General features: G+C 41.0%; 1 protein-coding gene and 1 long non-coding RNA gene across 5 annotated transcripts; one reads left to right on the top strand and one right to left on the bottom strand.

Moving 5' to 3' along the window:
- Window positions 1–27: 27 nt before the first annotated feature.
- Window positions 28–2,405, bottom strand: GAS1 (growth arrest specific 1). Its single transcript, XM_041746169.1, has one exon. The coding sequence runs from the start codon at window positions 2,403–2,405 to the stop codon at window positions 1,377–1,379; it is 1,029 nt and encodes a 342-aa protein (XP_041602103.1). The 3' UTR covers window positions 28–1,376.
- Window positions 2,406–16,195: 13,790 nt separating this feature from the next.
- LOC121485210 lies at window positions 16,196–47,508 on the top strand. 4 transcript variants are annotated; one of them, XR_005986235.1, is made up of 7 exons: window positions 16,196–16,277; window positions 21,188–21,277; window positions 33,687–33,820; window positions 33,958–34,032; window positions 34,140–34,235; window positions 34,346–34,641; window positions 38,309–38,507. It is a non-coding gene; the product is annotated as an uncharacterized LOC121485210 (long non-coding RNA). The 4 variants fall into 4 exon arrangements; XR_005986234.1 differs by lacking the exon at window positions 38,309–38,507 and having other exon boundaries at window positions 34,346–35,095; XR_005986237.1 differs by lacking the exons at window positions 34,140–34,235; window positions 34,346–34,641; window positions 38,309–38,507 and adding an exon at window positions 47,395–47,508.
- The last annotated feature ends 24,581 nt before the right edge of the window (window positions 47,509–72,089 follow it).

Genomic DNA, 72,089 nt, shown 5'->3' with positions numbered 1-72,089 from the left:
GTAAACCACAATGTAGCTCTGGAAAGTAACTACACCATTTTCATTATTTAAAAACTCTTTACTGATGTACACATTTTAATAAAACAAATAAAAAATACACAAAGCCATAGTTACTTAAAACATAGGACTTTTTTTTTTTAAAAGGATGTCTATAAAAATACAATGTTTAAGGCAGTTTGGAAATGCACTTATATATTTCTACAATGTCCATAAATTCTCTTGAAAATAACAATGTTAACTTCAAATCTATAAAATACACTGTACATTTAAGGACTGTTCTAGAGAGAGAACACTTCACAATGGATTGTGGGTTTGGATCCCTGGTGACAAACGGAATCTATACATTTCAGAGAGGAAAGGCAAAACGTGGTTGCAGATTTAAAATTTTAATTTCTTTTTAAAAATAAATTATTTCTGAAGCATACAATTTATAAAAATTCTATATACAAAGTACAGCAACTGGTAACAAATCCCAGTTTTAATACACTTTATATAGAAGTACCAGGGTTTAGCACCCTGATAAAAGCAGAGGCAATATATTTTCTCCGCATATTTGTACATACAATTTTCTTGATGTAAAGAACAAAAATGACAAGACAAACATCCCAAAGAGGCTTTCATAGATGGCAGTGCAGAGCTCTTTTACGTAAAAAGTTGCATTGTTCAACACCACCAGCAGCCCTTTAGATCAGCATCTTTTGACCTTTAATCCTAAGAAATGTGCTAAGAGATCAGAGTGGTGGCAATGAAATTAAGGTCAAGGGCGCAGTTATCCAAAACTAATGCATGCACATTGACCCCTTCCCAGTGCTCCTCCCCCGCCCAAACAGACCATTCCGAGCGCTGACCAAGAGTAAACAAGTGAATCGGTTAAGTTTACTCACGATTGCAAGGTCCTCACTGGCCACAATAAAAGTCGACACCGACAGTCCCCCCCCCCCCCTTGCGCAGCCAAAACGCTCACACACACACACACACACACACACACACACACACACACACACGGCCCCTTTTGCAAACGTAAATCCTCCTTCAAACCCCTGCCCACGCCCGCTCCCGTGACGCCGTCAGGGCCCCACAGGTCGGCTTCCTTTCTTCGGGGCCCGGGGCCGCGGTCGGCTACCGCCCCCGCCCCGCCGCACCCCCGCGCCCCGCGCCCCCGCCCCCGCCCGCCGCCTTCCGCAGGGCAGTCGCGCCGGGAGTTCCCGGGCCCGGAGTGGGGGCAGGGGAGGCGGTCCGAGGAGCCCCGAGCGCGGGAGGGCGCGGGCAGGCGCGGGGGCCCGAGGGGGCACCCGCCCGGCAGAGTCCACGCGGGGCGCCGGGGAGCGACCGCAGCCGCCCCCGGGTCCGCGCCCTCCCGCAGCCCGCCGCGGCCGCTAGAAGAGCAGCGGGAGCAGCAGCAGCAAGATGGAGGCGAGCGCGGTGCGGCCGCCGCCGCTGCTCCTGCGCCCCGGCCCGTAGGGCAGGTCCCCGCGGCCGCCCGCCGCTGCAGCGCCGCCGCCCGGGCGCGCCGGGTGCGGGGCGCCGTCGTCGTCGTCCAGCAGCTGCTCGCCGCCCGCGCCCCCCGCGCGCGGCTCGTCCTCGTAGTCCTCGTCGTAGTAGTCGTCCAGGCCGCCGTCCGAGCCGCTGCTGCCCGGGCCGTTGCCCAGCTCGGCGCCGAAGCACAGGCGGGCCATGTTCTCCTTGACCGACTCGCAGATGGGCCGCTCCAGCCCGTCGCACACGCAGTCGTTGAGCAGCGCCGCCTTGGGCACGGCCAGCATGTCCTCGATGACCGTGCGGCACTCGTCGGTGCAGCGCAGCCCGTTGAAGAGCTTGCCGCAGTAGGTCAGGTAGCGGCCCAGGGCCAGGTTGCAGCGGCTGTCGCGGTCGCAGCGCCGCCGGGCCTCGGTGCAGCCCATGACCCCGCCCGCGCCCGCGCCCGCGCCGCCGCCGCTCGTCCGCGGCAGGCACGGCTCAATGGCGCGCTTGGTGGACTTGCAGTTCTCGTCCTGCGCGCAGTCACAGTCCTCCAGGGCAGGCCCGCGGCGCGTGTGGTTGAGCTGAATGAGCGCCGAGATGCAGTGGCTCGGGCAGCGCCAGCGCGACGAGAACGAGGCGGCCGAAGCCGGGAAGGCGGCGGCGGCGGCGGCGGCGGCGGCGGCGGCCCCCGGCGCGTCGCCCCCGCCGCGCTGCGCCAGCACCGGCGCGCACGCCTCGGCGTACTGGTTGTAGGCGTAGCTGCACTCCGGCTCCCCCTGGCACTGCAGCAGCGCCTGCCAGCAGATGAGGCGGCGGCCGTGCGCCAGCCCCGAGCCCCGCGGCGCCGAGCCCAGCAGCTGCAGCAGCGCCATCAGGCACAGCCAGGCGCCCGGCACGGTCCCCGCGCGGGCCCCGCCGCCGCCGCCCAGCAGCCCCGCCACCATCGCGGGCCGCGGCGGCCGCCGGGCGAGGAGGGGAAAGGAGACGAGGCGCGGGCAGCGGCGGACGCGGAGCCGGCGGAAAAGTTTGCCCCGGTCCTGCCAACTTCTTGCATGAGTGTTTTCATAAATCCATGCGCGCCGCTCGCTGGTGCCGCGCCGCTCGCAGAAGGTCTGGGCGCCCGCCCGTTCGCTCGGGCTGCGGTGGCCCCCCCAGAAACGCACGGCCGCGTTGAGCCCCTCCGGTCGTCCCCCGGCGGTGGCGCGAGGCGCTCAGTGCCGCGCCGGCGGGCTGCGGGCCGCGGGGCCGCGGCGGGGCTGCGGGACCGCGCGGCGCCGCGGGTGCATTTTGCTCCGCGCCTGCAGATCCGTTGTGCGGCCGCGGCGGCTCCTTCCTCCCGGGCTCAGCGCTGCGCCGCCGCCGCCGCCGCCGCCACCGCCGCCGCCGCCGCCGCCGCCGCCGCCGCGGGCTCTAGCATCGCGCCGCTTCCTGGCTCGCGTCCGGGCGCTGCCCGCCTTCCCGCGGCCCGGACGCCCGCGTCCCCTCCCCCTCCGCCCGCGGCGACCCCGGCCTCGCCGAGCTCCCGGGAGCCCTTTCCGGGCGGCGCTGGGAGAACAAGAAACTCGGCGCGGCCGGGGAGCGGCTCCCGGGCTTCGCTCGGCGGCGGCTTCTCGGGTGACACGGGGCCCGGGGAGCGGATCCGCTGAGCCCGGCGGCGGACTCTCTGGCTGCGAGGCTTTAAATACAAAAGTGGGCCGGGAGCCCCCGCGTGGTGCCGCGGTGCCCCCTCATTATGCATGCATGGAAAAGCAAACAAACAAAAACATTAGCAACGCTCCTCCAGCTCGCCGGCCCCGGCCCCGCGCGCTCCGAGCCTGCCCGCTTTCTCCTTTCTCCACTCTCTTTCGCCCTTTGCTCGGCCCCCTTTCCCGGCTTTTCGAGATGCTATTGGTCCTGGCTGTTGTTGTTGAAACTTTTTTTTTTTTTTTTTTTTTTTACGAGCCGCTGGAGTGGAGTGGGGTTGCGGAGTGGGGGAGGGCGGGGAGGGTGGTGGGCAGCTCACATTCAGGCATTCAGAGCTTGAAAGGAGAGGCTTAGGGAGCCTGACAGAGGCCTGGGAGCTCCTCCTACTCTTAAGGAGGCTCGGATCTGGAGCCCCGGCTCGCGCTCGGAATCAGCGGGCAGGGCTCAGGGGCAGCTGTTTGCATCCGGCTCGGCCACAGGCCTTTTTGTTGGGGTCTTTTTTCCCCTTTTCCTTTTTTTTTTTTTTTTTTTTGGATAGTTTTATTAATTCTCCCTGGCTCCCGTCTGTGCCTTCGACTGCGTTCAGAATCCAGTTTGTTTTTCTAGTTCCCTATCTTTGGGACCAGCTGGGGCGGGGGGGGGGGGCGGCTAGGGAGTTTGGGGGGGAATGGACTTTGAAACTTGAGAAACATAAAAAACAAAACCCAAACGCACACAAGAAATAGGCACACGCTTCCGTTAGGGGGATGCCGATGAAATCTTTCCAACGCCCCCCCCCCCCCCCCAGCACACGGTCCCACTGCGCCGCTCCGGCAGGTACGGCCCCTGAGCCAGGCATCATTGTCAATTGCAAGCCATAAACCCAAATCGACCAGATTAATTTTTTAGGAATATAAGTTTCTAACTCGGACGGCGATGAAAAAATAATTACAGCATTAAAAATCATGAGGAATGTTGAGCAGCACCATATGGCCGCAGTCAGAACATAAAGGAAGGGGGTAAATTGGCACGCACCGAGGTTTTTATGAAAGTGTGTGTTTCAGGCCCTCCCTCGGTTTAGGGAAGCCGCCCGGTGGAGCAGCCCGGGCCATCCCGGCGCGGGAGTTTGCAAACTACCTTAATTGTGGCGCAAGGCAGCCTTCGACCGCCAGAGGCACCGGGCTTCTGCGGCCTGTCAAAAACTGGCGCTTTTTTCCTCCCCTTTCCGTGGAGAGACTATCAACTCCATCTGTCACAAAAATCAAGGCTAACTCTCCTCTCCAGAAGCAGAGGCGGCCGGGGCTCCAGTGAGCGCAGCGTTCAGCTGTCCATCTCCCCCCGGAGGCCCAGCGAATTCGAAATGGCAAAAGTCAGAGCAGAGCCTCAGCGTAGGAAGATTTATCAGGATGGGAAAAAAGAAAAAAAAAAAAAAAAGGCCTCCCTTTCCTGGGGAGATTGCTGCATTGCTCGGGGGCTGTCTGCCTTAGGAGGCTGCACCTCTGCAAGCCCCCAAAATAAAAAATAAATACGACTTTAAGAGAAACAGGTTGAGGTAAGATAGACCACATTGCCTTGACTTGAGTTGAAAGCACAAGATCGAGCCCAAGAGCTATCTGTCTCTGTGGGGTTTTTTGTTTTTGTTTTTGTTTTTTTTTTTGCTTTTCTTTTTGCTTGCTTGTTTTGTTTTGTGTGTGCATGTCTGTTTGTTTCGTTTTGTCTTTTTAAATAGAAAAGCTGCAACTGTGTGGCCCATGGCAACAAGTTATTTCCCAGGCTCTGGGTGTGTTATTATTTGGAGTTTTCTCAGTCCTGCCAGGAGGGCTTGGACCAGTCACACTCTTCCTCCAAGACTCGGATCTTTCACATGTAGGGTGCAAAGCCAGATTAGACTCTTGAAATCAAGCCTTTTCATCTTTAGTGCTCTGTGATTTTAGGCTTCTAAGGACAAACTCAACATTCAGCTGCATTTTTAAACTAATGTGTGTTGAGTTCCTTTAGAAGGGTGAGTCCCAAATCTTAGTGAGCCATGAGACTTGCGGGTTGGCCTTGTTAAAACCCAGACAACTGAGCCTGCTTCTGGAATTCCTGTTTCATTCAGTAGGGCTCCTGGGGCCTGAGAATCTGCATTGCTAACAAGTTCTTAGGGGCTGTTGCTGCTGCTGCTGCCACTTGTCTGGGGACCAAACTCTGAGAACCACTACTCTAGAGGGCCATATGAACTTGCCCAACCTGATCTTAATTCAGCTCTCAGTGAGATTTAAGGGAGTCCCAAGAATTTTGCATGCTCTGGAGACACCTCCACCCCAGTCTCATGGCACTCCAGAGCGGTGGAGCAACCAGCTGCTTCATAGACCAAGCCTGAGAAGGAGGTTCGGATGAGCTAGGAGAACGAACCTCCTCTTCCAGAAGTTCCTTGCCCCCACCCCACGAATACCACTGTGTCTCACATCCGGGTTTCATTAGTAACCACCAGACTTCCAAGGCATCCCTCATCACCCAGCCACTAATCCCCATATTACTCTGCACATCTCTTAAACTGGCTTAATTGTCATCATGAGCAACCCTTCACCTGAAAATATACCAGTTCCACTGGAGCTCTCAATCTTTTCTCACCAAATCTCTCATATCCTCAACCTGCTTTCTGGGCTGGATTTTTTGTTGTTGTTGTTGTTGGGGGGGGTGGGCTGGATCTTCACCTTCTTGCTCTAAGACCTGGCTGAAGGCTATGGAATAGGAGAAAATATTTGCAAACTACATGTATATGCAAAAATATACATATAAATGACAGATGATGAGAATAGACATTTTCCAAAGAAGACACACAAATGGTCAACAAATATGTGAAAAGGTGCTCAACATCACTGATCAGGGAAAGGTATATTAAAACCAAAATGAACTCACGCCTCACACCTGTTAGGATGGCTATCATAAAAAAAAAAAAAAAAGTAACAAATGCTGGTGAGGGTGTGGACAAAAGGGAACCATCATGCACAGATGGTGGAAATATAAATTGACTTAGCCACTGTGGAAAACAGAAAGGAGGTTCCTCAAAAAATTAAAAGTAGAACTACCTTATGATGCAGCAATCTTATTTCTGGGCATATAACCAAAATAAATAAAATCAGTATCTCAAAGAGAGACCTGCACCCCATGTTCATTGCAGGATTATTTACAATGGCCAAGGTATGGAAAGAGCCTAAGTATCCATCGATGGACAAAGAATGGATAAAGAGAATAAATATAAATATATATGAATATTACTAAGCCGCAAAAAAGGAAGGAAATCTTGCTGTTTGCATCAACATGAATGCAAATAATGCCTTGCAGGGATTATGCCAAGTGAAGTAAATCAGACAGAGAAAGACAAATCCTGTATGTCACTTATATGTGGAGTCTTAAAAAAACAGATTCATAGCAACAGTATGGATGGTGGTTTCCAGGACCTGAGGGTGGGTAAAGGGGAGTTGTTGGTCAGAGGCGGCAAACTTTCAGTTACAGGATGAGTAAGTTTTGGGGATCTAAGGGGCAGCATGGTGACTGTAGTTAATAATACTGTGTTAAATACTTGAAAGTTGCTATAAAAGTAAAGCTTTTATCTTCTAGCCCTAGTAATAGCAACCAAATGGTAATTATATGAGGTGAGGGTTGTGTTAACTACCCTTATTGTACACATTGCACAATAGATATTTATCAAATTGGTCACTTTGTACACTTTAAATGTATACAACGTTATATGCCAATAACATGTCATAAAGCTGGGGTGTGTATGGCAGGGGAAGGGGGAGCTGGGTGGCTTACTCTCCTGGCACCGATTCCACTCTACAGATTCAAGGCCTGAATGAGTTTTCTTCCAGAGCCCACGGCCCACCAGACGCTGAAGTGAAGTACATAGACCTATGGCTCTTCCCTTGTTCCCACCTCCAAACATCTCTTCCCTCCTCCCTGGGAACGTCTCTAACTTCCTTGACTAGCAGCATTCTGTTAGCTCTTCCAAGAGCCACCTACTGACTCTTTATCACCCTTCTCAACCAAGATTGCTCACGGGAACCAGAGAAGACAGAAAATGAGTTGAGAGGCAGTTTTCTCAATCCTCTCAAGGATGGTAAACAACCACAACCCCTCCAAGGTGCAGAGGAGAGAAGTACGTCTGTCGCTTACAGTGGATGCTGTCTTGGCCAAAGCTTGACCACAGGGGTCTCTGAGTGAGACACATGAAAGATTTCTTATGGAGCGGTAGCCAACCACAATTGCAGGAGCTGGGAGGGCAAGGTGGTGCAGTCTGTTCCTTTTCCATCTGCTGTCGAGCTGAGAAGGAACGCTGAGGCAAACTGGAGCTCATGAGGAAAACTGGAGCCCGTGGGGATGAACTGGAACTGGTGTCTCCCTCATCACTTCCAACCTTGATGCCACATGGGGTGACCCACAGTGGAAGTGGTGCCCTTCACTGTGGAGCTGACATGCACTTTGTCTGGGGTGTGGAGGAGCGAAGCAGGAGGGTTGGAGAGACATGAGGAAGTTCAAATCAAGGTGAGGGCAAACGCCCACCAAAGGGAGCTTCAAATCAGCAATGACTGTGAAAGCTGCCACAGTGCTTGGTGCACAAGATAAAAATAACGTGGCTGTTGCTTCACTTCCTCCTTCCAAATCTGGTGCAAAATTTGCCTTGTGACCAACACTAACATGGAACTATGTTTTGGGGGAATTCTGGGAAATGTAGGTCTACCTCAGCAATGTCGATGTAGTCCGGGCCACCACACATGCCTTTGGGCATTCAGGCTTACTCCTCTTAGATGGCTCCTTCCTCACAGTTTCAGTGTCTGGCTCACATGCTTCTCTCTAGACTACTCTATCATTCATGGCAGTCTTGGCCTCCTATTTAGTTCCTTGGCTTCCTCATCTCCAGCTACCTACTCGTCATCTTACCCTAGACCTAGGCGTTAACACAACCGTGTCACCCGAAAAATCTCTAACTGAGAATTTCTAATTCCACCATTATTTCACTGACCAATACCTCCTGTCTTCCCTATTGACTTGTTTCAGTCCCATCACCTCTCACCTACTCAAGATTTTGCTTTGCAATTGCTTCTCCCTCTGCAGCCTCAGCTCCCTTCCTACCAGAAAGTTCATTCCCAGCCACCTACAATTGGCTATACTTTCTCTGATCTTAAAACAGCAAAACAAAACAAAACTCTTCCTAGAATGCAAGTGCCCACTCACTCATGATCCTATTTCTATGAAAATTCCTTGAAAAACTTACTTTCACTTGGCTTTTCCACTCTTTCTTCAATTCACTATCAAGTTTTATCCCACCATTTTTCTCATCAAGGTCACTAGTAACCGAAATCTTGCTCTACCCAACGGTAACGTCTCCTGTTCTCATCTTAGCTGACCTCATAGCCTCATGTGGCACTGCTGATCACCTCTTCTTTACAGAAGTAAAGCCATTTGGCTTCATACTCCTGTTTTTCCCATTGTAACTCCTTGATGGCTTCTTCTCTCTCTAAACTCAGTCCTTAGGTGATCTCATTCAGTGCCTAGATTCTAAACTGTATCTCCTGATTTGAAATATTCAATCCCACTCTTTTTCTGATTTCTGGACCTATAATTCATTTGGTTGTTCAATGAGCATTGTAAAGTTAACTTGCTTGATCTCCATATCAATTTTCTTTCTCCCTTTATATCCATGTTCCTCAGATCAAGAGGCAATCTCATGTCCTTCCCTGTAAATCTTGGGTAGACCTTAGTGACTTTGACCAACAGAATACAATGAATACAAGGATAGTGACTCACATTCTGGGGATTGCAGGTTAGGTCACAAGAAGCACTGCAACTTCCACCTGAGCCTCTTGGAATGTTCACTTTGGAGAAGCAAAACACCATTTAAGAAATCTGAACTACGTTATAAGAAATCTGAGACTGCCAGGGTGTGTGGAAAGCCAAGCTGGCCATGTGAAGAGGATATGTGAGGAGAGAAAGAGATGCTGGTCAGCTTCCAGCTTTTTCAGCCATGTAAATAAAGAAGGCACCAGAAACACGAATGGAGAAGCCATCTTGGATGTCTATCCAGCCCAGTGGAACCTTGATGACTCCATCTGACAAAAGCACATGAAGAAAACCCCAACCTAAGATCAGGGTCACATGGGGTGAAGTGAATGAGGCATCGAGGCATAACATTTAAGGAACACTCTCTCTGGATGTTGTGGGGCTGCAGGGGCCTCAAGAATGAGTACCTTCTAAATTCCATATCCTAGACACTTTCCTCACCTGACCGGTGCTGCTCTTGCTCCATATGATAATAGTACAGCTAAGCCCAGTCAGCTCAAAGAATCATGAGAAATAACCAGGAAAGTTGTTTTAGGCCACTAAGTTTTGAGATGATTTATTATGTTACAATAGATAATCACACCATTTCCATCATACCCAACTGTTTGGGCTGGAGTTCCACCTGGACTCTTCCTTTCTCTTTATATCCCCACCCAAGTGACACATATCTCCTATCACAGTCCATAAAATATCTGATGGGTTGAATGAATGAAAAATCAGAACTTTTTGTTTTCTAAATTGGTTATGTCAGAACTAGTCCACATCAGTTATACTGTAGAAAAGGGAGTGGGGAAAATAAAGAAAAAGAAAAAAAAAAAAAAAAGAAAAAGAAAAGGGAACAGAGGCCCTGAAAGGGTAAAGAATATGATATAGTTCTGAATTTTTTAAGTGTAAAATGATATTCCCACATTGATTGAATTATTAAGGCTAATTAATCATCACCTTTGTCATATATTAACCTCACAAAGGTTATGGCTTGATCACTGGGAAAGGTAAAGTCTCTTCAATAAATGATACTGGCAAATCTGGTCACCTGTTTAGAAAGAAATGTAAAAATAAATTACAGATAAAAAGTTACCTATAAAGCAAATAAATAAGAAAAGTATAGCTATGGCATATATACTATGGAATTTAGGAAGACTTTTATAATCAAGAAGATGTGGAAGAAAGACATACATATTAGACTACATAAAAAAGTAAGACCAAAGGAGAAGATACTAGAGACACAGTTAAGAGACACACAGATAGGGCAAGAATATCTCTATGGTAAATGACAAAAGACTAATTTTGTAATAAGCAAAGAGCTCTTACAAACTATGAAAAAGATCATCTAAGGGAATATGAGGGAAGATGTAAATAGATAATTCACAGGGCTGTAAATCCAAATGGCAACAGGCAAGTGAAAAGATGTTTAAATTAACTAGCAGTCAGATGGAGGAAAATGAGAAAACAATGAGATACCACTTGAGCACCCACTAGTGTAGCTAAAAATGTGAATGTTATGTATTTTCTAGTGGTTGCAGTAGAAATAATTACTTTTTTTTCCCCAAGAAGGTCTAGGCAAAGCCCTGGAACCCCACTGAGTCTGGGTCGGGAGCAGGGGGAAAGAGGTAGGGAGGGAAGGGAGACCTAGACTGTCACGCATCCTATGTACCAGGGCTCCACCAGCCTGTTCTGCAGGTGAGTGCTGGTCCTAGGACTGTTCCTCAGTACCCCCTGGGAAAGTAGAGTGAGCATTCGGATACTTTTATAGCATCTTAGAAGGTCCATTTGATGTCTGTTGAATCTAATAAAAATTTGGGGCTTCTGTTTTGCAGGTATCCTTTCTTTTTTCTAGTAACTTACTTTTATTCTGCTTTGCAAAAATATCTATCTGCAAGGCAAACAATAAGCTGGTCTTTCACCACAGATAATTGATAAAGTTCTGCACCATACATCCATACTTTTCTGGCTTTAAAGTTAAATAAGTTGTTAGGTCAGTAATTTAAGGGTTCACCACTGTCGGAAAAGGAATATAAATGCACCATTCTTCCAAGAACGTGGTTAGTGATCCAGGATAGAAACTGAGAGCACAGCCCAGCCCCTCCTGACAAGCTCAGAGGAGACAGAGCAGCTGTTCTCCAAGGGGCCAAACAACGTGCACCGCACCATGGCTTTGGGACTCCAGAGATCAAGCTCCTGGCTGCATTTCAACATCTAATAACAAGAGGAAATCCCACAAAATCAGTGGGAGCTCCGATTCTCAGGAAACTTGACTTTCACACTCTCTGAAAAAGAGATATTAATGAAACAGAGATCAAAAGCTCAAATAGCAAGTTCTATACAGACCACTTGAGGCACACTCTCCACCTCCATGGCTTGTAGCTGGAAGTACAGCTTTCTACAAAAAAAGCTGCATTTTTGCAGATAGCATTTTGTATGCATTTGCACATTACACCTTAAGTTCAAAAATAATTGGGGCCAGTTCTACAAGGGGTGTTACAAAATGTTTCAAAGCCAGGCCTTGTTTCAAAATCTGTTTTTTTCATTATTGAAATCAGGAAGAAGCTTTTTTCATAATTATTTTATAAATCTAGATATGAACTGTTCTCTAAAAAAATTAATAAATTGTAAGAGAATTTATAAGTTATCTTAATCAGCTTTTTAAAAACCTTGTAAGGATCTATATAAAGATCATAGGCTTCAGAAAAAAAAAACCTGTCACAATGAGAAAAATATCTCTATCAATGAACTAGTATGATTTGTGAGTCTGTGGTTAATGTTTCTCAAGCAATTTGGGGGGACATGCATTAGAATTGTTTACATCTTTTTTGTTGAAAATATATAATTTGTCATAAAGTGTCTTGAAATCTATGATCAAGCTTACAGCCACCTAATTCTTTTTAATGAAACAAGTATCCCAGGACTTTACCAAACACATCACTAATGAGTTCACACTCTTCCTGCATTTTAAATCTGCTTTCACATTCACCTGCTCATTTCTCACTGAATTTCATTCAGTTGAAGCCAATAGATATTTACTAGTGCCTGCTGTATGTGCCAGAAAGCTGAAGCCTTTTAAAAAGTCTTCCAACTTTGTTCTTTTCTTCCTTCCTTCTTTCCTTTTCTTCCTTTCTCTCTTGCTTTATTTTTCATTATTTTATTTATTTTTCTCTGGCTTGCTTGCTTTCTTTTCTGTTACTAATAAGGTTTATTTTTAAGAAAACTTTTAGATTTACAGAAAAATTGATTGGAAAGTACAGAATTTCCCCATATCCCTTCTCCCCTTCCTTAGGCTCAGTTTGAGGTGTTATTTACATCTTTTATTACTGTAGTACATTTGTTATGATCGATGAACCAATGTTACTATATATACTACTAACTAAAGCCCTTAGTTTACTTTGGGATTCCCTCTTTGTGTTGTACATTCTGGAGGATTGATAAATGCATGCATGTATTTATTATTTATTTATTATTTATTTATTTATTTATTTATTTATTTATTTATTTATTTATTTATTTATGTACTTATTTATTTTTGCCAGATAATTTATTTACCATGTATTTACCATGGTGGTGTCACACAGATAGTTTCACTGCCCTGAAACCCTCCTGGAAGCACTCTGTTTTAACCTAGGAGGCATCTCAAGGCAAATCCTTTCATGTATAGTTTCATCACTTAAAGTTTCCACATTTAGTATTTCTTTTCTATCCATGAAAAAAATAAAGTGAGGCCATCCGTGTGATTTGAATCCAAAAGTTGTAAACATATCCCCAAATGATTAATGATTTAGACTGACATAAACATTCATTTAGTCCAGTTATCCATCCCAGAAATGTTATTGAGTTCTTGTCTGGATCAGCACTTTGTGCCAATGTTCTTCTGATTAGGGATCTTTGTGATAGGCATTATACTCCATAACTTTGCTTCATGCATGGGCATGCATTTAATTACCAATGCCCCTTTCACTTTTTTGTTTGTTTGTTTGTTTGCTTTCTAATTAATTTTACTTAAAATAATTTTTAAAAAAGATTTTATTTATTTATTTGACAGAGAGAGCAAGAGAGCACAAGCAGGAGGAACAGCAGAAGGAGAGGGAGAAGCAGACTCTCTGCTGAGCAGGGAGTCTGAGGTGAGGCTCGATCCGAGGGCCCTGAGATCATGACCTGAGCTGAAGGCAGATGCTTAACTGACTGAGCCACCCAGGTGCCCCTATTAAAATTTTTTAAATGTATTTTTCTGTGTAGACAATATATGCATATAGTATAAAACATACAAGGTTTTATTATGGTTTATTTTATTATTTTTTATTTTATTTTATTTTATTTTTTGAAAGAGAGAGAGTGAAAGCACAAGCAGGGGGAATGGCAAGCAGAAAGAGAGGGAGAGGGAGAAGGAGAAGGAGAAGCAGACTCCCCACTGGGCAGGAAGCCCGCTGCTGGCAAGATGTGGGGCTCAATCCTAGGGCCCCAGGATCACAGCTTGAACCAAAGGCAGACACTCAACTGACTGAGCCACCCAGGTACCTCCAAAACATACAAGGTTTTAAAAAGCACATGGCATATGGAAAGCCCTCACTCATCTTTGAATCTGCGCACCTGCTTCCCTCAACCACCCTGATCAATTTTGTGTATGCATTCTCAGAAATATTGCATATATGTGTAAATATATATTTTAAACAATGATTTTTTTGCCTTGTTTTTTCACTTAAAAGTATGTTTTAGACACTGTTCCATATCACTTCATAAAGTGCTGACATATTGCTTATCTTTTTGGTGAGTGTAGAGTATTCCATTTTGGGATGTTCCATACATTATTTAACCAGTTCCTTATTTAAGAACATTTAAATTCCAGTCTGTTATTTTAATGTGGCAGTGAATAACCTTATACATTTGTCATTTTATTAGTATTTTAATACAAGTAGAGGATACATTTTTAGAAGTGGAATTACTGAGTCCAAGAGGAGGTTCATTCTGAATTGTGATGGATCAATTATTCTTCCTCAACACTGTGCCGGCATACGAGAGTGTTTGTCTTCTCACATTTACACTGACACATGTTACTGAACTTCTGGATCTTTGCCAATCTGATAGATGAAAATTATATCTCATTGCAGCTTTCATTTTAATTTCTCTTATTGTGTGTAAGACGTACATTATTAAGTTTTCAGAAAATTAACAAGGTAAAGATTGAAGACATTTAAGTTCAAAAAGGCTAAGTGATCCAACATCACCTGCCTAATAAGTGAGAACACCCAGAAAGCCATCTGCCAAGGTGGTCACCCTTGGCTATCAGCTCATCTTGCTTCCATAACACCCAGCCCAGTACCAACATGATGGCTTAAAGGTTTGCCTTTTGTGAAAGCTTTCCTCCACTTGATCAATAGCTGTCAAAAAAAAAAAAGTTCTAAAGAGTATATTTTGTAAAGGGAAAGACTTCTTCCTAAAATGGCAAAAGCAACAAATTCTGAAGCATCCTCCCCAAATCCTTTTAAAATCTCTGGAACTTCTCTTTCCCTCCCCCCTCATCCCACCTCAAGACAGAGCAGGGAAAAAAAACAAAACTCAAAATTTTGTATCTGAGTGCCCACTGAGTAATTGATATAAGATGTATGTTTTGGACTTCTGTTAGAGATGAATTGTCATGATATTGCTAAGATATTTTTGAGAAAATCAACTTTGCTCTTACCTCACCACCTCCTCACTCCAAAACACCAGTTTCCTCTCTGTATCTGAGTTCAAACTGAAAGCATTGGGCTCCTCCTCGTACAGAGCCCTGAGAACCTTGTGGGTTTTTGAGGAGCTGTTAAAGGTTGCCTTTATCCATTATTTATATACATACATAATTGGTATTTGTTGGGCATGTCAGGTGGAGGCCTGTCCCTGGACTTGTGCTCTGACCCAGCTAGCTGTCTCAGTCAGTTTGTTGCTGAAAGAAGATTAATTGCCCTGATCATTGTTTGCCTGGAGTCGGAGGTAGGTTTGAAGACATGAGAAGAACAGAGCCATCTGGAGAAGAGAGGGTCTTCTGTGGTCCCAGGTCAGAGCAGTTTTTGGTAGTTGGACAATTATTAAATACACCAACAAAATGACTAATGAAGCAACCCTTTGGAATAGAAGTCATGCAATCCTAAATTATTAATATTCATTGTTACTATCGTGGAACAGATGGGGAGCACCTACTACGTGTCAAGAACCTTTCTAGATTTTAAAGGTCTACCAATGAACAGTATATGGGCAAATGCCTGGGCATAGGGTTGTTTTATCCAGTGCTCACCATAATGATCTTTCCCTGTTCTTTTGGTGGATCCGAGAACCTCTAGAACGATCTAACGATGTTCGTTGGAAGAAGGGGGGTGCCTTTCTGGAAAACCACACATTCCCTTAGGCTCAGTCTTATCTCTAGTCCACAAACAAAAGAAGTGAACTGAATTCCTTCCTAACACAGAGTGCTTTGCCTAGATTCCAGAAAGAAAAGTCCTTAGGATCCTCCAGTCTTTGAACAGCATTTAGGGGAAGCGTAAATGACAAAGGGAAAAAGCATCCCTTTAAAAGCAGGTCAGCTACTTTTCTGCCAAGGGCTTGTCAAAATTGCTCAAGAGAAAGAAAAAAAGAGAAACAAGTGCACATATACATTTTTCAAGTAGCTAGCAACCAAGACAACACCAATTATTTAACCACAGTAAAGAAACCAGCAGCCAAACCACACTGATTATTTAACCGCGTATCCAAGTGCTGAGCACAGCCATAGCCAGCCGCGTTAATTTAATGTAAATATCCCCAGTCACTGGCTCCTCTGGAGGCAAGAGTGGCAGCGAAGGACAGCTCGCCCTCACCTTTCCTTGTCTTGGCTCCAGATGTCTGGAGCTGGAAACTGGCTGCCATCCAACTAATCCCCCCCCCCCCCGCCCCCACTTTGCATTTTTGTTTCTCTAAAAACCTGATTCATTCTTTCCCTACTGATTTACTGGTCTCCATGTGCATACCTATGAGACAGTTGGTGGTGAATTCTGTTCTTTTTCTCCTGAGCCCCAGGTTTTCTTTTCTCCTCTTTTCATTTCAATCCTGTCTTCCCTCCACCTCCTCCCTTACCTCACTATTTTCATTCCAGTGTATTTGATTCCTATTTCTTTAATTTCCACTAATCATCATGTGTAAGGTTACTCTCAGGGAGTGTTTATCAGAAAAACATGAACTTTCTTCTTTGCTATTTGCAATTACACAATCTGCAATGGGTTATAATTTACTAGAAAATAGTCCCTTTTGCTGGGAAATGCCCCAGCAGTTCACAGATCCTGCCAGCCCAGGTGGTCCCACTCTCACTGCTCGAAGATGGATGCATTGGACTCAAGGTCAGCCCACCCCTGGGTGTCTAGCAACCAATCAGCTTTTTCTCTTTGGGGGTTGATTAAAGGTTGACTGACATAGTGGGCCATGTGTAAACAGGACAAGCTTAGCTAGAAAGGGGAGCGGAGAGAAACAGCTGAAGGAGACCCTGTGGTCCTCAGAGGATAAAGCGTGAAGCAAGAGCTAAGCATACACCTCCCTGAAAGATGTGTAGAGGGAACTCACTGCCCATTGCTTGGTCCAGTTCTGTTTCCAGTAGGGCCAGTCTCTATTTCAGTTGCTAAGACCATGAGATGGACGCTATATTCTTTTATTACATCTATGTCTGGATTATAGGATAAAATCATGGTCTTGGGTCACTTAGCTGGTCCCCTTTTATCTCTCTGTGTCTTTCATGCCCCCCTCCATCTCCCTTTTCTATGGACATGGAATCAATTTCAAGAAGATGCTTCTGAATAAAATATCCATTTTATTGTATTTATTGTAAGGAAGTGTCCTGGAAAGATAGTAACAAGCTCAATGAGGACTGGTACTTTGTGGAAGTGAGTCATGGAGCTGTTCTACATAAACAACACTCATGGTTCCATTTATGCCTTATGGCTTTACCAGGCCTCACCAATGCTAAAGCACAGACGGTGTTGAGGAGGCCAACATTTCTTCCTCCTCCCATCTCTTTTGGAGTGCTCCATACTCTATGCTGATTTTTCCGACTGAACCTGATGAGGTTTGGGGGATAGGAAGTGTCAGAAGTGCTCCTGGGACCAGTGAAATCTGTGATGCTCATTGAACAATCAAGTGAATATACACACATGGAAAAGACTGGCACTGAACATGTCAAATCAGGAGATGGAATTTGAAACAGGCACCTGATGAGCTCCCCTAAAGGAATGAGTTTAGAGAGAGAAGGAACAAAGAAGAAGTATGATGGGGAACAAGAAAGTGTGAAGCCAAATGGAAAAAAAAAGAAGGAACAATTAATCATGTCTCGTGGTGCTGTAAGGTTAGATGAGATGAGGGCTGAGAAGTGACCATTAGGTAGAGCAAGATTTTGGTCATTTAGTGACCTTGATGAGAAAAATTGCAGATGAAACTTGATCAGAGTGAATTGAAGGAGAATTTGATAAGAGAATGGAAAGAAACAAGGACTGTGGATTACATTGCTGGGTGCCCAGGAGGATCTAACAGGCTACAGGTGCTGCGAGCCATAGACTAGGGGGAAGCAATGGTCCTATGCCTAGGTCATATAAAGTGATCCAATTTCTGCCTTGCTCAGCAGAACATTTGCTCTTAGAATCCAGAGCTGCCTTGGAAGAAGTTCAAGAACTTTGCCATGTTGTAAGGATCCCCAAGCTACGTGGAGACATCACACAAGTATAGGTGCCCCAATCCACAGTTGTGCCTGGATCCAACCTTCAAATCATCCCACCAGGTGGCAGACCTGCGTGATATGGGAAGAAGCATCCAGGTGATTCCAGCCCTTAGCTAGTTACTCAGGACACCTCCAGCTGTTTAATCTTTCCAGATGAGTGAGGTCTCAGGCACTGTGGAGTAGAAACAGTCATCCGTGTCTGATTTCCTGATCCACAGAATCTGTAAGCACAGAGAAATGGTCGTTCTTTCATGCCACTGAGTTTAAGTTGGTTAGCTACATAGCAATAGATACCTGGAACCTGATCTCAAAGGCTATTCTGGGAACTAAAAAAGTTATCACATGTAAAATGTTTAGAGTTTGGTCAGTGCCAGACACATAGTAACTATTCAATAAGCATTCATTTTTATCAGTGATAAAAGTCTCACTGATAAATATAAGGAAATAAGGAAATTTGAGGAATCGCTTAACAGAACTATACTTCTTTTACCCATCTTTAAAACTTAATAAGATTATTTGGAACAGGGGCACCTGGGTGGCTCAGTCAGTTAAATGCCTGCCTTCAACTCAAGTCATGATCTCAGGGTCCTGGGCTCAAGGGACCATTTAGGGACTCCCTGCTCAGCAGGGAGCCTGCTTCTCACTCTCCCTCTGGCCCTCCCCCAGCTTGTACGCTCTCACTCTCTCTCTCTCCCTCTCTCTCTCCAATAAATAAAAAAAATATTTTTTTAAAAAAGGATCCATTTGGAACAGAATTAATCAGTTCATAAGTTGTACTATGCTCTCCAAGGTAAATTTCTTTATATCCTTGGATAGAGACCATGCAGTGATTTTCTTATTGATCATTTGAAGTTGAATGTGATAAAGTCTTGGGAAGAACAAAGCCCTCAGTAGGACAGTATGATTTTTCTGAGTAAGGACTGAGAGTCTTGCTCACTTTTCTGTTCCTCTGAGTACCTAGAAACAGTGAAATGCACAAAGTAGACACTCCACAAATGTCTGCTCCACTCAGTTGATCAATGCATTATGCTCATTGTCTTACATAAACTTTTTGGGAAGCATTTCTTTATTTAGTATTTTCTTGATTTTTGCCTTTCAATTTGTCATATTTGTTGATATGTTGATTGGTAATCTCATAAAATTTAGATTGATGTTTATGGATGAAATGGCTAGTATTGCTAAGAATGTACAACGCAGCATAAACATGGCTCTTGCACAATGCTTTCCTGGACTTGTGCTTTTTTGAACTGGGTTCAAATTTAAGCTGAACAAGGCCACACAGGGCGTTAGAGCAAAAAAAAAAAAAAAAAAAAAAGTAAAGTTGGAATCCACTGAACCCCCTTGATTGTGGGAAATAGTCATTGGAAGAGAGAATTTTAAGGACATGCTTTTTATTTCTGGTCACCTAACCAGCCAGTCTAAGAAAACATGCTGCACAAATGTGATTTTCAAACCACACACATTGTCTAGATAGAAAACAACTTCAAACATCACATAGTGTTTTGGAAATTATTTGCTGAATATGTCAACATGCCCCCGAAAGAAAAGTAGTTGCCTAGAGTTTTGGACTCTCCTTGTGTGCAGATTTCTCAAATTTTGCAATAACAAAATCCTTTAATTACTTGGATGTGTATCACATTTTGGGGGATGGCCTGTTGCGTGCCGTGCTACAAATAATCCAACGTGTCTCATTTCATGGTGAGCAATCAATGTGTGTGTAAGAGTACCCAGGTGGTGGAAGGAATACCAGGCAGAAGAGCCGAGAGGCTATGGACAAAGATGGGGAGAGAAATATCTAGGTTTTGAAGCTAGAGAATGTAGCATTAGCAAATAATCTCACAATCTCCACATTTGTACTACCACCAATATGAGCACATTCATGTCATTTTCAGCCACTACAGTACGATCTACATCTCCAAATAAATAAATAAATAAATAAATAAAATAAAAATAAAAAATTTAATAGGATTGCTTTTTCTCAGTAATAATGAAATCAGGGGTAATGGGATTCTTAATGATTTCCTATTTAGTGACCCAATTTTGAATGTTCCTTTGCAGGGACAGCTGACCTCATTGACCAGGACCACCTGCAAGTGCAGGAAACCTAGTCTTGAATGTCAGTTGCCCGAAAAGCAGCCTAGGGAACTTTTTTGTCTCCAAGAAGGAAAACATACATCAGTTGAGTATATATAGACAAATGATTTGGACATTTACTCTGTCATTTTATTTTAGTGATTGAGCCAAAATTTCATCCTGTAAAATTATCTCCTTCCTGGATTATCATTATTATCAATGATTCTTTTTTATTTAGCATTCATATTCACAGTGGATGTCATTGGTTGAACGTACACTCTGTTACACGGAGTCCTGGGCTTTTATGTGCATCATGTCTTTAATCTTAACCTCATTTCTCCTTTTTTTCAGAGGAGAGGTTTGAAATGCCATGTGACTAGTAAGCAAAAGAACTGGGATTTGGAGCTAGATCTGTCTGACTCCAAAATCTTGCCTCACTGTACACGCCGTAGTCCAAGGTGGCTTATTTTGAGCAGCTGGTCCTGTGAAACTAGTCGACTAGAACCTAAAATAATCCTTTGGTCTTTAGTCCCTAGCTTAATGTTGGCCAATTATTTTAGCCAACAAACTGAGCAGGTTGGAGGTATGGGCTGGCTTTGACATCAGCCTGTTGAGACTGGCAACCCAACTGTGATATCATCACGGTGAAGTCAGTCTGGCACAGTCCCCACTTGCCAATTGCTGTCAGAATTGTGGTCTAGCCACAAGCCAGACACCATAAGCTTGCAGAACTGGTAAAAAGGCTGGGCAAAATGGCTTGGTGGGAAACATGCATTCTGTAGGCTGTTGGTTTCCCAGGCTTGCCAACCTTCGCTCTTCTAAAGAGAATGAAGATTAAGTAGTTCACTCCCTTTGATTCAGGGTAATGATTCCAACATCATATGTGTGTAGAGTAATCTTTTTTGATTGTTTAGACAACACTAGAGAGAAATAACTCTAAAATTATTTGATGCCATTTCAAATACTCCTCTTCTTGATTTGGCATATGAGCTTGTCAGTGACTTCTGTGAGTCATCCTGATATATGATATAAATATAGGGGTGATATATAAAAATGTATTGAGCATTCATGGTATAATATGTCAGGAACAACGGTGCTTTTTTCCATATTTATTTCATACCCAGGGGTAATATTAACGAAGCTAGCACTTGATGCTGTGCTAGACCTGGGCCTTTTGCTCTCAGGTCCATTTTCTGTTCTCTACCACTCTGTCTTATGCCCTGTGTTTCCCAGGCGTCTCCATCAATTGCCTCCCAGCTGTGTTTGGCTAATGGGAGGCACTGGTGTAAGCTAGTGGATGAGGAAAGGTGGAAACCAGGGCATTCCTCCCTTTCCTCTTTGCCTTTGGCAATATCCCCCACAAGAATTGTGTCTCTCCCATGCCTCCAGAACCCTCTGGGTTGCCGTGGTTCGCACTGCCTCCTGTTACTTTGGCCTTGGACTCAGACAACATCTTTCTCTCTATTCCTCCAGTCTCGGAGAGGTAGCAACTTCCTGTTCCTGCCAGTCTCTGGGTTGCAACACCGTTGGGTTCTGCTTCTCAGCTTCTATCATCTACATAAGGTATTAAATTACTTCTATTCTACATACCCAGAGTGCTTTCTATTTCCCTGGTTGGATGTTGACAGAAGTATGGTATTTTTTGTATCACTTAGGAATTATTTGATAAGTGTATGAACTGCCTTTGACATAAGATTTTGGTGAGATCTGGGGTGGAGGGTCTTTCTATTCTACATGTATTCAGTGGGCACCTATTATGCACAAAGCAGGTTTAGAGGTAAAAATTTGTTGATTCTTACACAGCCAGGACCTAAAAACGTTGAATCTGTGAAATAGATCTTTTTTTCATGTCAGTGTTCTGCAAGGTCCTCACATGGAATAACAAATTCACTAGTAAGGATGAGGAAATATGGAAGGAAGGAGGAATAAAAGCGACATTTTGTGACTTTTCATGACATTTGCATGAGTGAATAAGCCACTGGTTAGGATAATCAAACGAATCCTGCTGACCGAATAATTGTATATATTTTGATTTACTGAGGGACATGCATGCAAATTCTTTTTTCTAATATAAATCATGACTTTTTTTTTTGAAGGCTGCCATAAAATAGTGCATTATCAAAGACTAAAGTCATCTAATTCTTCATGGAGACTGAAGTCAGAGGCTAGAATAAGAAGCATGGGACACTCCTCTTCCTTGATTCCCTGCCCAGACCTTGCTTTCTGCTCACACCTCCCTCCTGTGCTAGTCCCTGAGCAGAAGAGGTTGTTGAATTGCAGAACCGGGTTCAGTGGAGGATGTTGTAGACCCAGTGCTGTATCAGAAGAAAGCATGAAACAAAGAAACGAAGAGAAAGAGAAAAGGAGGGGAAGAGAGAGAGGGTACCAAACAATCAGGGAGAAGTAAAGGACAAGGCCATGGCCTTTCCAGACTCAGCTACTTCCTATTTCCCTCTACTTCCTTTTTTTCTGACTGCCCTAGGGATGGGGATCTCAGCCTTTCTTACTGTTGGCCCCGTGGGGGTGGGTTGCAGGACTTTCAGTGTGTTTTCATCTCTTTGCTCAGATAGGAGGTAGGCTTCATTTCCTTATCCTTTTGTGCTTAAAGTATAGTTTTATTCTTAAAGTCCCAAATACAAAACCTATCTCAAATTTTTCTTCTTGAAACCCAGACAGGGGCAGCCCTGGTGGCTCAACGGTTTAGCGCTGCCTTCAGCCCAGGGCGTGATCCTGGAGTCCTGGGATCGAGTCCCATGTCGGGCTCCTTGCATGAAGCCTGCTTCTCCCTCTGCCTCTCTCTCTCTCTCTCTCTCTCTCTCTCTCTTTGAGTGTGTGTGTGTGTGTCTCTCATGAATAAATAAATAAAACCTTTGAAAAAAAAAGAAAAGAAACAAAAAAAGAAACCCAGACAATCTTGTAGGCTAATATACCACCAGTTCTCCATTACTCCTGCTGGATATGGGACTCGACCACTCCCAACTTATGATTAAACAAACATACAATTCACTCCTTGACTTTCTTTAGCAACTGAAGGAGATTATATAGTTTACTTGGTTTGTTAAAAAGTAATACTTTCAGATATCAAATTAATTCGGTTCAAATCAAGGGCAAAATTGGATATGAGGCAACCTGGCAAATTATTTTTAAAGCTATTTCCCCTCTTCAGTGGAAACAAAATACCAAAACTTCATGATAGATTTTAAATGATAATTACAGAGGAAGGCACTTCACTCCCTCCCCTACTTTGCTCTTTAAAGAAGTCCCTGAATTCACTGAATTTAGAGTAGAAAATAATAGTAAACAGTGTTTTTGAAAACAATGTGGTCTCGTTGGTGTTGAAAACTTTAAAGTTTTAAATGTTCTCTTTGTGAGGGAATTTGCTAATTTTCCAGCAGATGTTCTTTCTTTTTATCCCTTATGCGTCATAGTTTCCTTAAAATTCTCTCCCTCCCTTTCTCTCTCCCTCTCAATCTCTCTCTGGCTCTAGTGCTTCCTCTTGTTCTCATTTTTTTTTTCTTGTTCTCATTTTTAAAGCAGCGAAGATAGGTTCAAAGAATGTGTATAGCTTATTTTCTTTCCTTGGAAATAAGCCTATGCCTCAGAGCCAAAGTCTTGAGGCCTTGTCTTGATGAGAAGCTCTCTTACTTTATTTTTTTAAAGATTTTATTTATTAATTCATGAGAGACACAGAGAGAGGCAGAGACACAGGCAGAGGGAGAAGCAGGCTCCCCACTGAACAGGGAACTTGATGTGGGACTCAATCCCAGGACCCCGGGATCACGACCTGAGCCGAAGGCAGACGCTCAACCACTGAGCCACCCAGGCCTCCCAAAGCCCTCTTACTTTAATTATAACCTCTTCTAGAAGATTCTCTCCCAACCTAGTAACTTGTAGATCCTGGAATTAATTTTATTAAGAGAGGTGCAACATTAAATTATTTGTCTTAATTTCAAAACTCCGCTTAAACCTCTAATTTCCCATTAAGATAATCAAATATTGGAGGATGAGTGTCTGTATTTTTTCAGGGAATTTAAAGTAAAGAATTCCTTAACAGTTCTTGGAATGATCAGAGAACTATCAAAACAACTCAAAATCATGACTGGAAATTAATGTTTTCATTTTCAGTGAAATTGAAATTTTACCGAAATTTTACCCGAAAGTAAAATTTACGCATTAATAGAACTCATTGTAAAGATTTGCAAACCAACATAATTTTAAAACCACCTAGTCATTTTGCATTCATTTTCAGCAGAATTTTAAACCCTTAAGTTAATATCAGCTTCTCAAATAAAGTCAAATGTCTTCTTTTTAATTATGTAATTCATTTCTTTTTTACACTATAATTGAAAATTAACTCTGATCTATGAATTTATTATTGATTTCTTCTCAAATATAGGTAATTCTATCTTTCTTACGTGGTGCACTTACATAAGTCTTACAAACAAACAAATGCCTTTTCAAAGTAGACTCAATTCTCAGTAAACTGGTATAAACATGGCAGATTGGGACACCTGGCTGGCTTAGCGGTTGAGCATCTGCCTCAGGCTCAGGGTGCAATCCCAGGGTCCTGAGATCAAGTCCTGCATTGGGCTCCCCACAGGGAGCCTGCTTCTCCCTCTGCCTGTGTCTCTGCCTCTCTCTCTCTGTCTCTCATGAATAAATAAATAAAATCTTAAAAAATAAAAAATAAAATAATCATGGTGGATCACATAGTGTGTGGGAAATTGCCTACATGTGATTGAAATGGGGCTTCAAGCTGCTCATTTCAAGCTCCACTCTACTCCACTGTGCCTTAAGTGTTTTCATCAGATACCGTTTCTCGGTCCCTTTGTGATCTTCTTGCCACCATTATTCTTACCTGGTTGAAACAATAAAGTTTCAGTAAGAAAATGTAGAGTTAATGGAAGGGAACTTCTTATTCCCTATTTTTGTGGGATGTATTGAACAAGTGATTTGTTGTACCATCTGATCCATAAGACACAGTAAACACAATAGGGACACATGGGTGGCTCAGGGGTTGAGCGTCTGCCTTCAGCTCAGGTCGTGATCCCAGGGTCCTGGGATCCAAGTCCCACATCGGGCTCCCCTCAGGGAGCCTGCTTCTTCCTCTGCCTGTGTCTCTGCCTCTCACTCTGTGTGTCTCATGAATAAATTAAAATATTAAAAAAAACAAACAAACAAATAGTAAACACAACTAACAAGTTAGTTTGTTTAAGGTAGGTCCTGAATGTACAGAAATTGTTTTTCAGTTCCACACAAAACTTGTCCTTTCTGAGCTATTTTGCCATGGAAAGCATTTGGTAGCTCTACTTTGTGTGGGCTACCCCCATGTCTATTGTTAGTATTATTATTCTTTCTGTTACTACTACTACTTACATACATGTCTCCTCCAAGAAAGATTGAGAAACACAGAGCTAAATATAGCGTGTGCCTGAGTTTCAGAATATTCTGCAATAATGAGGTGAATCGCTTTCAAGGAACATGGAGGTTGCACTGAAGAATTGCTGCAAATGTGTTTTTAATTTTCAGTGTCTCTTGCATTCAGTTTTTAGAGTAGACCTTCAGTGTTATTTGAGTAATAGTAAATTTTCAAATTTGTTACATATCTCATTTCCAACACACACACACACACACACACACACACACACACACACACACCAGTGGATTAAGATTATTTTGAGCATAAATTATTTTGGATTATCCATATGACCACCCATTTCACATCTAATTAGATGATTACCAATGGACTATATTCATCAACAAAATAATTTCAAATGTCACTATAGTTATTTTTTTACCCCAGAAAGATACTGACCTTAATGACCCTTGGGTAAGAATTTGAGTTATTTAGAAACTTGAAAATATCCACTGAGAATTTGTGTAGTAAAAGCAGTGTTTTAAGCAATCTTATGTGGTTATTCTTAGTAGATGGTAGACAGAGAGGTGAGGGGGAGAAATTTGTTGAGGACCAAGAAATGACATTACTGGTGCTCTGTATAACAAAGGGAAATATAACTCCATTGTGAGAGAGGCAGTTTTTCAAACAATGGGGTAGCCTGGTAATTCTTCTTCTTCATAAGTTTAGGTGATACTCTCTGTGAGATTTAAAATATGTTCTGTGAGACATGTATATGTGTTCAAGTCAGTGGTGGCTCCACCATGCAAAAGGGGTAGTTGGCTTGTTCTCAAGATTTAAAATGCCAAAGACGAGCAATCACAATGCCCTTCTAGTGCCCCTTCCTTTCAGAGTGTAACTCTTTGAAACTGGAGGAAATAGAGTACTGGAAGGAGAAGACAATAGATTCCAGGGGAAGCCCAGGAGGAAGACTGGGTTTTCCCAAAAGGTAGTGGAGTTTCCCACTATGGAGATTAGAAGAAGAAATGGTTGAGAGAAGTGTGGGCTGGGTGGTCAAGGGTAATAACTTCAATGAGTCTCAAACCCTTTGTGAAGGTTTGAGAAAAGTTCTAACTATGGGTGCTATTCCCTAGAAGTATGGGAGAAGATAGACTTAGAGCATAATCTCAAACTTCCTGCTTCTAGGATGTAGTCACCCTGTGGTTCCTTAGTTGTGAGTGATGGCCAAGTAGAGGAGAGGGCAAAGGACATTAAGGGCAAATGTGGCCGGGAATCAAATCAATGTCCCATCCCACCACGTATGTCCCATGGTTCCATCAGAGAAGGGACAACACCCTCCCAAGTGGATTATGTCTAGTGACCAAGGTCCACCAAGCAGGAAGGAGCCATCTGGGGAGCATCCAGGAAGAGCTGAGGAAGGACTTCCAGGCAGACACTGGCAAACACTGTGGGCAAAAGAGACCCTTAGACTGAGGACCCAGGAAAAAACTAAACTAAACTAAAAGTGAAGCTAAAAGAAGGATTTGTCAAGAAGTACTTCAGAGTTAGCTATCCTTCCAACCTATTTCTCTTCAGGCTATAAACTCGCCCTCACCTGAATGCACATCTCATGGCTTCACCCTTGTGCTTCAGTTTGGAAATAAGACTTCTCAGCTTCATATGATACCCTGGATATCTTACAGGATTTTGGGCTTGGATTTCAATTATCTTTAAATCCAGCCAGTGCCTTTTCCCTGCTGACAGCTCCACACTGCCTAGTCATATAAAAAGAATCACCAGGAGAATAAATTATTTCTTCCCTTGTCAGTGGTAATTTGTGTTCACTAAATTACCTCCAGATCTACTTTCTTGAGTCAAAAATAACTTTATGTTTTTTTTTTCTTCCATGTCCACTCTGGAAAGACATATAGATTCTGAAGTTAACCTCTCTCCATTAGATACTCAGGAATAATTAAGCCGGTTTTCTTCTTAAATCAGCCAGATGTTTCATTTTAAGATGGAACAATACATGGTTTATTTCACTCCAGTTCTCATGGAAAGGCCACTGATTTCATTTTGATAGTCCTATTTTGTGAGAGGTAAGAATGAAAAACATCTTTAAGAAAATTCCCTCCCCCCACCTTTCTTTTTTCTGGGAACAAGGCTTGGTCCTACTAGGAAACCACATCATATTAAGAACGTGTAAGTTATTACCGAAGATGCCCTGGAATCTGATCAAACACTAAGCTCTGGCTATCATTTTGAGATGTTACCATACTGTTCTTCAGAACCTTTAGAAGAGATTTAAATGTCTCGCTATGTCCAGATCTATTTCTGTCAAGGCATCTATTTACACTGTCACTTCAGTGTTTTCTTCTAATCAAGCTAGATGACTGTTCTTAGGGCACCTTTCATTTTTGTCTTAAAGAATGCCAATAAATGGTTAAGGGTATTTTTTTACAACATGGTGAGTGTTATTTCACAATGTTTCATTAGCCACAAATCCTCAAGTCACTTTTAAGAATTCCAGATGCCCTACTGTAGGTATTTTTGCAGCTGTTTTGTGGGAAATCATGAAAGTGTAACTCTCTTCAACAAAAAAGCATATATCTCATTCCTACAGGGATAAGTCTCCTTTACTGTACTCGTATAGTAACAAAAGGGGCAGTGTAAAGACAGCTGTGTGCTGTATATATTCCCTCCACCCGCCTGAAGTCCAGATAGTTAAAATATCTTCTACTTTGTTGAACACTTTGATTTTATATTGAAGGAAGTCTTTCTTTTGAATTGGTTATGATATACTCTGAAGTTACATTTTTCTTCCTGTTATTTGCAGGACAAAATTGGGCCTAAAGAAATTCTATCTGCATCTCTCTGTTTTTGCAATGCACTTTATTGTTCCTTGTGATTAATTTATAGGTTGAATTAATGCATTTTTTTACCTGAAAGACAATAGTGAGTTTAACTGTCGATAACCACAGACCCTTCTTAAGACCAACTATGTTTCCTTTGTTAAAATAAAATTTAAACTTTGAAAGTTATATTCAGGATATTATAGATAATTACTCACAGATAGCATCTTATATCTCAAGAGTTTTTTGATACATAAATAGCCACAGTTTGTAAATGAAAAGAAGGAAGGAAGGAAGGAAGGAAGGAAGGAAGGAAGGAAGGAAGGAAAAATGTTTTTCCTTTAATTATTTCCAGTACCACAGAATTTGTGGTCTTCATTGTCTGAATTTTAATGTTGCTGGTGATCATTATTCAAACAAAATCAATAAGGCAATGTTGGAATTGGAGATTTAGGCCTCGAAGGCCTTACCGGAATTCACATTGCTAAGACTTTGCCTACAAAGTCAAGGCCAGGCTAGGAAGAATCCATTGGACCTGTGATCTAAAGCAAACTAGACTGAATCCAGCGGTTGAGGATAAATGCCTGGCTCTAGCTCTTTCAAGCTGTTGGTGACATCACTTAGAATTCATTATTCCAACTCTCACATTTTATAGATGAGAAAACTGAGGCCCCAAAGCACAGAGTTCCATCAGCACTCGAGAATTCTGTAGTCTAGTTAGAAAATCAAATCAGTAAGGGAACATTTTTGCCAGTTTGTCTCTTACTTTTTATTGCATAAATATAGTTTATGGAGGTGCACCTGGGTGGCGCAGTCAGTTAAGTGTCTGCCTTCAGCTCAGATTCCAGGGTTCTGGGATGGAGCCCCCAATCAGGCTCCCTGCTCAGTGGGGAGCCTGCTTCTCCCTCTGCCTGCCCTTCCCCCTGCTTGTGCTCTCTCTCTGTCAAATAAATAAAATATCTAAATATATCTATATCTATATCTATATATATATATTTATATGGTTTATGGACCTCAGAGAGGGCTGAAATCAGAGTCATTCATTCCAAAAATATGCAAATGACTTACTGAAGTCAAGGGGATGCCACACTGAAAAGGCAGAGTGTGCACCTTCAGAAGGTTTGACATTTGGTAGGAAGTCACCATGCAGACCAGGGATTCCCATACACTGAGGCAGACATGGAGTTGGGTGGGAAGACAGAAACCAGGGAAGACATGTTCAAGGAAGCAGGGAAGGCCTCCTGGAAAACAGTGTTTTATGATGTTTGATGTAGAAGCAGAAATGGCTTCCCCAGGCAGAGAGAATGATGTCCGGAACGTGTTGGGGCGCATCTCTGTTACTAAACTCAGATGTGGTGGGGGGGAAGAGGCTGGATATGACTGACTTTCTGAGTTCTGAAAATGATTTTAGCAATACTTTCTGCCCATTGCTACTACAAACCCAGCTGGACTTACTGTAAAACAATGACTCACCATTCCCCCCCCACTCCATTGAGGGGCTGATAACTTCTCCTGGGGAGCTCTCAAAAAATAAAGGGGAAACAACCCCCTGACTTAATTTCCATCTGAGCCTCTCTTAAATAGTTGGCTTACAACGGCTTTTGGCTCTATCATCCTTTTCCTCAAAACTATTTACTATGATTGCTTAGAGTACTGCTTGTAGGACAATTCTTAAATTCAACAACATATTCAGTTGCACTGTAGTGGTTGGCTCATGAAATTGTTTCTGCCTTTCTTTTAAAGATGTTGTGGATGTTTTGCTGGATTTGAGGGACCAATTCCTTTACATATACTCATATGCTCTTTGGGATCAGATGGTTGTCAGCCAAAATTTCTGCTCTTCTAAGTAGAAAAGGAAGCTCTTTGGACAATGGTACTTCTGTTATAGGTGTCTTGAGAGTATGATATAAGGTAGTGCATTCAAAATGCTTAGGATGGAATGTCTTGTACGAAGTGCACCAAAAAAAGTGAGTGCCTTCCTCTGTTTTGACAAGCAAGTAAGGGCTACTTTCTAAGAAACTGACTGAACTGCATGGTCCAGAAAGATTTTGCTAGTCCATTTTACTATTGCCCATTGATCTCTACAGCTATTCTTTGAAACACATCTTGCCTATCAGGTTGGACTGAGGATGCAAGTGAATTGGCAACACTTGCCAAGCAAAATGAGGCCCTTAGAAGTCAAAATGGGGTTCATGGTGAAAGAAGGGAGGGAGCAAGCCAAACAGCCTTTTACTATAATTAAAGATTGAGTCAAATATCATTAAATGGAATGAAAGACTGGTTGAAAATGTGAAGGGAAAAAAAATCCATTTATTTAAAATATGTAATTTTACTTATGTCAAGTAGATAAAATAACTTAAACTATGTTAATAAAGGGCTTCCTAGCAGGGAAAATTGAAATGTCTGGCTCAATAAAGCCAAATAATAAATTTATTCTTAGGATTTAGAATGCTAATAGTTCATCTACAGTGATTGGAATTAGCTTGTTTTCTTTACTGGTTTTTAACCAGTTAACAAAACCTCTGAAATCTTATTTGTATTGTTAATTTCCTCCACTCACTTTTCCTGCATGAACTGTGGAGCTGCTGTTCAAATGATTGCCAATTCCCAAGTGAAGTCCATGCTAATGATGCTGGACAGAATGTAGGGGTAAAAGATTTTGGACACATCATTTGCAAACTATTCACAGACATGGAAGATAAAGTAGACTCTTAATCAGTTGAGACTCTTAGAAAATTTGTTCAAAGAATCTCTCTCTTTCCCCCATGAAATCTGGAGCATCCCAAAACACACATGCTTAAATAACTTGGATTCATGGGCTTTAAATTAAAAGAAAAAGATTAGAGAAAGGAAAAATCCTCTAATTAAAAAGAGTCTACACAAATATAAAGAGAATAATAGTTCAGTATCTGAGGGCTTACCATGGTGGGCTGTGAGACACAGGATGTGACATTTGAGTCATTAATGGAAAGTCTTAATAATAAGTTCAATAATTACTCCACTTTCCAGAAAAGCAGAGGGAAGACCCACATTCCATGTCCCAATCTGGCTCCATCTTGTGCATTCAGACTCTCACTGAGGCCTCTGACTGTGGCCCAGTGACACGACTCACACAATGGTCACAGTCACCAAGGCAAAGCTGGCGCCAGTAAGCTTTACTTTGTTAGGAAGAAAATACTATTTTCCATGTATGTTTAAATAGTACAGACACATAATATTAAAAAAATAGAAGTTCTGAGTGTGTAATCTGATGCTCAGCTTTTGCAAAATAGGCAAAGATCCAAATATTTCTCTCTGCTAAAAGAGTTCAAAATATGTTTCCAGGGATGACTTGGCTGGAGAGGTCAACACTTGGGATTGGTGAGCTGAAAAGTTTGATTTGAAGATAATTTGTATTTCTGATAGAGAACCACCAGGGCACTCAGGGTTAGCTGAGATCCAAATGGAAGGTAAGCTCTGCAAGTGGACATCCCAGGTTAAAGCCAAGTGCATGTGTGTTGGGGATGAGGTAGAGGGGGACAGGATACATATTATTTTTGAATCTTTGGACTTCAATTATGGAATGAAGTGAGGTAATGTAAGTCCACCCAAGCTTGGTTAGTGTAAATTTGGACTCTAGAGTTTTTTGGGGGTGTAACTCTAGAGTGTTACAGTTAATACTTTGGCTGGAGGCTGTATTTCAATGGCAGCCTGGTCATAGGAACATGGGTGCCTCTTGCCAACAATGGAAATGGCATTCTCTGGACACATATCAGCCACGCTGTCCTGGGTCCTTTAAATCAGGCCAGTCAGTAGGCTCAGAAGGCAAATCTCTCACTCCAGCAGATGTTTTAGGTAATCTTACAGGCCCTCCCACACTGCTCCTGACCAGCTTATACCTGCCTTCATTTCCTAGCTCCAGATATCTAGCGTAGCTGCTCTACCTGTTCTGGTTCTCCTTTGAGTTTGGCAATGTCCCTCCTGGTGGATTGGATTAATACTCACACTGGATTGTCAGATTTCCCACTGTAGACCCCAGTCTGAAAACCAGCTCTGTGGCTGGGCTTATTTCCACCTTTTTCCCAAATGGGTTTCAGAAATCTCTTTGGCCAACATGTATGGCTTCTCTGAAGCCTTATGCAACAAGAGATAAAGATAACTAATATCTGGTCCCTACTTTCAAGGAATTTACAATCAGCTTCTTCAGATAAGATACTAACAAGAAAGTGGGGCTATCATCACTAGGTCTTAAGCTAGGGGTGCCAGATGAGGGAACAGATGATAGCTGCTCTGTGGCTACGATGAGGGAGGGGACATTTCTCTTTGGAGAGACCAGGTGTGGAGTGGTCAAGGGAAGGATTTTCAGGGATCTACAAATGCTGTTGGTATTAGTTTCTTATCGCTGCTGTAACAAATTACAAATAAACTTAGAGGCTTAAAACAATACAAATTTATTACCTCTGCATTCTGTAGGTCAGAAGTCTGACATTGGTCTCACTAGAATAAAATCAAGCTGTCAACAGGCTGTGTTCTAACTGGAGGCTTTGGGGAAGCGGGGAGAGCAGAGATTCCACTTCCAAGCTCATTTGTGTCATTGACAGAACTCAGTTTCTTGTGGTTTTAGGACTGAGGTCCCCATTTCCTTCCTGGCTGTTGGCTGGGCCCCCTTTAGCTCTTGGAGGTCACCCCTGCATCCGTTGAACATGGTTCCTACATCTCTGAATCAGAAACAGCATCAATCTCCTTATGCTGTCCATCTCTTCTTCTGATTCTTCTGCTGCTCCTAGCTCCCTTCCTCTGCAGCTCTCAAAGGCCCCTGTGATTACAATGGGCTTATGTGGATAACTCAGAACAGTCTTTCTATCTTAAGATTAGCTGATTATCAACCTTGATTGTGTAATATAATCACAGAAGTATCCTGAGGAGGTGAAGGTCATGGGAGCCAAAATTCTGTTACCTCCGCATTCTTGTGATATCATGTATTTGGCAAGGAGAATGGAATTCAGAGCAGTACAAAGCAGAATTCAAATCATGTTTGCATTAAGCACCTGTGAGGTGCTAAGTGGGACTCAAGTTTGGAATCAGAAGGTAAATTAGAATATGTCTCTTCCTCAAAGTTTCACCTAGAGAGGGAGACTGGCTTCTTTTCAAATAATTGCAATACAGTGAGCAACATGCAACAGGGGCAACCAACGTTAACAACATTGCGGTTTTATTTTCATAGGGTATTTTTGTCTCTTCGGCTTCATAGGTTGGCATATATTTATGACCATCAGATTTTGTTTTTCAGCAAGGCATTAGTTAAAATTTGTGCAAGATGGGATAAAGTCTAAGGGCTCCCCATCCTCCATCATCCCCTTGTCCTCACCTCTGGCACTGTGACCTCCAAGCCTGATTTTAACTTTGGCCATCTAGTTCAAAATATTCACCATTTCAATCACAGCACTGAAATGGGATTTAAAGACAGAAAAACAGATTTTGAAAGCAACGTCTGAAGCTAATTAGTGCCCTTTGTAGCCTCCATGGCGCATTCTCCATTCACCACACCCAGTCATTCTTTCTCCTTTGTCATTCTTCCTCAGTTGTGCACCTGGTAAAGGAATAAGGAACAGTGTACATTTTATTCAGTCTGGAAACTTTCTTCATCCACAATTCTACAGTGAAGCCATTCAATAAAAGTTTAGTAAAGAGAAAGAGAGAAATCGAGAAAGCTACGTCCTTGGTTGCAGGGATTTTAAGTGGGTAGACAGGAAATGGCATTTGCTAACTACGTTTTTGTTTTCTGTTTTGTTTTGTTTTCATGAAGAGGAACAAAGTGAGTGGCTAACTGGTGAGAACAAGTGTGAGCCTCAGAAGATTAGGGAAGAGAAATGCAGTTGAAGAAAACTTTTTGCAATTTTTATACTGAAATGCCCCCACGAGATACAGAACTTGTGAAAGGTGAGTAAGGCCATTGCACACATTCAGGAAAACCTGGCATTTGAAGCAGACATGGAGAGCACACAGTGCTATGTCTCTCCTTTGGTGGCATCCTTGCACCATTCACTGCTGCTTGCTCTCTGGTTTGGGTCCTCTAGAAGCAACGAGTGGTCCCGAAGCTCAAGAGAAGGAATGATGACCAGAAGCACTGGCTCTAATAACCCTCAGACTAGGTAAGTAAGCAGATCCATAGTCACCAGGCATTTGCTATCATTCATGGGTGGCGGTGGTGAGGGAAACCCCAAGCATCAGTGGAAAGTGGATTCCTTTACACTAACAGCCTGTGGATCCCCCACCCTATTCTGGAGCTTCGACCTCAGCTTCTCCCATCTGGACAGCTATGGAATGTCCTCTGTGTGGTAGTCAAGATCCAAAGGTAGGTAGGCTCCCCAAAGATGTCCCTGTCCTAATCCTGGAAGCGATGACATGCAAGAGGCTATATGGTGAGTTGGCATTTAGGTTGCTAATCAGCTGATCTACCAACAGGGAACTTATCCCAGTGGGCCTACTGTGCTCAGAAGGACCCACAAAAGCAGGAGGGAAGGCAGAGACAGTCAGAGGAGATGTGAGGAGAGAAGCATGCTCAGAGTGGTGCCCGGGAGAAGGACTTCCCCCACCATCGCTGACTTTGAAGATGGAGGAAAGGGCAGGAGTCAAGCAAAAGCTGGGAAAGGCAGGGAAACCCTCTCTTTGGAATCTCCAGAAAAGAACACAGTGCTGTCCACATTTTGATTTTAGCTCAGCGAGAGTGGTGCCAGGCTTCTAACCTACAGAATTGTGAGGTAACACATTTGTGTTGTTTTCAGCTGCTACATTTGAGGTAATTTGTCACAGCATCCATGCATAATAGAAGAGCTGTGAGATTGAGTCAATCCCCAAGGTGTGCTGGCTGCGTGGGTAAGCGGCCCTCTGCTTGGATCTTTCTAAACGCAGTAGGATCCAGTGACAGACTCTCCGGGATGTCACAGAGAAAAGGTCACTGTAACTTCCTCCCCCTAGAGCCCCAAATTGTTCCATTAGAGACAAATTTCCAAGTCCTAGTCTATTGCAGAGGTTAAAAACGGAGATCCTAAGGGCTGAATTCAGCAGTCAGACTCTTATGTACATAGAAGTCTTTTGGAAAATTTGAATTAATTGCAAGTATTTAAAGATTCCACTTAGGCGTCAGGATTTCCGAAATTTTTTGGAAAAAATATCTGAAAATGTTGCCAGATTTGCATCCCTGGGGAGAGGGGGGTGGAGTAGTAGCTGACCTTTTATTTATTTTTTATTTTTTTAAGATTTTATTTAGTAATTCATGAGACACAGAGAAAGAGACAGAGACACAGGCAGAGGGAGAAGCAGGCTCCCTGGAGTGAGCCCAATGCAGGACTCGATCCGAGGACCCCAAGATCACAACCTGAGCAGAAGGCAGACCCTCAAACGCTGAGTGTTCCAGTGGCTGACCTTTTAGACCGAGCATGCTCACTCTGGTTGTCTCCACTGCCACCACTCTACTGTCTCACACTCTTTCCATGTGACCCTATTATGTGGTCTTTCTGGCATTGAGTGTATGACCCCCTGTACACTGCTTGTATATGACACACATTTCTGAACCAGCTTAATTAGGCAAAGGCATTAAGGGGAATCTAACCAGCTTAATACTTTCCTCATGTGTGATAGCACAGACTGCTTTCTTCATTTCAGAAGAAAAATTAAAAATCTCAGAGATGAAATCATTTTGGCTCATCCCTCCATTTTTTCCAAATTTTTAGTGCGAACAGTACCAAAAACTACTGGCATCGGTGCTTGTGGGGAATTTCCAAGCCTACACAGAGCTGATTTTGATCAGCTAAACCTTTGTCCCCTTAAGGTCTTATCTAAAGTGGACTTCAGCAGAGGAGAGAATTTTCAAAGGGATATAAATCAAGCTAGAGCACTTTCAAGATGGTAGTTTCAAGCAAAATGTCAAACGGTCCACTAGCATTTTCATGTATGCAGGGCCAAAGTTTGGAGAAATCCCTGTGCACTTTTATTAGATTAACAACATGTAGGCTCTGACATCAGCTGCAACCTGATCTGGTATTGCAAAATGCATTTCGGAATCCTAATGCGTTAATTGTTATGTTTGGCTTTATTACCAACATATCTTTTTACTCATATCTGAATGCCGATGGTTATGGGCCAAAATTTTTGGAAAAGTGATACCTTACAAGCTCACACTTGAAATGGCTCTGAACAGTGATGGAAGGTCACAGATTGGGAACAAGAGAAAAGAGTCGGCTCACAAAAGGGTTAGTGTCCTGAGCGGCTTGACAGGAATGCACCTTTTCCGTCACAGGCTCTGGTCTTCGGCACACAATGTAGTGAATAATCAGCTATAGATGGGCAGGGAGAGGCCCGGCTGGGCTCCTGACACGGCCTCTGTGGGTGTGATGGATGTGGAGAAATCCAACCCTTCCCAGGGGGGTCAGGTGGCACCATCAAGACAAAGAGTGCAAACAATTTGGTTCTGGAAAAGAACTTCCTTTTTTTTTTTTTTTTTTACTATTTGTGCCAAAACGTTATCCAGCCATTCTCTATTAAATTGGAAATCTATGCAAAGAAGGAAAAATGAAACCAAAGTGAAACCCCAAACAGAAATATTCCCTGGATAAAATATATTTAAATTGTGCAAAATTTTAAAGAGAAAGAAAGAAGGGAGAAAAATATAAATAGATAGATATTTTAGAAAGGGCATTTTCTTCCAAGGCTGAGTCAAAAACATCTGCTATCTAGATTAGAGAGAGAAACTACCTACATTTCTGAAAAAAAAAAAAAAAATCCCTCAAATCTCTCCTTTGGAACCTGTAGATAAAAACAAAGGAGGGGAGATGAGCCTCCCTCTGACCCCAGGGCTGACTGGGGGCTAGGGCTGAGCAGACAGAGGGGGGAAGGAAAAAAAAAAACACCCAGAGAGCATCAGGCCTGCTGTCCCAACTGGAAACATCTCCCAGAACATTTCTCCAGCCTTTGTCTCCTGGCCTTTTCAGAACTCTGAGCAGTGATTCTAATTGGATCTGGGTTTATATGAGCTTTTCATAAAATACACACTACTCCCCTGTCCTCCCCTCTCTCCCAACCTAGGCCCCAAGAAGTTTTGAGAAATATCTATAAATTTTCTTAATTGCCAGACGGTTTTTCCACTTCTAGGCAACTGGCTTTCCTTAGCGCTAATGTCAGAATCTGACCTATGACACTGGGGGCTCGTCTCTGATGACTACCAAATGTTAAAGGGGCCTTCCATTTTCCTTGCTTTTTTCTGCACCATGAGGCTGGGCATCAGATGCCTGGCCTTGGAGCAGGTTGGCTTTTTACCCCTGGACTAAGGGTGGGGGGGATGTGCCAGTTCAGAAGGGAGCCCAGGGAAGGGACCACAGTGTGCACCTGCTGGGTGCCAGGCGAGGTGCTGAGTTTGCCTCGCTTTGTGCCCACCGATGCTTGAGAAGTCCGTTTTGTCAACCTTGTTTAGACAAATAAGAAACTCAGGGAAATGAACAGCTTGATAATGTTGACCCAGCAAGTGGCAACGCTGGCACCAAGGCTACCTGCCCCTGAACCTTAAGACAGCTACAAAGCCTTGGGACGTGGAAGACTTCCCCTCAGTCTTAACCCCAATAAAACTCCTCCAAAGACACTTTGCCGTGTGTTCTCTTGAACCTCTTATCACTTGCATTACCCCTAGTTTCAGAGCATTCCCACTCAGAGAATTGCTGACAGTGAGAGCTCTGCAGAAATAATGATCAACGTGCCTCAGCTCAAAATTCATCTCCACTTTCTAACCCAGAGAACATCTCGGAGGCAGGCTCTCGTGCTAGAAGGCAAGGGTTACCATATGATTTAGGTGACTTGGGTCACCCTCCCGGCCCCAGTCCGCCCACAGCCACCAAGTGGTTCACATAGCTGAAAACATGTAGCTCTTTTTAAATAGGTAAAATTTGGATGGTGCTAGGTTAATGGAAAACTATGAGAGTCAGGGTTGTTTCTGGGGCACCAGTTCAGTGGGCATGAGGACAGTCAGTGCAGTCCGAAGACCTGAGACCAAGCAACGAGAGGGAGGAAGGAATTCTCAGGCAACCACCTATTCTTTCCCTGCTTCTCCCAGCAAACTTTTGCCTGATTTCAGACCTTCTAGATCGTACTGTGCATTTTTATTCCAGATATCCTATTTTGTGTGTTTACACAGAAAGACAGGGCACAACCTGGAAAGGTCATGGGCTAAGGGATTAGGATGCCTGTTTCAAATTACTGTACCACATGGAAGTACTGTGTGACCTTGAGCTAATTACCTAACCTCTCTGAGATCTTCTTTGTAAAACCAGTGGCTCTAAGCCCTTGTTGAGACGATGTAAGTGATACGGTGCCTGGCGTATAGCAGGCATCTAAAAAAGTACTTTTCCTCCTCACTCTTCTCCTCCTTTGCTTTCTCAGGAATGCCCTGATCCTAAGGGGTGTCTCTCCTTTTTTGCAAGCTTCAGATATTTGAAGGATTCCTTAATTCTGCAGTGGTGTTGAAGACTGAAATCCTGGGGGATCCCTGGGTGGCGCAGCGGTTTGGCGCCTGCCTTTGGCCCAGGGCGCGATCCTGGAGACCCGGGATCGAGTCCCACGTCGGGCTCCCGGTGTATGGAGCCTGCTTCTCCCTCTGCCTGTGTCTCTGCCTCTCTCTCTCTCTCTGTATGACTATCATAAATAAATAATAAAAAAAAAATTAAAAAAAAAAAGACTGAAATCCTGCATGCCACTCATGATTTGTGTAATCCTGAAGATGTTGATTAACTTCTCTGGGTATTCATTCATTCATTCATTCATTCATTCATTCATTCTTACCAGCTACAACTTGTTAGTAATTAACTGAGATGTGGTTGCTTTCTAACCAAATAGCCATTTAGTACTTCCTTCTCTATAAATAGGAGCTACATTTTGACTTCCAATAACTAGCAGAGATCTCTCCATTTCAAGGAAGACCCATGTCCAATGGACATGACTGACTTAAGATCACAGTAAGATCCCGTTCTCATTCACCAGTGAGTGCTCTAGGGTAAGCATAAAAAACACTTCTGGACAAAGAGACAGGAAAGAAGTCTGAGAGCCTCAGGAGGAGAGAGGTGTTTGTCCGTTGCTTCCCACTTGGGCTACTGGTGGTGGACACGATGTCTGCAGAATTGGCAGCCGTCTCAAACCCATGAGGTGACAGTCACAAGTATGAAGCCAGTGTGCCGAAGATGGTGGGAGGGATGGCTCAAAGGAGCTTGAAGGTAGTTTTAGGAACATTCTGGAATTGCTGAATGAGTGCTTGGTCCTCATCTCTCTATTTTAATACTGAAAAAAGGAGGAAGGAAGAAAGTAGTTAATTCTGCTGGGGGTGCTGGGTAGCAGTGCTGAGTGGGGAGGAAGGAAGGGTATGGAAAGGCTTCAAAGAGGAGGTGGCCCTCCATGGACACTCACCTTAATGGAAAAGACTTCTTGGAAGAAAATGTGTGGTGCACAGTTCTTTAGCAAGTTTTCCAAGATGAAAAAAGTAAAGAAAAAAAAAAAGGATGGTAGTTGGATGGTATCTACATTGGCCCCATGCTGCCCTGGGAAAACTGCAAGGTCCCATGCAGTTGGGACTTTAGGGACCTGGGGAAATGATTAGAGTTGTTTGTTCTGCCCAAGTACTTGAAATCTCACGAATAAAAGGTTTTCTATGAATACAAAATACGGCAATTGTCTACATTAGACCAGAGGAACATTACATTCAAAGGGAAGGGGAAAAATCTAAACATATTTATTTAGCATATGAAAGTGGGTGTTCGTGCCAAAAACAATTCAGTAGGGTAGAAACCTACTTGGGCAGTGTCTGTACTCACAGAGCAGATGTGACACAGAGATTTGGTGGCCATGATTCATGCCAACCACATCAGCCCCCCTGACTTGTTCAATGGCTTGAGGCCCAGTGGTATAGTTTTTAGCATTCCACTTGTTCTATAGGATTTTGCCATATAATTTCAGCAATTTAGTACTTCGACTCGGCTAAATTCTGGCCAACACCATGAAATATTAAGAGGTAAAATAAATAAAGCTTTTGCTGGCTTTTAGATTCAATATAAAATTTTAACATGATCCATTTTTAATTACTTGAAGAATTTAATTACCTAGTGAAGATTCTGTTTCTGGTAGATGAGGACTTGAAGTTAAGACTTTTTCATCCTTCTAAAAAGCATATACAATTTATATGCTTATCTTACTTGAGGCCCTGATAAAATAGACCCCAAATGATTTAGAACTGATTCCTCAGAAAATAATTTAAAGCCATTAACCTCACAGCCACATGTTTTTATGTTATCAAGTAATTTCAGCCAGTTTTAAAACTGATAATATTTCACAACTATTTTTTCATACATGCACCTCAATTAGTTTTTAGGGTTTTAATGATGCCAAATACATTTTTTTTCTCAGTGGCTATAAAACAAAGACAAAAACACTAACTCTTGACTAGCCAAGCTGACCTCCTTTCTGTTCCAGGAATAAGCCAAGTTCTTTTATTCCTGAGGTCTGTGCACATATTGTTTCTCTCCCTTCCTTCCGTCCTTCAGTTTTTCCTTCCTTTCTTCCCCTCCCCCCGCGCCCCGGTCCTTCCCTCCCCTGTCCTATCCTTCCCTTCCCTCCCCTCCTCCTTCTTTCCCTTCCTCCTTCTTTCCATCTTTCTTCAGATATTCTTCTCATAAATATTTGTTCGGGTGGGTCCTTTTGATCTTCCATATCTCACTCATGTCAAATGTTAGATGTTTCCATTTCAGCAAATGAGACCACTGCTCCTCCCGTCATGCAGACCCCGAACCCAGGAGGTTCTTGACCTATTTCCCTTGTTCTTCAGTATCCAAGGCATTAGCTTGTCCTACAGTTCTTCCTCTCAGTTTTACCTGGACCATGTCATATCATGTCCACTGCAAATTCTGGGGTAGACCACCTTCTTCTTCTAGCTTCTTCCTGTGGCCACCTAGCCTGCTATAACTAATACAGAAACTGTGTGGTGAATGGAAATACAACCTTGAAATAGATGATGTTGACTTGGCCAAAAAATAGTTGGAGGAGAAGTAAATGAAGCAGGCTGGACAGGTGGAGGCCCAGCTTAGGCAGTAACAAAACTTTTGGTAAAATTGTTGCTTGTGATAACTTAGAAGGCAGACCACAGCCTTCTGAGCCTATGGAAAACAACATTTTGGAAAGCGTGTTATGGTATTGTTACCTCCTGTTACAGTTGCTGTTCACACAAAGATTAGAAAAGAGAGAGGTGAACTGAGGAAAGAATTGGCGGATTTGCAATTAGCAGTTAAAGGTCTTGCAGGCTTAGAGACCTTTCGCTTTTGGACTCTACAAAGAGCAGGAAATAAGACCAAAAGGCCCTCCTACAACAGAAGCTCAGTGAGGATGAAAGACTTGCAATGAAAATTATGTTAAGGGTGTTACTGTCCATGTAAGCCAAGTCTTTTCAGAAGGCCTTACAGGAGATTGAGAGAGGAGGCTGGCAGATAAAAAGAATCATGTTGAGGAAAGTGTCTATCTGCACGACAGCAGATAACTTGGAAATCATATTGCCAAAAAACTCAGGAGCCCTGGTGAAGCCAAAGAACAGTCTTGGGCCTCTAAACTTGTAGCAGTAGGAAGCTACTGAAAATGTTACCGTTCTCCAGGAGATTAGTCTCTGCTTCCTGCAGTTCAGAAGCAGCCATGGAGAGAGGTTTACAAGGTAGAACTTGGAGTGGAGAGACAAACCGACAAGAGAGCTCCTTCCAAGGGCAGAATCACTGTCAGAACATGGTATCTGCTTTTCTAATGTCCATCCAGCAAGATCCCATCGTTGGTATGGACCAGCATGGCTGTGTGCTTCCGAGGTTTTCCTGTTCTGACTTTGTGTAATGGTTGTCCTGCCTCTGCCCTACCGTTGCATTTTATGACAGTGTGCTTAGTTGGGGGAGCTAATGTTTTGGCATCTAGTTTATAGAATAAGGAACCAAGACTAGATCTGTTGGAGAGAATTACACATCACCCAGAGATCACGGATGTTGAGTTGCATGCAGTGAATGAGTGGGGCATTTGGATATCTCCATTAGAGAAAGGGTAAATTTGTTCTTTGTATGGGAAGAAAGGAGCAGTTGGATTTTTGTTGGTTGGAAAGGCTGAGTGTGGTAGAGAAACACTAGCTGTTTCCCTACTTCAGCCAGCTCTTTCAGTCTTAGGACCTTTGCACCTGCTGCTGTTCCCCCTGACTTGGATGATTTTTTTTCATTTCTCTTAATCTCTCTCTTCCTTAAAGACTTTATTTCTTTAATAGAGAGAGCAAGAGAGTACAAGCAGGGGGAGCAGCAGAGAGAAAGGGAGAAGCAGGCTCTCTCCTGAGCAGGGAGCCTGATATGGGGCTCCATCCCAGGATCCTGGAATCATGACCAGAGCTGAAGGCAGATGCTTAACCAGCTGAGCCATTCAGGCATCCCTCCTAATATATCTCTTAATATTGTCATATTAAGGCTGTCTCTGTCTTATATTCAGAGCTCAGCTAAAAAGCTGGCTCTTCCATGATGCTTTTCCTTACCACCAGAGCTAAGTGGCCCCCACCCAGGAACTTTCCAATCCATTATTCTAGTTTATTTTCTTAGTAGCAATTATTATTATCTAAAACTCTTTATTCTGGGATCCCTGGGTGGCGCAGCGGTTTGGCGCCTGCCTTTGGCCCAGGGCCCGATCCTGGAGACCCGGGATCGAATCCCACGTCGGGCTCCCGGTGCATGGGGCCTGCTTCTTCCTCCGCCTGTGTCTCTGCTTCTCTCTCTCTCTCTGTGACTGTCATGAATAAATAAAAATTAAAAAAATAAATAAATAAATAAAACTCTTTATTCTATTTCTTTGTTTATTACATATTTTCTTTAACCAGAAAGCCAGATCTTGTCTGAATTCAATGTCTCTTCACCGCTGAATTCCTAGAGTTTAGCACAGTGACCTGCATCAAGAAGGCACTCACTGGCTGAATGAATGGATGAGGCCAAATCGTGTAAGAAACAGATCCTTTCTCGACCACCTGTAAGGCAGTTTTCCCAATCAAATATCCAAGATTATATAATTCTTTTCATTATATCTGATTCTGTGTTATCTGCATAAACCTTGACTTGAGCAATGTTTGCAATATTCCACAGAGTAACTGTCAGAAGTTTTTTAGTTGACCCAGGTTTGGGGACATCTAATAGACATAGCATTGAGAGGCTATTTCTGCTTTTTTTCATTTTAAAATTCCCCAAATTGCCTATTCAGTAGTTGAGAGTTCAGCAAGTGATCTAGAGTCCATTGGGTAGCTTAAGAAAACAAAAATAAAATATCTTTGTCTAAAAACTTTTTGCCCATCCTTTTATTGTTAATTTATAAATCATTTTGTTTTCAATGCATCTTTTATAAGAATAAACAAACATACTGTTGAAGTGTGTTGGTTGAGCCACTCTGATATTTTTGTTTATTTATTTTTAATGGGGTGTTTAATCTATTTACATTCATTTTTTAAAAGAGATGCCTGTCACGTCACTTCACTCTTTTGTTTCTTTCCCCTGTTTTATGTGCTTTGCTAAATTTCCTTTTCTAAAATTCCGTGTGTTTATTCTATTACCTATTACCTTTTACCAAAAGATATACTATAATATGTTAATGATCAAAATTATAAAGAGCATTTGCTCTTTATTCTTTTGGGTATACACCCAGCAGTGGGATTACCGAAACATATGGCAGTTTTCCACAGTAGTGGAGTCATTTCACATTCCTACCAGAAATGTATAAAGATTATAGTTTCTCCACAACTTGCCAACACTTGTTATTTCCATGTCTTTTTTTTTTAATTCTAGCTATCATTGTGAAGTAGTGGATGTGAAGTAGTACATCATTGTGGTTTTAATTTGCATTTCTTTAATAACTAATGATGTTGAGAATCTTTTCATGTGCTCCTTGGCCTTTTGTATATCTTTTTTTAAAGACACATGTGTTCAAGCTCTTTGCCTGTTTTTAAAATTGGGTTGTGTTTGGTTGTTGAATCATAGTTCTTTATATATTCTAGACACAAGACACTTGTACCTGGATTTGCAAATATTTTCTCCATTCTGTAAATTCTCTTTTAAATTTTTTGATGCTATCATTTGTAGCACAAATTTTTAAATTTTAATTAAGTTCAGCTTATCCATTTTTTTTCTTCTGTTGCTTGTGCTTTTGGTATCACATCTGAGATTCCATTTCTGAATCCAAGATCATGAAGATTTATCCCTATGTATTCTAAGAGTTTGAAAACAGATGCTCAAACAAATCCCATATACACGCATCTTCATAGCAACACTACTCACAATAGCCAAAATATGGAAACAGCCCAAATGTCCAGCAATGCACAAATGGATGAACAAAATGGGGTATATACATTTGGTGGACTATTAGTCATAGAAAAGAATGATGTCATGATCCATGTTACAACCTGGATAAAATCATTATGTGCAAGAAGCCAAACACAAAAGGATGGTATGATTCCACTTAAGTGAAATGCCCAGAATAGGTTAAATCCATTGAAAGAATGCAGGTTGTTGGTTTCCAGGGCCTGAGTGTAAAGAGGATGGGTAGCAGCTACTTAATGGCTATGGGGTTTCCTTTTGGGGCATGCAAATGTTTTAGAACTGGGTGGTGAAGATACTAAATGTCACTGTCTTGTTCACCTTAAAATGGTGAATTTTATATTCTGTGGATGTCACCTTAAAAAAATTATAAAGATCAAAATACTATTTCTTTATTCCCTCTCTGAAAGATAATAAATTTGATATGCTTCCCCCCCCCCCCGAACTTCCTATTCTTAATTTTTACTGGTTTTATTCAGGATTTTGAATACAGATTATTAATTTTTTAACATTATCTATTCCAAGACTCAGTGTTTATATTTGCATTGTGCTTCATACTACATCAACTATAATTATCTAATTTGTATATTTTTAAGTTTCATTTTTCATTAGTATTTGAAGGAAATACTACTTCTTATTCATACTTGAATATGTTGCAATATTTCTTTGAGCAATTTTTGAAGTGTATATCTATGAAATTCTTTCTGGGAACTTGCATTCCTGAGGATGACTTTCAGTTGCTCTCACTTATATATGATTGTTTGGTTAGGCACAAAACTAGGACATGCAGGAAAATGGGAGTGGGTATACTTTTCCCTACTACTCTGGCACAAGAGAACAAAACAACTCAGTAAACATAACATATTTTTTATTTTTTGAAAAGACTTTATTTACTTCAGTCAGGGAGGGAGAGAGAGAGAGAGAGAGAGAGAATTAGCGATGGGGGAAGGAAGGTCAGAGGGAGAAGTAGACTCCTCACTGAGCCAGGAGCCTACTGTGGAGCTCGATCCCAGGACCTTGAGATTATGACCTGAGCCAAAGGCAGATGCTTCACTGACTGAGCCACCCAGGGGCCCCAACATAATATATTTTTTTAAAGATTTTATTTATTTATTTGAGAGAGAGAGAGCTGGAGGGAGGGAGAGAGAGAGAGAAAATCTGAAGCAGACTCTATGCACAGCATGGAGCCCAACACGGCTCCATCTCACAACCACAAGATCATGACTGAGCTGAAACCAAGAGTCAGCCGTACAAATGACTGAACCATCCAGGTGCCCCAAGGACATAATATTTTAATGCACTATTTAAAAAACTCAACATAAATGCAAAAATCTATGCTGTACAAAATATCAAAATTTTAAATAAAGACAAGATCTATGGTGGCTAAGATTAGGGTGAGGTGAGTCACACAAATGGAATATTGGACCCCTCCATTTTCCTGCATCACTTTTGTGACATTTGTGAATGTAGATGAGCACTTATTGTATTATTATATATATTATATTATGTTATTATAATATATAATATATAATAATAATTATTATTATTATTATTTTACACTAAAAATGTTGTTTCTCTTGATTACTAAGTTTTCTGGCTTTCCCTTAAATTTTGCCTATAAGAGTCTTAATCACCTCACTTATTCCTGGGTTTGCTTAGGATATAATTTTTTATCTTCAAAACTCCCCAAATTTTGCTCTGGAAGAACAGTTTCAAAATCTGGCTTCACATTAGAGTCTAATATTATTAGATAAAATCTAATAGCCAGGCCCTTAAATTTCTATTCTCTGTGACATTCTTCAGCTGTTTCTTGCACACATGTTTTTCTCTATTTTTGCATTCCTCTGGCAGTGCTAAGGATAGTTGAAGAGAGGGATAGGTAAGTGTATACATTCCGCACATTTCACTTAGATCCCAAAATTATTTTCTTACATTTCCTCCACCTAGATATGGATTATTTAGTTATAATATGCAAGGTAAAAATGTAATATTCTATAGTGACACTCTGGAGGCACCTGTGACCTCTCACATAAAGTCCCCTGACAGCCACGGTGTGGGCAGAGGATGGGGCTCTACTTAGTTATATTATGTATAATTAATTACTTATTCCATTTGGCAGATTCCTAGGATTTCCCGGTGGAGGAAAAGTAAGAAAACGAAGGAGATGAGGCATGGGGATGTTATGTAACTTATTCAAAGTGACACAGCCAAGTCTGCTGGGGCTTAGGGTTGAGACGGTGCTGCCTCATTCTAGGACCCACGCGTCTAATGACTTGACTCCAGACTTAGGGAGCAAGTATAATAAGCTCTTTTTTGAAAGTGTGGGAATTGAGGCCCAGAAACAATAAGATAAGTTGTGAAATGGGTACTTGAACTTTTGTCTGACTTCAGCAATGCTACATGAAGCAAATTCTAGCTGCCCAAAATTAACTAGACATAGCTTCAGAGATTATATTATTTCAAAGCATAGTCTGTCATTTTACAGATAATCTGCAATCACTGAAATCACTTACCTGAAACAATCAGGAGCTGGTTCTGTGCAGCAAGCCAACTTTACATATCAAAAGGAAGCTATTGTTTGAAACACCATTTCTATTAAAAACAAAACAAAACAAAACAGAAAAACAAACCTAAACCACCATGAGATCTAACCCTTGATGGCAGCACAGCTCTTCATAGTAAATTCAAGTGTCTCATTGTTTCTCTGCAACAAGAAGACAACTCAGGAAAAGATTCTCCAGACACTGAGACCATTGTAGGGGGCTATGGGGTCCAGAGGTTTTCATGAGAGTGAAAATGCCCTTTAAGATCAAAGCAAATTGTCTTCCGAGCGGCGACCAGTGGGCCATCCTCTGAAAAGTGACCCACTGTTCAGCACAGCTCTTTCCAAGACACTGAATTGGAGCCAGCTGGTGCCTGAACATACCTTGTATGTCACCTTCTGATCTCTGTTTGAAGGCCAACTGTATGTGATTAAGGGTAAGAGACACAGAGTTTGTGTTAAGCTCAGGATGTAACTTGTTGAATGAATAGCAATTGACTTGAAAATTGAACGAATGGATTGAGTTTCTTCTCTCTCTCTTTCCCTCCTCTCTCTCTCTTTTCTCTCTCTCTTTTTAATAGAGAAAGATTAAATCCCTTGGACCCAGTCAGATCAGTGCTTGCTGTTTTTGAGAAAGAGATTCTTGAGAGAGGGCTGTGAATTGCAATTTGAGTAGGAAGAAATTTTTATCCAAACATGTGCATCATCTAATGGCAAAAAATGGCTCCAAGTGAAGGTATGTTTTGGCCTTTTAGCATTTCCCTTATGGTGGCCAAATTAGTCCCCACCCTGCCCATTCCAAGCTCTTGCTGGTTCTTAAAACCTATCCACACATTTGAATCGCCTTGAAAATTGAAAGAAAGAAGGAAAGCAAGCAAGCAAATGAAAGAAAGAAAGAGAGAAAGAAAGAAAGAAAGAAAGAAAGAGAAAGAAAAAAACCAATGCCATTGGTTCTGCCCAACACATTCTAATTTAATTGATATGGGGTGTGGTGTGAGAATAGGGATTTTTAAAGGTCCTCAAAGCAATTCTAACACACAGCAAAGTTTGAGAACCACTGGGAACTACTTTAAGCTCCTTCCCTCTAAAGAGGCACCAGCTGGAGGCATGCTTTACACCAATATGTTTGCTGAACATAAACATTGCAGTGCAAACTCTTGCACCAAAGAATCCTGAGCTGCTTGTGGACAATCTTCGGAAAAGTTAGAATTTGTAAACTGATAATACATATAATTCCACAGGTCCATATGGTTCCTGTTATCTTGAGGGAACTATACACATTTGCCTTGCCCCTGGATGAAAAGATAAATAACAGATGTGGCTAATTTTTATCATACTTGTACTGAAAAATAATAGAAAAATAAGAAAGGAAGGAGGCAGAGAGAGAAGAAAAACACATGAAAATAAACCTCAACTTAATCATTCTAGGCTATATTGTATTTTTAAGGTCCATTTATAAAATAGACTAGAAGGAACTGTGTCACATAACTGTCCATTTCTAAGAGAGGCAATCTCTACAGTGACAAGAATGAATATTAAAAATTTGGGTGTTAATAGAGTACACTTAATCAAGTTTTTTTAAATCAAGTTTTATATATAAAATTTATATATAGCTTATTGTGTGCCAAGCACCGTTCTAAGCATTTTACATTTTATATTTACATTTACATTAAGCATTACATTGTCCAAGTATTTTATGTAAAAGCAAATATGTGTTAATTTATTTAATTCCCATTACAACCTTGAGATAAATACTATTTTCATTCCTATTTTATAGATGAAGAAACTAAGACCCAGAGAATTTAAATAATTTCTCCAAGGGGCTGTGGTTATTATGTGGTGGAGCCATGAAGTGAACCCAAATAGTCCAGCTTTAGATATCATTCAAAGGTGTCCTAAGGTGCTGGTGATGACCTGGTCTTCATAGAGGGAAGATCCTTCCCATCTACAGAGGTGAAGCGAGTGTGAAGCTGAATGAATGAATTCCATGGGAGAATGGCACCAAGGTTTAGGATGACTGGGAAATAATATGTAATAATAATACCAATCATTGAAGTGTCCTACAAGCCTAACACTGGGTGAAGTTGGGGTTTGATTCTCATCTTCTGTACCTTTTTTTTTTTTTTTAAGACTTATTCATTTATTTTAGCAGGGGACAGAAAAAGGCAGAGAAGCAGATTCTCCTCTAAGTGCAGAGCCTGACGCAGAGCTGGATCCAGGACCCAGAGATCATGACCTGAGCTGAAACCAAGAGTTGGACACTCAACCGACTGAGCTACCCAAGCACCTCTGATTCCCATCTTCTGTAGTTCTTAGCAGTGGTGTCTTTCACCCCTGACGGTCTGCCTAAGAAACCAACATGGTGGCTTTTGGCTAGTGTCTCTTAGAAAAGCTTTAAAAAAAACATACATCTAGCTTATTTTTAAAAGAATTTTTACAGGATCCCTGGGTGGTGCAGCGGTTTAGCGCCTGCCTTTGGCCCAGGGCGCGATCCTGGAGACCCGGGATCGAGTCCCACGTCGGGCTGTCGATGCATGGAGCCTGCTTCTCCCTCTGCCTGTGTCTCTGCCTCTCTCTCTCTCTCTCTGTGACTATCATAAGTAAATAAAAATTAGAAAAAAAAGAATTTTTACTATGTAATATGGCATGTAGAGTGAACATATAAAAATGTATTATGTATATATGTTTATTTTTAAATAATAATTATTGAACACCCATAAATTCATTGCTAATACTTTGGATCGGGACTAGAGGTCAAGTAAGCCTACCGCATGCTTCTGTAAATAAAGTTTTATTGGAACACAGCCAGAGCCATTTGTTTACATATTGTCTATGCTGTCTTCTTGCTACAACAGTAGATTTGAGTAATTGCAACAGAGAGCAAGCATATGGCTCATAATGCCAAAAATTTTTACTCTCTGGCCCTTTATAGGTAATGTTTACCAATTCCTGAGTAGGATATCTCTTCCTGATTATACTTCCTTTTCCACCTTCGAGAGGCAACCACTCCCAAATTCTGTCTTTACAATAAGAAAACTGTTTAGTTTTGTCTTTTTTTGGATACAATATAAATAAAACCATGGGGATGAATTATTTAGCAATGTATTCCCTTCTCTTAATCTTGTGTTTGTCAGATTCATCCATATTGATGTGCGTGGCTGAAGTTCATTAACTTTTATTGTTGTATGATTGTCTATTTATTGTATGAATATATCTCAATTTATCCAATCTGTTGTTGATGGGCATTTGTGTTGTTCTAGTTTTGCTATTTTGAGTAAAGCTATTGTGAACTTTCTTGGTATGACTCTGGGTACACACACACAAGAAATTCTCTGGTGTAGATACTTACTGGAATGGCGAGTCATAGGTGTGTGTATATTCCTTCTATGTATATACATATATATATGACCACGGGCCGTGTGAATATCCATATGCACGCACCCTATATGAAAATTCTGTTTAAACTATTTTCAGAGTGGTTAACGCAAATTATACTCCCACCTGCACTATACTAGAGTTCTGGTTGTTTCATGTATTCAACACCTAGCATTGCCTGACTTTTAAAATTTTTGCCAGTATGGGATGTGAGAAATGATATTTCATTAGACTTTAATGTTTATTTCCCTTAGTAATGAGATAAGACACTTCCTATTTATTTATGGGCTATTCATATTTCCTGTTCTATGAAAGATCTGTTTATGTCTTTTCCCATTTTTCTAATTTTGCCTGTTATAGATTCATGTATATTTATTTAAGTTATATATTCCGGATATTACATCTATGTCAGCAGTTTGTGAAAAGTATGTCTTCTCTCAGTTCCTGACTTCTTTTTATCATTTTGTTATGGTTACTGTTTGATTGACAGACATTTAAAAATATAATCTATTTAATAATCTATCAATTTTTCTGGATGGCTTGTGAAACTTGCATTTTGTTAGAGAAATAATTTGTTTTCCTTATCATCTTCTAAAGTTACCAGGGTTTTGCCTTTCAAAACTGGCTTTAACCACTCAGGAAACCTGTGTGGAGGTTCCTCAAACAGCTAAAATTAGATCTGCCGTACGACCCAACAATTGCATTGCTGGGGATTTACCCCCAAAGATACAGATGCAGTGAAACGCCGGGACACCTGCACTCCGATGTTTCTAGCAGCAATGTCCACAATAGCTAAACTGTGGAAGGAGCGGCAGTGTCCACCGAAAGATGAATGGATCAAGAAGATGTGGTCTATATATACAATGGAATATTAGCCATTAGAAATGACAAATACCCACCATTTGCTTCAACGTGGATAGAACTGAGGGTATTATGCTGAGTGAAGTAAGTCAATTGGAGAAGGACAAACATTATATGGTTTCACTATATGGGGGATATAAAAAATAGTGAAAGGAAATAAAGGGGAAAGGAGAGAAAATGAGTGGGAAATATCAGAGAGAGAGACAAAACATGAGAGACTCCTAACTCTGGGAAATGAACAAGGGGTAGTGGAAGGGGAGGTGGGCGGGGCGTTGGGGTGACTGGGTGACGGGCACTGAGGAGGGCACTTGGCGGGATGAACACTGGGCGCTCTGCTATATGTTGGCAAATCAAACTCCAATTAAAAATATACAAAAAAAAAACTGGCTTTAAAATACCTGGCACTGAGTTTTGTGTATGTTTTGAGGAAGAGTCCAATTTAATTTTTTCTATGTTAACTGAATGAATTGTGTATAACATTATTTATTGAAAAGTCCATTTTTTCTCTCACTGAACTGTAATGCTGACTCCATCATACATCAAGTTTTTATACATTCATTTTTTTCTCTAGTCATACCCCACAGTCTAAATTCTATAATTTCTGGTTAGGCAAATATTCACCTCCCTCTTAGTTTTTATTATTTTTTATATTTGTTTTATTCAGGAGTGTTTTAGATATTTTTGTTCACTTGTGCTTTGATGTGTATTTTGCAATTAATTTGTCATGTACCAAGAAAAAAAAATAAAGACTAAAATTTTGTTAAACTATAAATCAGTTTGGGTGATTTGCCGTCTTTTCTTGTATTAGGTCTTCCAATCTGTGAACATAATATATTTTTTGCATTATTTTCATTCATTTTGCCTACTTTCAAAAAAGTTTCATCATTGTCTTCATAGAGATCTTACTGTTTCTATTTGTAGATTCTATTGGATTTTTTATGCCATTATATTACATATAAATAATGAAAGTTTTATTTCTTCCTTCACAATTTTTAAAGATTTTTACTTCTTTTTCCTGCCTTGCTTTATTTACTCTTTAAGATTCCAATATTTGCAGTAATCTGGTCTTTGGTTTTTTTACCTTGCTTCAGTCTTTCATAATTGGATATATTTGCTCAAATTGTTTTTGAAAGTATCTTTTAGGAGCTTAAGACATCTGCTATTACTTGCAGTTTGAGATATTCTCATAAAAGGATGCTAACCATTATCAATTTGATTCTATCACAGCTCTATCAAGATGATTGTGTGATTTATTTTCTTTTAATTACTTAAAAGGATTTATCCTTTGGTTGACATTTTCAAATATGTTTTATAGAGGCATGATTTATATACAATAGAGCTTACCACTTTAAAGGATACAGTACAGGAGCACCTGGATTGCTTAGTAGGTAAAGTGTCCAGCTCTTGATTTCTGCTCTGGTCATGTTCTCAGGGTTGTAGATGGAGGCCTGAGTCGGGTTCTGCACTGGGTGTGGAAACTGCCTAGGATTCTCCTATCTCTCTCCCTCTCCTTCTGTCCCTCCCCATCTTCCCTTCCCTCTCTAAAAAAAAGAATAAATAAAAAGAAAGTATACAGTTCAGTAAGTTTTGGTAAATGTGTGCAAACAACATGACAAATAAGCTTTATAATTTTTCCAATACCCCAAACTTCCTTTGCAGTCAGTACCCACCCTTATTAAGTTCCAGTAGAACTACTGACCTGCATTGTTACTATAGTTTTCTCTTTACTTTGATTAGTGTTTGAGTGTTAAGCCAACCTTGCATTTCTAGGTTAACTTTGTCATGATATCTTTTTAAAATAGATTTATTATAAATGGCTTCTACTAGGCTTGCTTGTGCTGTCCTTGCCTGGTCAGTGTTATGATTATATAGCACCCATAAAGTGAATTGGGAACAGTTTCTTCTTTCTATGGGGATAATTTATATATTATCAGAATTATTTGTTCCTTAAAGACTTTGCTAATTTTACTATAAAACTATTTAATCCCAGAGATTTTTGAAGGAAGATTTTAAAAATACTGATTTCTGGGGCACCTGGGTGGCTTAGTCGGTTACATGTCTGCCTTTGGCCCAGCTCAGGTCAGGATCTCAGCATCCTAGGATCCAGCCCCGAGTGGGGGTCCCTGCTCAGCGGTGAGTCTGCATCTCCCTCTCCCTCTGGTCCTCTGCCCCCTCTCCCCACTTGTGCTCTCTCTTTATCAAATAATTAAATCTTTAAAAATTTTTTGATTCAGTTCTTTAAATAGTTTAGTTTATTTTTCCAGAAACTTTTTCCTTTCATTTAAAATTTCAATTTTGCTAGGTTAAAATTGATTCTGATAACTCATTACTTTTTTAAGACTTATTTTTTCTTTTAGAGCAGTTCGCAGCAAAAGGGAGAGGAGGGTACATAAATTTTCCATTTATCCCCTGCTCCAGCACATGCATAGGCTCCCACATTCTTGACATCCTGATCGACAGTGGTACATTGATGAACCTATATTGACACATCAGTATCACCCCAAGTCCATGGTTTACATTAGGATTCATTCTTGGTGTTGTACATTCTGTGGATTGGATAAATGCATGATGACATGAATCAACCATTAAAGTATCATACAAAATAATTTTACTGCCCTAAAAATCTTTGCTGTGCCTGTTCCTCTCTTCCTTGCCTTTGTCCCTGGTAACCACTGACCTTTTTACTGTCTTCATAGTTTTACCTTTTTCCAGAATGCCATATAGTTGGAATTATAAAGTATGTAGCCTTTTCATATTGGCTTCTTTCATTTAGTAATAGTTTGCCTATAAGATTCTTCTATGTTTTTTTCATGACTTGATTGCATCTCTCTTTTTAGCAGTCAATAATACTCCATTGTCTAGATGTATCACAGTTTATTTTTCCATTCACTTACTATACAACATCTTAGCTCCTTCAAAGTTTTGGAAATCACTAATAAAACCTACTATAAATATCCATGTGTAGACTTTATGTGTGGATATGAATTTTTGACTCCTTTGAATGAATACCAAAGAGGATGACTGCTGGATCAGATGATAAAAGCATGTTTAGTTTTCTAAATAACTATCTTCCAAAATGGTTTTAGCATTTTTGCAACCCAGCAGCAATGGATGTGAGTTTGTTTTGCTTGACATGTTCACCAGCATTTGGTGTTGTCAGTGTTCTAGGTTGGGGCTATCCTACTAGGTGATATAGTGCTATCTCATGGTTAATTTGCATTTCGCTGATAACAATTGATGTAGAACGTGTTTTCATATACTTCATTGCCATATAGTATCTTCTTTGGTGAGATGTCCCTTAATATCTTTGGTTCATTTTTAAATTGGGCTGTTTATTTACTTATTGTTGGGTTTTAAGAGTTCTTTGTGTATTAAATAGTAGTTCTTTATCGGATATATCTTTTGCAAATGTTTTTTTTTCTAATTTGTGGATTTTTAAAATTCCCTTGACAGTGTTTTTTGCAGAGAACTTTTTAATTTTAATAAATTTTAGCTTATCAATTATTTCTTTCATAGACCATGACTTATTACCTTTCAAATTTCAACAGAATGTGAAGTTATGTTTCTCTTTCTATCTTCCCTTCTCCCAGATATTTTTTATTTATCTTTAATTTAATTAACTTGTGAACAAAGACAGTATTTTGTATGACTTGTGCCCTTTTATCTATATTGAGACTTTGTTTACAGCTTGTGATACTGTCTCTCTTGGCTATTGTTCCCTGAACATTTAAGAGAATGTATTTTTTACTATTGTTGAGTTGAATGTTCTATAAATGTCAAGTAAGGTAAGTTAGTTGAGAGTGTTGCTCAAGTCTTTCATATTATCACTGATTTTCTATACTCACTCTATCAATTAGTGAAAAAGAGATAATGACATCTCCAATTGTAATTGTGTATTTATCTATTTCTACTTGCAGTTTTGACCAGTGTTTGCATGATGTATCTTTTTCTATCCATTTCCTTTAACCAACTGATCTTTGTATTCACATCAGTAAGATACATGTATATAATAATAGATGCTGAATGCAACATGTATCTTGAGTCTTGCCTTTTTATTCAATCTGACAGTCTTTGTTTTTTAAATTAGAGTATTTAGGCCATTTACATTCCATGTGGTTATTACTGTGGGTTAAGTTTAAATCTACCATTTTGCAATTCAATTTCTAATTTTCCTATTCTTTATTCCCCCTTTCTTCATTTTGCCTTCTTTTTGTACTGAGTATTTTTTAAATCCATTTCACTTTTTTTTTGCTGGCTTATTAGTTATTGTTTTGCTACTTTAATAGTTGTTTTCAGATTTATAATATGCACTCTAAATCATCACAGTCTACCTTGTAGTGATGTTATATTACATGGTGTACATATAAGAACTCTACCATAGTAGACTTTAACTTCTCCCCTCCCAGTAATTGTGTTGTGGTCGTCATATATTTTACTTTTACATATGTTATAAACTTCACATGACTTTGCAATTGTTTTTGTTTAAACAATCAATGATATTTTAATGAGATTTAAACAATAAGAAAAACTCTCGTATACTTACCACATAGTTATAATTTCTGGTGTTTTTTATTTCTTTGTATAAATCTATATTTCCATCTGGCATCATTTTCCTTCTGTCTGAAAGTGCTGCTGATGAATTATTTGTATATTTGAAAAAGTCTGTATTTTCTTTATTTTTAAACATATTTTTGTTAGGTATAGAATTCTATCTTGACAATTTTTTATTGCATTACTTTAAAGATGTTGTTCCACTGTCTTCTTGGATGCATTATTTACAATGAAAATCTTTTATGAATTTTTCTTCTCACTGATTTATGAGTGATTTTATTATGACATACCCTGGTGTGGTTTTCTTTATGTGTCTTTTGCTTGAGGTTCAATGAGATTCTTTGACTGTGGGTTTATAGTCTTTTTACTTATTTGGAGAAATTTTATTTCTTCAAAAATCCTCTCTATCCCTTCTCCTTTGGATACTTTAATTATGTGCATCTCACACCTTACTAATCCTTTGTTTATTGTTTTGTTTCTTTATTTTGTTTTTCTTTAAGGCATTTTTTTACTTTATATTTTACTTTATATACTATCTCTTGCTTATGTTTTCAAGTTTACCAATGTTTTCTTTGACAATGTATATAGTCTTTTGATTGATTTTTCTCTTCATTATGATTCACATTTTTCTTGCCTCTTTGAATGCCTGGTAATTTTTGATTGGATGCCAGAAAATAAATGTAACCTTTTTGGATGCTGGATATTTTGCTTTCCTTTAAATATTCTTGATATTTTTTTCTAGGATGTTGAGATATTTGGAAGCACTTTATTTTTTTAGGTCTTGAGTTTAAGGTTTGTTAGGAGGGACAAGAGCAGTGTATAGTCTAGTGCTGACCACCCCCACTCCTGAACATTCTACCAAACACTAAATGAATTATGATGTTTCCTGCTGGGAGTGGCAGCAAGCACCACTGCCAGCTGTGGATGGATCCAAGGCACTGTCCCCTCTGTGTCTTTTGGGAGGGTCCTTCCTCACCTGTAAGTAGTTCTCTCACATTCACTGCTCACTAGTCTGTTGAATACATGAAGGGAAACCTCTACCAATCTCTGGAGTTCTCTCTCTGTGCAGCTGCCCTCTCTGGTGTGCTGTCCAATAAACTCCAGCCACCTTGATCTTTCCAGATTTTTAGCTTTGGCTCCCCAGCTTGCAGGGCTCTCCTGAGTTCTCCATCCCCATGCTACAAATGGAAATCTCTTGCAAGGCATAAATCCTAGACCTTATCTGATACACCACCACCACCCTCCACCCCCCATCAGGGTCACTGTCTTTTGTTGCTCAAATTCAACGTGTTGAAAACCATTGTTTTGCATATTTTTTCTGTTGTATTTATTTATGGTTTCAGGTGGTTGTGTAGATCCTTCTCTGCAACTCCATTTTAGTTGAGAGTGGAAGTCCAATCCTCTGTTCTTTTTTTATTTTTTATTTTTTTTTAAAGATTTTATTTATTTATTCATGGGAGACGCACACACACACACACACACACACACACAGAGGCACAGACACAGGCAGAGGGAGAAGCAGGCTCCATGCAGGGAGCCTGACGTAGGACTCGATCCCAGGTCTCCAAGATCACACCCTGGACTGAAGGCAGTGCTAAACTGCTGAGCCACCTGGGCTGCCCTGTTCTTTTTTTTTTTAATAAACTTTTTGTTCAATCTCACCAGAGATTTGTCAATTTTATTAGTGTTTTTAAAGAACCCCCATTTGTCTTTTTCACGTTTCCTTGTGGCATAGTTATTTCTTCACACATTTGCTATTTGTATGTTGGTTTTCGATGTTATCAATTTCTATTCATCAAAAGCATATACTGGAGAGACTCCCATCTGTATTAGCCTTTGGGCAGAATGTTCACACAACAGACAGTGGTATCCCATCTTGAGTAACTTAGGTGGCTTTTGTCTGGCATTCAGCATAAGAAGGCTCTTCTATAAGCCTGGAGAAATTTCTTGTAGAGCAATAAAATGCAGTATCATAATGCTAATCAAGTATTACCACCCCTGCAGAAGTCAAGAAACATGAAAATTCCACATGTTAACTTTTCTAATCTTCAAAGGGCCTACTCACTTGGCAAAGAACGGTGGGGTAGCAAGATGTGTATGGCAATCCATCAGTCACATGGAAATGGAGTCCAGAGCTGGGCTCGGCTTAGATTCAAGATTGGGAGCTGGTGCATTTACATGAAAAACATATGAACCCTACACTCTACTGTGTCCTGTATCAGGGTAGGCACACAGACTATCTTTGCTTTCGGAATTTGGAAGATTGAGAATTGGTGATCAAGAAAGTCAACAGTGATCAAGAAAGTCTTCATCATGTGAGTAGCAATATCTTTCAAACCATAGAATTGACTGAAATGTTTGTTAACTGAATATTTGAATTTCTTTAGGAATACTTCTTAAGAAAATAGTTCCTGTTCTCACTGATATGAGCATCTTTACTTGTTTTTCTCAGAAAGTCTGGATTCTTTCTCACAGAGCTCTATAGGAGCTCCCATGGCATTCGTAACACTATTGTCTAACTCAAAAATTGTGCTGTTATTATTTGTATTCTCAGAATCTAACCCATTCTAACCTTGCAGAAACCCTGCAAATATCATCCCTTTCCTATCCAGATTAAAGAGTTTAGGACTGATTCTTTGATCAGGGAGCCACTGAAGGTTTGTAAGCAGGCAAAGTCCATGTAATTCTGTGCCATTAAATCAAGTTGACCACATCATATGTCGTGTGACCTGCACCCAAGAATAAGGAGCTGTGTTATTTTATCCTGTTCATGGCCAAAGTCCTACATAAGCCAAACATGCTGCCATGTGCTGCAGGAGATGCTGTGATAACTACACTATCTTCAAGGAGGTCATGGTCTGCTGGGGAAGGCTTACAAACAAAAAGATCCAATAATGACTGGTTTTCATTATTGGAATGAAATGCCCAGTTAATATATGAGTTATGGGGCTCTGTCTGCTGTAATTCATCAGACACAAGCTTTATGGATAATGAAATCCTCAAAATACTATTCCCACTTATGCTATATTTGTCTTGATGAGCTACAGCAAGTAGGAATGGCCACTCAATTTCACAAATCCTCCAACGCTTAACAAGACGAGATTTGTGGTAGAGCAGGAAATACAATCAATACTGGAAGTAGGAAGGAAGTGTTGGTCTCTTATTGCTTTCTCTATGATATTCTAATAATTTTATTATACTTTCATGTTAGTGAAACACAGTAAAACAACTTTAAGGAAAACATTTTTATTGTTTACATTGGTGCCATGTGCATTTATTACACTGTGTATATGTTAATTGATGCTCACTTTGTATCAAGGAATGTGCTAAGTGTTTTGTATATATTGTCCCACTGAAGACTAGTATCCACCCCACAACATAGGCAAGGTCATCATCCTTATCTTATAGAGGAGGAAATTAGTGCTTAAAGTAACTTCAGGATCAGTCATAGTACACCATGTATAGCCAGGATTTAAACCAGGGAAGTTAGGCTCTAGTATGTCTGGCTGCATCATGCTCACTATGCTGCCACCATATATAAATCATAGATATAAATGTTGTCAGCTAAAGACAATGCTATTTCCAGCCATATGATTTGAAAGTAAAATCAATCACTTTTGTAGTAGTGCTGTTGAAATAATAAATATATAAGTCAACAGGAAACTAATAGTTTTTTATCACACTGAAAACTTGTCTATTCCTTCAATTAAAAGAAACTTAATCAATAATGGCATATGACATATGTATGATCTATATGTATACAGTATAGAAATATAATACAACATAAATGTACTTATTATACAGAAAAACAGATGAGGTGATATGTACATATTTCTCCAAAGATTGTCAACTGTTAAAAAAAAAAAAAAAGATTGTCAACTGTTTTGTCTCATAAGTTTATCAGCTTCCCAACAATATTAAAGTTAATATTTACAAAGCCCAAAAGCTTCTCCCTAAATGTATATATACACATACCTGAACAGACACAAACATATCTGTACATACATACAAATATGCTTTGATCCACTGGGAAGTGAAAATCACGTTCCATTTAGTGCTGTTCATGTCAATGTATATATGTATATAGCTTCTCTCAGTGGGAAGACTTTCACTTTAAACGAAGTTTCCTCCACACACCTTCTTTCCATGTCTCCCAGAACAAAGCAAATTCTCTCCCTAAGGCAGATCTTTCATGCTGTCTCACATGGGTGCCCACTGAGCACATGTCTCCTTTTCTAGAGTTAAGTGAGGTTTGGATCTTTGTCTGGAGTTCCCAGGGCTGCCTGACTGTGGCAGTTGCTCCCAGATATGCTAATATGTGTCTGAATGTTTTATTCAATGTGAAGCCTCTTCTGGTCAATAAGAATCAATTTTTGCTTACTATTGAATTTCCTTTTTTTGTTTGTTTTATCAAGTTTTTATTTAAATTCTAGTTAGTTAATATACAGTGTAATATTGGTTTCAGGAGTAGAATTTAGTGATTCATTACTTACATATAACACTCAGTGCTCATCAAAACAAATGTCCACCTTTAAAAAAAAAGATTAAAAAGAAGATTTTATTTATTTATTCATGAGAGATACAGAGAGACAGAGACTTAGGCAGAGGGAGAAGCAGGCTCCCTGGAAGGAGCCTGCTGCAGACTCTATCTCAGGACCCCAGCATCACTCCCTGAGCCAAAGGCAGACGCTGAACCCCTGAGCCACCCAGGAGCCCCAACAAATGCCCTCCTTAATACTTATCACTAATCTAGCCCATCCCCCACTCACCTCCCTTGACTCCCCTTTGTCAACATATTCCAGTCTTTATAGAATGAGGGGTAAGTGTGAAAATTGTTATGTTCAATCCCCATCTTTACTTATTGCAAGTTTAAATTTATTTTCAGGCAAGTTGGTTCAATAAATGACTTTGCCCAGGGTGAAAGGCTAACAGAGTGAAAAGAATGTCATTTTTCAGTCAACAGAAATAGAGGTAAATCAATCTGGTGCCCGCATGTTCTGTGAATGCAGGCAGCTGGCCAGAATTCAGGTCTCGATTAAACAGATTAGGCCAAAGAAAGCACAAATGCAAACTAAGGCAAATTACCAAAAATTGCTGTTATTCCAGCATTCCAACACACTGGATTTCTGAATATAAACTGTCCCCCCAAATACTATGGGTTAAGACTAGGGAAGAAAATTCCCTGGCTAACTCCAAATCTATATGCTTGACTTTCAGAGATGCAGTCTCCCACCTGAGGCTTAGCCTCATATACCAGGCAGGAGGGCCTCTGGACCTGAGTGTATGTGTGTGTGTGTGTGTGTGTGTGTGTGTGTGTGTGTGTGTTTGAGCACACATGTGCCCACTGCAGATTCATCATGTCAAAGGCAGCACTTGCTCTGCAGGCCTTGTTAGAATAACCACATCACACAGTGGTTTCTTTCTAAATAAACAGATGAGGATTGCTGGCTGATAAGGCTCTTAAAGAATATTCTAGGCCAAATTCAACCAGTAGCCCCTGAATGCGGACATGCAGCTTTCTATGCTGGCTGGGGAGACAATATCATCCATCCTGTGCACAGACTCGATAATTGCATCTCATTCTGGATTCCTGTGAAATAATGACCCTCTCCTCCCATGGTTTGCAGAACACATGGGGAGGAAATAACAGATCTGAGCTAACTGGTCCAGGAATTCTAACCATATGATGGAAAAATGTTTTGTCAGAGTTCTTTGAATTTTTAAGAGCCCCATATAATCTAATGAACAGCTTTTTCAAGATAGAGTCCAATATGGGGCCAGCAGGACTATCTGCCATTATTCCGATATCATTCTGCCAATTCTTTTATTTCAACTTATCCAGAAAAGAACCCAAAATATAGCATTCCTTCTTAGTCCTCCTCTGGCTTTCTTTTTGGCAAGAGTATAAAAGACATTTTTCCCCTTAAGCAAGACAGAAAATGACACAATTGAAGAGAAAAATGCCTTGTAAAACTGCATTGTGTTTTCAACTTTATTAAATGAGCCAAAAAAAAAAGTGATTTTAAGAAGTCTGTTAAGCCACTGTTGGTTTGCAGATGTGTTGGCTAGTTGTCCAGCTGAGTGATTAAGGGGCATCATTAATTTGTTTTTATGTTGTTTGTTTTTAGCCTTTGCTCACAACAAGCAGCCACTTCCATCCAGGAAGTCTCTAAAAGCACTGAGACTCAGAGGTCCATGCTTTTGGCCAAGGCCTTGCCAGGGGAGGACAAATTTTCCTGGTTGAAAACTCAGGACTGTATTCTGATCACTTCCCTTGGGACGTCAGCAGCACGAGATTGATTTTCCTGATTCCTGGAGAATATGGTCTTCGGGAATGAAGGCAGAGTTCACCCTTTTTGGCAAATCCTTCCTCATGATCCCCTGACCATTGTCCACCCAGATGTCCAGGTCAAGCCTGCTGGTGACAAAGCTCCATATTTCATGATTATATTCTCTTCATTAAAAAAAAAATGTCCTTTCTAATATTGCAACTAGCTGAAAGCGAGGAAGTGATTTTACAACAAGAACTAATTCACATCGAGGTAAGAATGACATAACTGTTTTGAGAGATGCCACTTCCAGAAGTTTCTTCACACCTTAAAAACAGGGACATTTTTTTCCTTTGATCATTTCATTTTTGTTTTTTGAATATTATATATATTCTGTTCCTAGGTGTCACAACTTAGGTCCCAATTTTAGATTTGTAATATGTTATCACTATAACATTAATCCAAAGGGATAAATCTAAGTTTCCAAGGACTGTGATAGAAAAAGAAGACATCTCCAAATCCCTAGGTCATGCCATGTTGGAAACTGATTACTCATCTTGCTCTCACAGTATTCCTATGTATAAGGACTGAGGACTGAAAGCGACAGATAAGCGATAAGATTTCTTTGAAGGATGCTTTCTTTGCATGGGACCTGATGGAGCAGAGCAGTCCAATAGAAAAGGGCATGTTCTATAGAGTACAATTAACAAATGTATAATATAACCCATTCTCTTCTCTGCTGGGTCAAAAGTCTGCTCTCTTCGATAGTTTCTACCATTTGTACCTCTATCCATGAAGTGACACAGAAGAGATTAATACAGAAGAGGTACAATGAGGCACCTGTTAGCACAGGAAGAAGCTAAGGACTCTTACAGCTCATGTGGATACAAAGCTGCATAAGACAAAAGTCAAGATTGGGGCAAAATGAGCTCCTGAAAACCTATGCATTGGACTAGATAGGGTTCAACATCTCAGAGATCCAAATGGTTTTCCTACTGGAGAATTTACTGATTTTGGCCCGAAACAGGAAGTGGGGCAGAGGCAGCAGCCACCGAGCAGATGACAACTTAAACGTCTGAAGAGGAAAAGTCAATGTGCCCCAGATGCCGAAAGTGTAAACATTTCAGAAAAACTCCTACAAGTTTGATAAAGTTCATGTGTGTCAGTGGAACTGTGCCCTTCGTCCATCTTTCTCTGAAAGGCCAGGAAAACCCAATGCCATCTTGGGTGAACTCTGTTGGGTGGGAGAGGGAGAGGATAGAACCCAGGAGAAGGAGTGATGTCTCCAGGAATCATTTTCAAGAACACCTTATGATAATGGGAGCAATATCTTCAGTGGGGAACCAAAGATGGGGGAAAAATAGCATTGAGAATGAAGATTTATATTATTCATTTAGGGTAGAAGAGTATAACTTGGGGTTCCCAAACTTGTTCCCAACTATTTCAAAATACTTCAAAAACTCCTGATGTTATGTATTGCTATTGTGCAAATTCAAGTTTCCGACAAGGGTATTGATGCATCACATACCATGATGTCTCTGCTCTTTCATTCCCAAGATAATTCTTTCTCTCAAAGGAAGGAAGTCACTCATGGAAATCCTTTTAACTTTGTTGGATAGCAAATGTGTATTTATTCCCTCTGAAAGAATTTGTCTAAAGCAATATTACTTGAAGGAAGTTTATAAAGAGCAAACACAGATTGAAGTTTGATTTCCTTTCTCTCAATAATCTAGAAAAATGTTAGGATGTCAATGTCCTTCAAAGGTCCTGTCTCTTCTGGGAGCTGTGAAGTCCCTCTCTCTTTCTCAGGCCATCTGGTGTTTGCATTATGTGTTGTTGCAGTTTTCCATACCCATGACCAAGTCTTCCTCCACACTCCTTTGGGCCAGGAACTCCATCCCAGCCATGCTTTGTCCTCACCCCCCACTCCTTCCCTCACATATTTCTTGAAGCACCATGATTTTCCGCAAACAAGAAAATGAGCTTTTTTTCTCCTCTTTTTTCTTCTATAGAACCTGTAGTTATGACATCAACTATAGTACATAAGCTGTATACATTCTTTATTTGCTTATTTATTCATGGGCATGGTTACTGTTTGCATGAATGATTTAATGTTCTTCATAGAATTATTCTCTTCTATTTGTGCCAATAAGGCCCACATTCAGTCATAACCTACTTCAAGAGAGAAGATATATTCTTTAGTTGCAGTTTTCAAAAATGGGCGTGTAGAAATATGCTTTAAGATGCAGAAGGAGGGGCACCTGGGTGGCTCAGCAGTTGAGCATCTACCTTCGGCTCAGGTCGTGATCCCAAGGTCCTGGGATGGAGTCCCACGTCGGGCTCCACACAGGGAGCCTGCTTCTCCCTCTGCCTGTGTCTCTGCCTCTGTGTGTGTGTGTCTCATGAATAAATAGATAAAATCTTTTAAAAAAAAGATGTAGAAGGACATTGTGGCACTTGTATATTCATATGCATGTACAAAAATGTACCCATATATATTTTTACACATGCATGTAAATGGATATGAATATATATATGTATGCCTATTTTAATATCATCCTTTTAAAATTTCTGTACATATTCCAAGGACATTCAAGTTTTGGTTCAGTGATTTTTGTAAGTATAATTTGCTTATGTTCAAAGTATTTTTATGCTAGGAGTACAGTACATGATCACACAATAAAGACACTATAGACACTATACCATCTGATAAGAAAACAATGGTGCTGACAATGATATTCACTCATTGCTTGCTTTTTGGTGCTTTTAGAAATTGATAATCATAGTATGGTTCTTAATGCTTTTTTTAAATAAATCAAACAATTTAGCCTATACTTCCTTTAAATCAAAGAAAAATAGACAATGCTAAAATGTGCACTCCAAACATGAACACAGTAAAATCATTTTTAAAAAGCATGCACTCATATATACAAACGCTAAACAGATCAGAGGTGCCAGAAATGACAAATGATAATTGTATTCCAATTCAAAATGTGAATAATTATTATCTCTTTTTCAGATATTTGCAGAAATATCAGGGTTGAATATTATTTGTGGATGAAAGAATATAGCTTTATTTTCTCTGTGTTAGTTGGTTTCTGCCTCTCTAACTAATATTACATTTCCAGAGAATCTGCTTCTCTACTTCTCCATTTTTCCTACCTTTCTTTTTTTTTTTTTTTTATGGTTGCAATCTCCTGTAATTATGGGAAAAGAGTTTTTCCTGGAGCAGCAATTCTGAGATTAGTCATTTGGGAGCCGACCTGAGTATTCCCAATTGGTGCTAATAATCTTTGCAGTTTTCAAGACAGATTCAGCTCTGCTCTGACACTAAAAACAACTGGAAAATGCATGACTTGAGTCTGACAGCATTTGAATCCACTATTAAATAGTACTTAATGCTTATTTAAATTTTTTTGCCATTTATTTTCTGTCTTTCAATAATCACCACAGTAATTAAAAGCAGTTATGAATTACTATGAATTATTCAGTTACTGAATTACTGAAGAGTAATTCAAAATACTGAAGTCCAAAGAGCCAGTGGATTGCTTGAATAAACAAATGCCAAAGTTCAGGAGAGGGTCAGAAAGTTGGATGTTGTCTTTACTTTTGAAGAGTGCTGTCTTTTGGTTGAACACATCAGTCCTTAAACTGTCTGAATGCAATCTGAGAGGACAAAATCTTCCTCAAATTAGGTCTTTTTGTACCTCGTGATATGTATTTAAGAAAATATGAATCTCCATAGTGTTCAATTCTTTTTAGCACTTATCTGTGCTCATGTTTGACATTTAATGAACATGATCTTTGTTGTTGACCAGTTCATCCTTCCATCCATCTATCCATCCATCCATCCATCCATCCATCCATCCATTATGTCCTCTGGATTACACCAGAGAATAAACAAGCAAAAATATCTGTTCATGTGAAGCTTAAATTCTAGTGGGTGGAGAATAAACATAATAAATAAGTAAAATATACAGTGTGTTAGATCTTATGGAACAAACAGAGAAGAATAAGGGGAGATCAAGAGAAGGCAAACTGTAATTTTAGATAGGGAACAGGGATCCTGGGACAGTCTCATTGAGAAAGTAACTTCTAGGTAAAGATTTAGGAAAGTGGGTTAGTTAAGAGAAGGGAGTGACCCACGGAGACATGATACATGGTACAGAGTCCTGAGGAGGGAGAGTGAAGTGGAGTGATTGGGGGGGTCAATGAACAGCCAAGCAGCTGGGAGTGGGGCCGGTGCAGAAAATGAAATCAGAGAGATCTTGGGAATTATCTAGAGGCTCCCAGGCCACTGGGGAGATCTTGACTTTTACTCAGAGTGAAATGGGAGTCATCAAGGTATTTTCAAAAAGGACTGGCATGACCTGTCCCCAAAGGCTCACCCTGGCTGCCTGGTTGAGACAAGATTGAGACAGGCAAGGGAAGGGGCAGGAGACAGGGTTCGAAGTGATGGCAGTGGTTCTGACATAGGTGTGTAGACCAGGGCAGTGGCAGGGAAAATGGTGGGCAGGGGTCAGACCAAGTGCATCTGAAGGTGGGCCAGGAGGGCCTGCTGGTGGATCAGAGGTCGATGTGAGATGAAGAGAGGAGACAGAGGTGACACAGCTGGTGGATTTTCAGACTGAGCGATGGGAAAGGTGGAGTTGCCATCCACTGACTTTGTGTTCCTGTGTTTCTAGGACCTAGTGAGAAACTTCCAGAAGATGCAAACTGGTGTCTTGGTTATGTAAACTTCACAGGAAGTCAGAAAAAAAATCATAAAAATTAAATTAATAAAACAAAATAAAAATTAATACAATAAAGCTTAAAGTTTCCCTCATTTGGCCTTTTCTGGCCCATGTGGGAACATCCCAACCCTCACTTTGGGGCCCTCCAGCCACTGGTGGCTCTCCTTCCCCCACTGACGTGGCATCCACCTTTCTCCAGGACAGTGTTAGTGTTGGCCTTTGGGCAGCCATAGGAATTAGGTTTCTGCCTCTCTATTCAGGGCATTATTTTACCCTCTGGGATCCACATGGATTCAGGCACTTTCTCAAATGTGTACCAGTGTAAGGAGGGGTGGGGGGAATGGGGAAGCAATGAGTTTACATCCCTGGTCTAACTCTCCTGTTCTCTTATACCACAAATGATGGAGACTTAATCTAGAAGGACATAGAAAAAACATTTGTGGAGCTTTTTACAGGGGCCAGGGCATTAACATAAATGTGTGACCCAGACCAGGTGTGAACCCTAGGGAGTAAGTAGTATTGGTACAGCCAACGAAGAGTCCCAGGCAATTGCTGCTTTATGGAAATGTAGGCACAATGAACCAAACCAAACATGAGCTGCGCCATCAGGGCAGTCTGGTTAGGACCCACCCTTGGTTACTTGAAGTCTCCTGCTACCCCTCCTGTCCCTCCCACAGCCCTCTGTCATGATCCTCACAGCCCACTGCCCCTAAGTCACAGCTCTTGCTACCTCCTTCCCCATCACTCTGCCACAGAAGTACCCAGGTTCTAGATGCTTTCTTCCCTCTGTATCTTGCCAGCTCTGCTGCTATGAATGCTTCAGGTATCTATCTATTGATGGAAAATACTTTGCATGTTTTACATTTCACTGTTTACTTACAAAAATTTACCCACGTACACTCCCTGCAGCAGGCCGCAAGGGAGTCTTTCATATGTCAACACAGGAGATTAGCAGTTTTCTAGGTCGTTATGGAATGAAAAAGTCATGGGAATAAAAGGTACAGCATCAGGAATATGCTCGGTCAATGGTATTAGAATAGCATTGCATGGGGAAAAAATAAATAAATAAAAATTAAAAATAAAGCCAAATGAGAAATCACAATCTTTTTAATTTTTGCAAATCAGGTATGCAGAAACAGCGTCACATTCTTCTTGTAATCTGCATTCTCCTCGCTACCAGTTCAGTTGAACATCTTTTCAAGTGTTCACTGGCCATTTGCACTTCCTCCTGTGGATTAGCTACGCACACTTCTTGAATGTTCTCTCTGGTCGTCTGTTTGTCTTTCCTTTAATAGTGATGTATTTTGCAGATATTTTCTGCTAAACTGTATTTGGCTTTTGTTTTTGTGTTTTAATGTTGTCAGTGATATCTTTCATTGTGCAGGAAATTTTCCTTTTAATATCATAAAATCTCATTTTATTTTCCCTCTGGTTCTGCGTTTTGTGTCTTCCTTAGGAAAGCTTCACTGCATCAAGATTGTAAGGAGTCTCCTCTACTTTAATAGATTCTTAATTTTGGTTTTACATTTAGCCCTTTCTTTTGTCTGAAAATTACCTTTTTTTTTTTAAGATTTTATTTATTTATTCATGAAAGACACACAGGGAGAGAGAGAGAGAGGCAGAGACACAGACAGAGGGAGAAGCAGCCTCCATGCAGGGAGCCCAACGTGGGACTCAATCCCAGGTCTCCAGGATCAGGCCCTGGGCTGAAGGCTGCGCCAAACCGCTGAGCCACCCGGACTGCCCTGAAAATTACTTTTAATATAGTGCGAGGTATGAAAGTAATTATTTCCTTCAAATGAATGGACTAATTTACTAAAAACAACCCATTGGCTCCCACTAGTTTAAAATGCCTTAGTTTTATACTAAACTCTAGTCACTTAATTTAACAGCAATGTGTATTAAGCTCTGCTCCCTACAGATCTCTGTGAGCCTCACATTGGCAAAAAAAACTATCTGGGGTTCCTGCACTCTGTTAGCATTAAGCTTGGTTAAATATCATTAGTTAGACCTTATCTTGTTCAAATGTAATAGCTCCTTAGCTTTCCAGGAACATTTAATATCTATTAATGGTAGTTCCAACTACAGATGGTCCCTGACTTATGATATTTCCACTTAAGAGTTTTTGACTTTATGATGGTATAAAAACGATATGCATTAAATAGACACTGTACTTTAAATTTTTAATTTTGAACTTTTCTGAGTTAGCTGTATGTGGTTCAACCCTCTCACATGATGCTGGGCAGTGGCAGCTCCAGTGCCTTGTCAGCCAGTGATCACAAAGGTAAACAAGTGATACACTCACAGCCAATCTGTCCCTATACAGCCATTGTGTTTTTGGTTTTCCATACAGTATCCATCAAATAGCATGAGGTATTCAACATTTTATTACCAAAAAGCTTTGTGTTGGTTGCCTTTGCCCTACAAGAGGCTAATGTAAGTGCTCTGAGCACATTTAAGGTAGGCTGGGCTAAGCTATGATACACGGTGGGTTAGGTGTAGCAAGTGAATTTTTTACTTACAATACATGGTGTTTTCAACTTACGGTGAGTTTATTGGGATGTAACCTCATTGAAGTTGAGGAATATCTGTATACAAATGGTTTTATATCTTAATAGACATTTTACCATACAATAAGAACAAAAAAAGAATAATCGGTAAGAAGCTCCCAGCTTCACCCTATCCTCATTATAATCTAGCCATAGGTTCTGTCTTCACTCATGGAAAATAACTGCCCATCTGTTGGTGACATGGGCAAAAACCTAAGTCAGGAGCCACCTATCTTACCCACAAGGGAAACACATCAGTCTTCCTTCTCTTTCCTTGACCCCCAACCTATTGAGGAGGAGTTGGAGGGAGGGGAAGAGGAGGCATTTCTGTGTGGCTACACATGGCCACAAACAAGGTCACTTACCACTTCCCATCCACCCTCCTGCCCTCTCCCTGGCGGCATCCAAGTAGGGCTGGTGTCACAGTAGGCCCAGGAGAGTGGGAAGGAATGTTTCAGTGACTTGAAGAATGTCTGATGAAAATAGAATTATTGTTTCAGTGCACAGGAAGAGATCAACTGTATTAGATAAATACATCTTAAAGTTTTTATTTGAACTTTGTTATGTGAGCATCAGGAGAACCACAGCAGGTTTTGTATTTTAAAAAAATGGCTTTTCTTTAAGGCTATTCCTTAGAAACTATACCCCTGTTTAAGCCAAAGTAATCAAATGGAAGCTTTAGAGTGTAATTGGAGGCTAAGAAGGAGACACACTCTCTGGAGTGATGTAACATTTATAATCTTAAGAGGTTCAAGTCTTCAGCTTTTGCAGGATCTTGCTGCCTCTGGATGCTCCCCCTGTGGCTACTGTGCAAAATGTCCCCACAGCTGGATTCATCAGTGGAATCTGACTAAACAGAATGGCTAAAGAAGTCTGTAACAGGCACTGAGGGAGGCACTTGATGGGATGAGCACGGGGTGTTACACTATATATTGGCAAATTGAATTCCAATAAAAAAATATACAAATTTTTTTTTGAAAAATGAAGCCTGTAACAGAGGCCACACACAGAGGATGGCACATCAAATAAAGAGTAAGGAAAACATTTCAAGAACAGGGAGAGGCACTGCCAACTGCAAGACTGGAAATGGTGAGGGCCACAAGTCAAAGGACAAACTGTCCTTTGCCCCACAGTTGAAATAAAAAATTTTAACGAACTGTTAATGATCATCTGAAAAGGATGCCAACCATAACCTGGTCATTTGACTTGCCAAAACTTGGCAGGATCTGGAGCCACTAGGTTTGTGTGTTGGGGCAAGCACTCAGTGGGGCTTAGGGAAATGACTGTCCTGTGTCTACCATTATGTCAGTATTTCAATAATGAACCACGCATACAGCATTACCACTTATGTGGGTGCACACAGATGCCAGCTGACTATGAGTACTACTACTTCCATGGCAAGAATCGGAAATGAGGTGAAGGGTCTACAGAAAGATGACTAGGCCTCTGTCGTCTGTGGACTACCTCTGAGAAGAAAAGATCACAAACCTGAAACAACACACCAACTGTCCTTCACTGAGGTCCCCTATGTTAGCCACATTAGGGAAGAGAGGGCCCACAGTGTAAGGACCACCATTTGCCTCCAGGAGAGCTAGAGTTGCTCAAGATCTGCTGAAAAGAAGAATCCAGAGTTCTGCTCCACCCTGCACAGTTTTGATCATTTCTAGCATTGACCCCTGCACGTGCCCCCCTTGCTTGCCCCCTGCAAATAGCCCTGATAACAACTTCTGTTAGAATGACACTTTCAATTTTGTGTGGTGCCCTCAGAGGCCCTTTTTATTTTTTATTTAAATTCAATTTGCCAACATATATTACAACACCCCGTGCCCATCTCATCGTGTGCCCTCCTCAGAAGCCGTTTACAATTCTGTGAATTTGTATGATGGGTAGATCCCGGGGAAGGTGGTGACTTGCCCAGTGAAAGGGATTTTAGACAAAATCCAAACCACCTCTTGTGCTCTTTTACCATAATACTAAATAGCGTCACAATTTTTTAGTTAGGAATCATCTAAAATTTATATTTTCTAAAGATTTTATTTATTTATTTATTCATGAGAGACACACAGAGAGAGGCAGAGACACGGGCAGAGGGAGAGGCAGGCCCCCTGAAGGGAGCCTGATGTGGGAGTCAATCCGGGGATTCAGGGATCACGCCCTGAGCCAAAGGCAGATGCTCAATCACTGAGCCGCCCAGGCGTCCCCGAAATCATCTAAAATTCAAAAATCTAAAAACATTTTTAAACATCATTTAACATTTAAACGTCTTTAAAAACATGTAAAGAGTGAGAGAAGAGCCATAAGCAACTGCAGAAACAAGTTTCTTCCCTGACATCCAGGGGTCTGTTGAGCCCTTCCTCCTAACAGCTCACGAAGCCCCCCCAACACTGGGCAGGGGGAGGGCCTCACGCCCACGTCCCCGTAGGTCGGTGGTAGTCTGCTACAAAAGGACTAGAAGTAGAGAAATCGCCGCATGTCTCCCAAAATAAACTTCACAAAATGATGCCCAAACACGCCTTTAAAAAAAAAAAAAATCACCAAAATGTACTGACGATCAGTGATTCCAGAGTTGGGATTTTCAAAGTATATTCAGCACACTAATTTTCTCTGGGAATGTGTTCACCCTTGTCAGTTTCTGTACGTCAACAGTGCTTTTCCTTTGGGTCATTCCTTGTAAATTATTGACCCTTCGAAGGGTTCAAACTAAATGTGTTCATTCGAATTATTTGCACAAAAATCTTCATAATCCCATAGAAAAACAAACCTTTATTTCAAGAACAGATTTTCACATTTAAAAATAGTACTTGGTTTTTGGGAAGGAAGTTTAAATACTGGGAAAGGTATGTTAAGAACTAAATTATCAGAGGGAAAATTAAGGGAAATACTAAATTGATGAGTATATTTCAAAGGGCTTTGGGCCCATAGTTCATCACTTCCCAAC

This window comes from Vulpes lagopus, chromosome 2 (genome assembly GCF_018345385.1).
Source record: "Vulpes lagopus strain Blue_001 chromosome 2, ASM1834538v1, whole genome shotgun sequence".
Taxonomy (NCBI): domain Eukaryota; kingdom Metazoa; phylum Chordata; class Mammalia; order Carnivora; family Canidae; genus Vulpes; species Vulpes lagopus.
This window is presented reverse-complemented; position numbering and strand designations above follow the sequence as displayed.

What these genes read in the sequence shown, in the direction of transcription:
- GAS1 (XM_041746169.1), bottom strand. Translation starts at nt 2,405, where the DNA reads ATGGTGGCGGGGCTGCTGGGCGGCGGCGGCGGGGCCCGCGCGGGGACC.